Below are 70,492 nucleotides of genomic sequence, written 5' to 3' on the forward strand. Positions count from 1 at the left end.
ATGAAATAATAATTATTCCGTGGGAATAACTCTGTAAACAAACAATGTTGGTCGTATGTATATTTATGGCCTCTATTATTAATGTTAGTATCATCAAAGTTATTTTGTTTTAAATGCTTTTGTTCTGCATTAGCGCCAGTCTCTCTATATTCTATTCTATCTTATTCAAATAAATATATATTTATTTCTTTATTTAAATATATATATATTTGTATTTATATTTATATTTATATTTATATTTATATTTATATTTATATTTATATTTATATATTCCTTTTTTGCTGAAGAGAGGTAAGTTCGTCCCAAAGCTGTGAGTGCGACCTCAAACACTCAAACTGAGGTGGACATTGGTGGACATGCTGTTTCCAATAGTTTTCAGTCTTTGTGCTAAGCTACGCTAACTGGTTGACGACTCTAGCTTCATATTTAAAGGAAAAATAAGAGAGTCGTGTCCATCTTCTTTCCTGACTCTTTCTCAAGAAAGCGAATAAGCTGTTTTCCCAAAAAATGCAGACCAGGGATGATGTTCTCCGGAACGATGCGGATGTATTGATCACGGTCGGATCGTTTCTGCTCGTGGTGGAAGCCGAGCGCGTGGAGAACCTCGTGCTGCACGGTGTGGTGGTAAACGCAGCTGTAGCGCTGCAGAGACAGATCCTGACTATTCCTGCGACGGCCGATGTAGGAGTAGCACCTGTGAGGAGTCAGGACAGATCTCTGTTAGTCTATTTACTGATGATTCAGCAAACAGGATAATAGAATCAATACATATGGAAATAAGGTTACTTTAATGTTAAACTTATTTGCAACAGAAAGAAACATAAATTACAATTGTTGTCAACATAATGATGATATGTTGTTAATAAACTTGCAAAATTATCGAGTAAAGTGTTGACAGACGGTGTATATAATTGGTTTTCCTCCAAAATATCCGACCTTAAAACAGAAATACAACATACGAGACTGCAGCATTATTAAACCTTTTCATGGTTATTTTTCAGGAACTGGCAACACCTAATTTAGGTCATGGAAAGATTATTGTCTGGTTGGAATATAGAAACATTTTAACTTAAAACACAATATTTTTCCAAACTTAAACCAAACTGCTTCTGTTGCCTAAATGTAACCACATACAGGACTCAGGATGCAAAAACCTCTGTACTTACTAGAGAATTTGACTCTAGTATTTTTACATTTCATGCAACTTCTCATCCCCTACATCTCAGAGGTACATATTGTACTTTTTACTACATTTGTCTGACAGCTTTAGTTTCTTCTCAGAGGACAGTTTTTCATCCCCTTCCTGTCCAGGTAAAACCACGTATCTCCAGATGTGTTGATGTTGAATGTTTGTGATGAACTGAAGGATGAAGTGTTTCCTTTATGTGTTGAGAAAATCCTCCTACTTCTTCAGATAAATAAACTCTTTAAAAAGCCTCTTGGATCAGCTGGAAAATGCATCGTCACAAAGCTGAAAACAGGCTGTTTGTTCTTTTATGATGTTATAGAATATGATGCATTGATGTAGATTAAACTAGACAACAGGATATAAATGTGTTACAATGCTACGTGCTCACCCGTTCAGAGACCGGATGTTCAGGTAGTCCTTCTGGTAGCTGCGTCTGACAAAGCGGAGACAAGAGACACTGTGGAAGGACTCCAGAGCACGCTGGATGACGGACACCTCACGAGGGGCTGGAGAAGAAAAATACACTTAAGTTATTAAATGTACAATATCTGTGTTGACAATTTACAGGCAAAAACGTTGTTTGTAATGCACTGATCAATTTTGTCTTCTATCAGACTAGTGGACAAAAAACAATCTAAAATACACATTTAGGTGTTTATTTTACTACTTTGTCTATTTGTGTATGAAGATTTCTCAGAAACAAAAGTTACCATTAGACAATGCATCATTTGCATATTTTAACATAACATTTCAGAAAGCTTGGTGATATCTGTTAGTTTATTTTTTTACCCTATTCACCTGTAGTGTCTTCAAAATGTATGTAATTTAACAAAACATATCTTTAAAGGCTGTTTTCTCTAAATGAGTTTTTTCTCAGACTCTGATTCATAAATCTCCACTTCAGTAGCTCTTACATACACCAAACTTTACAGTTTATTTCCTATCTATATTCTATTTTTACAGAAGGGTTTGTTCATATATCATTCATAGCCTGATTTATACAACATTTTATCACTAAAAACCTTGAGAATTTTTATTTATTTCTAATGGCTGTTGACAGTATTTTGTGATTTATGGAGTAAAACAAATATATATCCCAAATTCCCTGTTTAAAAAAACCTCTGACCCTTATATGTCAAAATAAAACAAGAATTTTGAACCTGGCTTTATCCAATATTCAGATTAATGTTCGGGAAGTGTATGCAAATGAGCACATATTTAATAAGACAATGCCTCATTTGCATATTTAAACATACCATTTCAGAAATAATATTCCCTACTAATAATAACCTTAATGTAAGTAATCACCTGTGGAAGTTTCATGGTGATATGTAGTATTTAAGATACTTCTTATTCTCCCCTTAAGAGCCACATCACAGTAGAAGTACACTCACAGTAGAAGTACACTCACAGTAGAAGTACACTCACAGTAGAAGTACACTCACAGTAGAAGTACACTCACAGTACACCCTGGAGATGACGTAGGCTATGTAAACCTTCCCGTCGGCGGAATTCGGCCACATGCAGCCGCTGGACGTGCAGGGGTCAGCGTTTCTCTCGGCCTCAGAATCGTACGCAACGTCGTCCTCAACGAACGGCTCACCAGGAGAACGCACTGCAGCAAAACAAGGAGATCAATACAAGAAAACATTATTCACAGATTCATGAGTTTATCGATAACGTCTGATTTGTGGTTTGTGCTGGAGTTAAATAAACAAATATCATGTATATTAATAGCATTATTTGAGACTCAACACACTCCAATTAGACAATTATTAGACAATAAATGGATAGATAAATGCAAATTTCCCCGCTGCGGGACTAATAAAGGATTATCTTATCTTATCTTATCTCTTATAAATAGATAAATAAATAGATAAATTAAAGATTTTTATCCATGAAAGCAGAATTTTAACCTTCATGATGGCATAAAGAAAAAAAAACTGAATATTGAATATGAAAACTCCACATATAAAAAGACTTAAAACTCTTTTTTTAGAGCTAAAACTACAAACTAAACTAAAAGTTAGAGAACATCCTCACCAACATCCCTGTTAGCTCTCTCGATCCGTTCTGAAGTGGTCAAAGCCTCGGTGACCTGTGAGAAATCAATTCAGGATTTAGTTTATCAAATTAATTATTAACATACGGTGCAATTCTTTATAAACTAATAATACTTAGGATGTTTTATTCAGATAGAAAAAGAAAGCAACTCACAGAATCAGGAGTTTCCCAGAAATGTAAAAAGGGAGACGGAAGAACACATTTAGATTTAAGTTCTGTACTTCAGTGCAAAATTGAAGTACTTGTATTATACTCAAGTCTTTCAATTGTGTGTTACATTATACTTTAACTCCACTACATTTCAAAGAGGAATGCAGTACTTTGTACTACAATTATTTAACAGATTAAGTTATTTTTTAAATTAAGATGTTACATTAAAAAAAAAACCATTTAAGTTTATAAATGCATTATTAAAGATTAAACCAAAGGAAGTGAAATTATCCAACATTTCACGGAATAAGAAACAAAGATAAGTGAAACATTTAGTTTCTACTAAATGTTTCTCTTACTTCTGACCCATTAATCATGGCAGGACCGCTCAGATTTATCGTGTGACCCTCTGAAGTGGCCCGACCCTTAGATTGGGAACTACTGGACTCAACTTGCCAACTACATAAAGTATTTAAAAGTAGCTTCACCTCGAGCAGCTACAACATTAAAATGATGCTTGGACATTGATGCATAAGTATTAGCAATATAATAATGTCATACATAATAAATTATCAGTAATTAAAACAGTACTTTTACTTTTGATACTTTAAGTACAGTTTATTGATTATACGTCTGGATTTTTTATGCATTACTTTAACTTGTAAATACGTATTTTTAACATCAATGTATGAGTACTTTTACTAAATAAAAAAGATCTCAATACTTCCTCATTTGGAGAAAAAACTCACCTCCTCCTCCTCAGCCCAGGCTGAGACAGCCAGCAGGACCACAAGGCCCAGAATGCACTTCCCTTCCATACCAACAAACAACCTGCAGCAAAAGCACAAACAAACAACAAGACATCTAACCAATGCCTTCATTTTCCTGTAATTACAAATCCGACTTATGTCAAGAAAACATAATAACAAACATCTTTAATGTAGAAGTTAAAACGATACTTACTTATGTCTCTGAGTGGAGAGAAACACAGTGCACGATGTGGAGCAACGTCACATTATAAAGCTCCGACTGCAGCGGAAAAACAAACCTTTTAAGGGCATTTATGACACTGAGGGAAGAAATGAAGTGGAAACAGAATTTAGTGCCTGATAAGAATATTTCACCTTGATGCCACATTGCATATTCCCATACTGAGAGCTATTATAATCTTGTTTGATTTGGACAGTGAGCATGTTTTTCACATTTTACCGGATTTAATAAAAACTTCGTTATCAGTCTAATTTTACACCTGCACACATCACTGTTAAATTTTTACAAGCTGTACATAAACCTAAATGCCTCTTTTTCACCCTTTTTGCTAGCTTTTATTGTTTAATTGAGGTGTACACTGAATGGCTTCACTTGTCACATACAGTCATGCTTTATGTTCTTTATCCTGAATCTGTTTTATACACATATTATTATAGCTGTTATAATCTAATCTTAAAAACCTCATAGAAGACAGGGACGGTCGCTGTTTAGCAATCTGACAAATATGTTTACTGAGGGATAAAAGTGCAGGTCAAAAGTATTAATTCATACAAACTTTGTTTTTTGGTTGATTGAAAGTGGTTGCACATATTGAAGAAGTTGAAAAGGAAAAGTTATAAAGCTGCAGCAAACTAGAGGAAGATTATTATCCTGACTGACCGGTCACATGTCTGTCGTTAAATAACTCGAACTGCAGAGGTAAAGGCAAGGAAAGTTTATTTATGTCACACATTTCAGCAACAAAGACCATTCAAAGCGCTTTACATAAAACATTAAAAGGACAGAGTAAAAAAAAGAAACACATTTCTGGAAATACAATTAAAAACTGTCACTTAAGGGCCAAGGGAATAGAATATAAAAGCAAGCTGAAATAGAATAATATAGGTATGAAATAGAATAAAATAAAAATAAAATGTGCAGTAGAGGTAATGATTTAATAAAATGCAGCAGCAAGTGGAAAAGTCTTCAGCCTTGATTTTAAGGAAGTGAATGTTGCAGCTGACTTCTAACGGGTTAATAACTTAACAAAAGATGACAAATGTACTTAGTCTCAAAACCATTCACTGCTTTATAAACCAATAGAAGTATTTTTAAATCATATCATCATACTCAGATTTATTCAGATTATCTTTCCAAGATGACTTGTCCTATTTTTGCACAGACCAATCTAAAAATCTGGGTTGTTATTGCCTTTCATATTTTGAATAATGTGTTCCTTGTTTGAGAAGACGACAGGTGTTTCCCCTCGACCAACAGAAAACAATGCAAAGCAAACAACAAATCCCTGTTTTTGTTGGGGAGTGGTCATCCAGGTAGAGAGAGACACAACGGATATTGGTCGTGGCCATCTGGTTTTTTAAAAACTATTGAAAACGAAAGTTACCATATTTTGTCTGCGAAGGAGTGACGTAGAGAGTGACGTCTCTGGTAGAGAGCTGTCAATCACAGTAGCCCCGCCCTAAAGCATCCCCTGCTTTATGGTCTGTTTGACTCTAAATGGAGCATCATTGACTAAATGAACATCATGCTGTATTGAAGAAGACTTGAAACTAGAGATTGAGACCATAAACTCATGTTTACAATGTTTACTGAGGGAATAAATCAAGAGAGAAGTAGAGTCATTTTCTCATAGACTTCTATACAACCAGAGGAGTCGCCCCCTGATGGACATTAGAGAGAATGCAAGTTTTAAGTTTAAGTTTTTTTAAGTTTAGGTTGCCATCTGGTATAGACTATAGTCTAGTACTATACCGATGTACAATTTTGAAGAGCTAAAAATGTTTGCTTTTCAGTCAACTACATACAAAACTTTTACTTTTGGTATTTTTGATCTGTTTTGTTTTAATGCAAAAACGTTTAACTAAACTTTTAAAAACTAAAAAAACTTTTACTGAAATAATTCTTTGAATGCAGGCCTTTTACTTTCTTGTATTTGTACCCAAGCACTACTGCTCTTACTAAAGTACTTATCCACATCTTCAAGGAGCAATTAATCTTTTTTTAATCACACAAACTTTAGTAGTAGACTGCAGATTCAGGAACATTTTGCAAAACACAAAAAGGGCACACAATACAAACAAGGCTTCAATGTTTGCAGGTTTATTGTTGACACAATGTTTTTGATCATGTTTGATGTCTGAATTGGAACCGTGTTGTCAGAGTTGTTCTCATCACCTGTTTAAAAAAAAGAAACAGGTTAAACTATTACAGCAGTAGAAGTACATCGTATACACAAACCCCAGTGTGTGTTTTCTTACAGTTCAACATTTGTACAGCTTGTTCACTCTGATGATGTCGTTCTTGCTCATCTTGGTGGCCGTCCCGAATTCAACGTTGGGGTTGGGGATGGGAACCATAGTGGGCTTATTGTTCCGAGAGAAGGCATCCCTGGAAGTATTAAGAGTTGAATTATATTTGGTAGAAGAAAAAGTAGAAATTATTGGTATTTAAATATTGTGTAAAGGGGTTGATTCACTCACATTACATATATTTAATAAATCAGACAATTTCAGATTAATTTGTTATATGTGGATGGTTTAACTGCATCTGTTTTTTATTATTCTTTTGCTGAACTGTTTTTTATTGAGCTGGAGGATTTTTTCTCATTTTATCAAAACAGTTATTCTTATTTTTCCAATATTTATTGTCAAGAGTTTTCAAAGAGTCACCTCATAAAGACAACTTTATCATCACATCCAGCCACGCGACACAAACTTCATGTAAGTGATCGGAGAGACGGTCAGATATCTAATCTTTAATATTATTGTGCCACAGAATCGTCTGATCTAATACATATTTATCTTTATTTATTGTTATTTCGGTTGTTTATTATATTGTGGTGCTCTAATCCATCAGCAGCCACAGAGCTGATGCATGTTTATTCATTCTGTCTCAGTCATGATTGTTTCATTTGCAGCTTTATTAATCAAAAAAACAAAAACAGTGGAGGAATATTGATCATTTTGTTTGGTTTGCGTAAATATTAGTAGATATTTGCCTCTTTAATGAAATAAAATACAAGACTCCCTTTCTAACCTTTTAACTTTTGTGCAGTCCCTTATTAAAATGTATCACAAAAATGAGGACACAAAGTTCAAAGTACAAATAATTCTAAAATCAATCAATGTTCATCTGAATGAACGATGCTGAATAGTAATAATATTTGCTTTGACAACCTGCGGTACTGCATGACAGAGTTGTAGTCGTAGGGGGTGTTCAGGTTCAGCGTGTCTCTCTTTTTGAAGTTGCTCTTTTTACCTGAGAGGACAAAAATAACAACAAGGGTCAGAAAAAGACAGAAAAACATTTAGATGTTAGTTAGTTTTGCACTAGTATTTAGGTAAAAGATCAAAGGGCTGATCGTAAGGGGATTTAGAAAGGACAAATTTGCGTCGTTGACAGATAGCAAGCCGTTTTGATAATGATGACCTTTAAAAGGACGGATAATGGTGGAGCTCTGTGTCACCATCCATTTTTATTAAGCCTCATACTTAACAGAGACATGGTTTACAGACAGTTAAGAGACAAGAGTTGTTGGTACAAATAAGCCTTTTGAATAAACTGCATGGACTAATCGTCCCGTTAGCGACCACGCTAAGCTAACATGCTGTATTTTTACTCTTCTGTAACTGTCGAATTGAACAAAATGGTGTACAATAGGGAACAAAATACCAGAACAGTACACAAAAAATAAAGAGAATTTCTAGGAGCTAGAGGAAGAAAATATGCTTCAGGTTATTTTATGATTTTTGATAATTTTTTTAATAAATTTATCTTTAAGATTTGAAAAAGAAAACTTTGATTAACGTTGAGCAGCAAATATTAGTCGCAATAAATCAATTGGCAGAAAATTGACAATTGATTCTCTATTCTTTGGAATTTCGGGGCATCAGTGTAACATATTGGTAATCTTAATTTAAGGGTGCTTGGAGGCCAAAGTACAGACCGGACTCGATGTTCTCCCACAGGATCCGGATGTGCTGGTCCCTGTCGGAGCGGCTCTGTTCATGACGGAAGCCGAGGGCGTGGAGCATCTCGTGCTGGATGGTGCCTTGGTGGAGGCAGCCCTTTCTGTTCAGAGACACCGTCTGTTTTTTACCCTGGCGGCCGACGTAGGAGTAACAGCTGCACTCAAAAAAACCAAACAAAAGATAAGCAGCATGGCTCAGTTATAAGATTTAAGGTACTGTAAAGTTGACTAAGAACAAGTTAAGTTTCCTTCTTGTCTTCATTTTGGGATTTTATTCATTTCAATGTAAAGAAATTCTCCACAAATTTTGTCTCATGTTAGAAATATTTGAAGCAAGAGTTGTTTTTTACCCTTCTGAAGATGAAAACAACTGTGATTGAGATGTACGGCATCCTGTGACCAATAATTTGGTCTGGTTTTGAAATCAACCGCCCAACCAATAGTTCCAATTTAAGGTCCAAAAATTGCAACTTATAATTATTTAAATTCACTTCAATTCTTATTGAGATACAAAAGTTTAAAAATTCCAAATATGTCTAAATGTGGAGAAAACATTTTGACATAAAAGCATGTTGTGATATGATATTACACTGTGTTTAAGAGACTAAAATACTTTAAATCAGACATTTTATCTGTTATAGATGATGTTATCTGACATCCATCATTTTGCATTGAATAATTCATGCATTCAAGTGAAAAAGCCGTTGGTTACCCGTTGTCGGACTTGATGCTCAGGTAGGCCTGCTGGTTGGTCCGTTGGACGAAGCGAATGCAGGTGCAGCCGTGGAAGGACCGCAGCCCACGCTTGATGATGGAACGCTCACCAGAAGCTGACAGTACATGAGAAAAATACTTTCATACACTCACAAATATCTGCAGTAAACAAGCCAGATCACGGATAAAATTATTTAAAATGTTGTTTGTTCATGTCTTCAAGACCGACACACAGGAGATCGTTTGTTTAATCCTTCTGAAACCGCCTCACTTTTAAAATATAAATCAGTTTTATGATGTTAAACATGGTTAAAGTTTAAGGAATCGTCCAGGTGTCAGTCAAAATTAATACATTATTAAAGTACGGGATCAAACCTCTGCATTTAACCCGTCTTAAGTATTCTAAGAGCAATAGGTAAAAACGTGGGGTTCAGTGTTTTGCTCAAGGAAAACTTAAATATGTGAACAGTAAGACCAAGAAATCAAACTGCAAACTGACTCCACCGGCAACAAACATCAGTCCTGAAGGGGGCGATGTAGAGCTAACATGACCACTGTGTTTGTGTATTCCCGTCTAAAGGGCGGAGAGGGGTCCATGATACGGAGGTTATTTAGCTGGACCTCCCTCAAACTGGTCCGCTATGTTGATTATGAGGGGAAGTCAACACTAACAGAAGGGGTCTCCTCTTGTCCTTTCATGATATAGCGCCCCCTAGCTGCTGCAACGCTCACACTGCAGCTCACGTCACGATTTTTCAGGTATTACAAACCAGAATGCAACAATGCTTGAAATCACTCAAAGTGCCTGTGTTTGCTAACTTGTGCTTGCGTTGCTTTTCCTCTGGCTTTGTTTTTGTTAACATGTACAGCTTTAATTTTGACCATTAAAGGTTGTTCTACTGAGAAAAAAACCTTTTTAAATAAAAGCAAAATGAAAATAAGAAAGGGAAAAATTAGGAACAACAACCAACAACCAATTGAAATAAAGAACCAACATATATATATATATATATATATATATATATATATATATATATATATATATAATTATATGGCTCTGGTCACTTCTTCCATCAATCCATTATCATTCATTTTATCTAATGAAACGGAAGTGTTCAACTGTTATAATAACCTTTTTTTTGTCTTTGTCAAGGATATATGAGTATTTTCATGGGACAACATACAAAGAAAATATGTGTTGTTTAATTTGACCATATGTGTATGTTCATTTCCTAATTTCTTTTGTTTTGTTGTTAAATAATAAAATAGAACTGTTAAACGAATGTTTAACACTGTGGGGGAAGTTTGAATAATTTAATTCTTCTTCTTTTATGTAAAATATGTAAAAAAACAAAACATTTGGTGTCTGAATGAATGTCTGAATTAGTTTCTGAAATAATAGTTCTTATCTCTGTTAAAATAGTTATTATTGTAGTAAAGCAGACAAATATAGCGGCTGATTTTTCCAAACTTTTGAACTGTAATGTACATAGAGTGGCATTAAGAAGTCTTCTGGGAATCTTAATGGTTTAATTTGACCATATGTGTATGTACATTTCCAGTTTGTTCTGTTTTGTTGTTTAAAAATAAAAAAATGAATTGGGGAAAAATCAATAAATAATGTTTCTAAGGAACTACGAATGATTAAGTTACTTACAGAAATGTGTGGCGATGACATAAGGCACGTATACTTTTCGATTGCTGGATTTTCTCCACTTGCAGTCTTTGGCGGTGCAGGGATCAGCGTTTCTCTCATTTTCATTGGCATAAGCAATGTCATCAACGACGAAGGGCCCCCCTTCTGTACGCACTGTAGGAGGAGGACATCAAAGGGTCAATCAGTGGTTTGACTATTGGTTGAATTAGTGTTTCGATCAGTATTATTACAAAAATATACTTAAAGTAAAAGTACTGATGTTTCTCGAGGAATATTACTGCTGCATTAATGTGCATGTTGCATTTTAACTACTTAATATACTGTTGGCTACATTAATCTACATCAATGCATCATACTCATAATCATCATGTTTGCAGCGTCGCTGTCCTGTGACACATAAAGAAACACTTCATCCTTCAGTTTATCATAAACATTCAATATCAACACATCTGGAGATACATGGTTTTATTTTCATTTGAAGAGAAACTAAAGCTGTCAGACAAATATAGTGGAGTAAAAAGTACAATATAACCTCTGAGTTGTAGTGAAGGAGAAAGAGAAAGTAGCATAAAATCAAAATGTTCAAGTGAAAGCACCTTGAATTTGTACTTACGGCAATAGTTGAGTTAATGTACTCACATACCATTAAAAGTATATTAATTTATCTCTGGAAAGTTTAAGAACAATTTAGTATTAAATCTGTTTCTCATCTGTTCATACATTAAAAACAAAGTCCAACAGCAGCAATGCTTGTTTACTCCGAGGTTGTTGCAGAGAAAATGATATCTATGTTCAATAAATACTGAGATTGCAACTTAATTGATGATTTATTTCTTAGCAGAGATCCAAATCCTATTGGTTTGAGGGTGTTGCTGTAGAATTAATCCACCTGGGAGCATGAATGTACTCCTCAAGTTTCCTGGAAATCCTCACATTAAATGATGACGTACAATGTGTGTAAAGTTGACATTTTGTCCTGTAGGTGGAGCTAAAGGGAAGAGCATGAAGCGTCCACAGTGGAGTGACTGCAGACTTTTTTTCCGGGGGCCTGAATATCCACAGGAAACTCCAAACTGTTCTGCTTATCGGATATGGTAACTTATTGTAGACTTGTTAATGCATTCTGGGAAAATTATTGCTACAAATCAACCAGCGACCTCACAACAACTTTCACTTTAGACTCATGAAAGAAAAAATAGATAAATGTGCATGTTGTCTTACCAACATCCTTGTTGGCCCTCCACAGGAGCTCAGAGACAGACAGATCCTGGATCAGGGACAAGACATCTATCATTAGTAAGAGAATGTTTACAATTCTCTTAATGTGAACAAAATGCTGTTCAACGGTTCAACCTGACTTTCATCTGAAAGACAAAGATCCCTCTAAGCAGCAGTTGAATAAGAAGAGAAGAAACAAGATGCTTCACCCATAAATAACACATTAAACCCCCATTTCATATTTTAGCTATAGGAAAATTGTTGCAGACAGATATTGAAAATGAATTCACCTTCTCTTCAGCCCAGGAGCAGTCAGAGAGCAGGAGGAGGACCAGGAGCCCGAGGGTGCACTTGAAGAAAGTCATGATATCAGCCTGCAGATGTACAGTAAAGAAACATGGATCCTTCTGCAGCCGCTGATTATATATATATCAGCTGACTTTTGAGGGGGAAAAAAAACAGCTTTACTTCGTGGTAAGATGCACATTGACTTGAAAACATGCGGCCGATTCCCACCGCAACAGATACGTAAAAAAAGACGTAGTTATGGTGACATCATCCATTGGTTTGTGAACTGCAGTTTTGAAGCCTAGAGTTCCTCTTTTTTGCTGTCGCCAAGTTGAATTATGACCGTTAACCTGTTGGCTTTTTTGCAACCAATATAAAATATAACTTCCGGTAACAATATATATTAATACATATAACAATATGAAACTGCATCAGCGGACCTGGACATCTTCCTTCATCCTTTGTAATCAAGTTATTTATTACATTATACAGTGAACTGATTACAATAAAGCTTAGTTTATACTCCCATAGTGAAGCCAGGTCTTCAGACCGTCAAAATTGGTTCATTTATAAAAGCTCTATAGAGATGTCCGAGGATTTTACAAAGACATTCAATACGTTTCTAAATGCTTTAGAAACATTTGAGTGAATATTTTGAAGCCTATAGTTCCTCTTTTTGGCTGTCGCCAAGTCGGATTATGGCCGTTACCCTGTTGGCTTTTTTGAAACCAATATAAAATACAACTTCCAGTAACTATATATATTTATACATATGCCACTCTATGAACGCTACTGTTCAAGTGTTTGCAATCAGCTGCTATATTCATGTTTTTCTTCTTGACTTCAATAATGACTACTTAAACAGAGATAAAAAATATATATCCAGGCATGTGGGGAAGTTTTGAAACATGGGGAAGTTTTGAAATATAGAGAAGTTTTAAAACTTGAAAGTTTTGAAACTTGAAAGTTTTGAAACTTGAAAGTTTTGAAACTTGAACATTTTCCCACACTGAAGTTTGAAACAATGTTTCTGGATGATTGGGGGTTTCTTCTCTTCTTATTCAACTGCTGCTCAGAGGGATCTTTGTCCCTTTTAGTTGTCAGTCTGGTTGAACCTATTGAGCAGCGTTTGGCTCTTTATGTACAAAACTACATAACATCTAAATCATCATTTTTTCTTTCTTGAGTCTAAAGTGAAAGTTGATGGGAGGTCGCTGGTTGATTTACAGCAATTATTTCCCCAGAATGCATTAAAAAGTCTACAATAAGATACCATATCCGATAAGCAGACCAGTGTTTACTTATCAGTTTGGAGTTTGCAGTAAATATTCAGTCTCTCCTTACACACAATATACGTTGTGCTTTAAAGTGTAGATTTCCAGGAAACTTGAGGAGTACATTCATGCATGCAGGTGGATTCATTCTACAGCAACACCCTCAAACCAATAGGATTTGTAGAGTCACACTGTGAGAATAAAATCATCAATAACGTCACAATCTCAGTTTTTATTGAACATATGGATCACTTTCTCTGAGACACAACCCCGGTGTTTACAAACATCGTCTCAAGGAGGTAAAGTAGGTAATACAGCAACTGACTTATCCTATTTCCTACATACATATGTACATGTGAGAGGATGTGTTCTTTTGTGAATACTCATTGTTCAGAAGGCCTTGGGGGTAGTGCAGGAATATGGAATACCTGGGTCATTGCTACGAGACCTGGACATCTTCCTTCATCCTTTGTAATCAAGTTATTTATTACATTATACAGTGAACTGATTACAATAAAGCTTAGTTTATACTCCCATAGTGAAGCCTGGTCTTCAGACCGTCACAATTGGTTCATTTATAAAAGCTCTATAGAGATGTCCGAGGATTTTACAAAGACATTCAATACGTTTCTAAATGCTTTAGAAACATTTGAGTGAATATTTTGAAGCCTAGAGTTCCTCTTTTTGGCTGTCGCCAAGTCGGATTATGACCGTTACCCTGTTGGCTTTTTTGAAACCAATATAAAATACAACTTCCAGTAACTATATATATTTATACATATGCCACTCTATGAACGCTACTGTTCAAGTGTTTGCAATCAGCTGCTATATTCATGTTTTTCTTCTTGACTTCAATAATGACTACTTAAACAGAGATAAAAATTATATATCCAGGCATGTGGGGAAGTTTTGAAACATGGGGAAGTTTTGAAATAAAGAGAAGTTTTGAAACTTGAAAGTTTTGAAACTTGAAAGTTTTGAAACTTGAAAGTTTTGAAACTTGAACATTTTCCCACAGTGGTAGAGGCAGCCCTGACGGTCCAGAGACACCGTCTGGGAGTAACCGTGGCGGCCGACGTAGGAGTAACAGCTGCACTCAAACAAAGCAAACAAAAGATAAGCAGCATGGCTCAGTTATTTATAAGATTTAAGGGGCTGTAAAGTTGACTAAAAACAAGTTAAGTTTCCTTCTTGGCTTCATTTTTGGACTTTATTCATCTCAATGTAACAAAATTCTCCACTGAGTTTGTCTTACGTTGGTAATATTTAAAGCAAGACCTGTTTGTTTCCCTTCTGGTTTTAAAAACAACTGTGATTGAGATGTACTGCGACATGTAACCAATAATTTGGTCTGGTTTTTAATTCACATCGCTCAACCAATAGTTCCAGTTTAAAGTCCAAAATTGCAACTTATAATTATTTAAATTCACTTAAATTCTTGTTGAGATACAAAAGTTTAAAAAAAATCCAAATATGTCTAAATGTGGAGAAAACATTTTGACATAAAAGCATGTTGTAATATGAGATAATGCTGTGTTTAAGACTTTAAATCAAATATTTTATCTGTGATAGCTGATGTTATTTGACATCCATCATCTTGCAATGAATAATTCATACATTCGAGTGAAAAAAGGCGCATTCAGTTTACACATAAACACACAGTTTGTTACCCATTGTCGGACTGGATGCTCAGGTAGTCCCTCTGGTTGGTTCGTTGGACGAAGCGAATGCAGGTGACGTCGTGGAAAGACAGCAGCCCACGCTCGATGATGGAGCGCTCACGAGAAGCTGACAGGAAACGAGAAAAGACCTTCATACACTCACACATGCTCAAACATTTCTGCCGTAAACAAGCCAGATTCCAAATAAGATTATTTAAAATGTTGTTTGTTCATGTCTTCAAGACCGACACACAGAAGATCGTTTGTTTAATCCTTCTGAAACCGCCTCACTTTTAAAAAATAAATCTGATTTTATGATGTTAAACATGGTTAAAGTTTAAGGAATCGTCCAGGTTTCAGTCAAAATGAATACATTATTAAAGTACGGGATCAAACCTCTGCATTTAACCCGTCTTTAGTATTTTAAGAGCAATAGGTAAAAACTTGGGGTTCAGTGTTTTGCTCAAGGAAAACTTAAATATGCAAACAGTAAGAGCCAGGAATCAAACTGCAAACTGACTCCACTGCTGTAAAGCACTGGTGGAGGCAACAAACATCAGTCCTGAAGGGGGCGATGTAGAGCTAACATGACCACTGTGTTTGTGTATTCCCGTCTAAAGGGCGGAGAGGGGTCCATGATACGGAGGTTATTTAGCTGGACCTCCCTCAAACTGGTCAGCTGTGTTGATTTTGAGGGGAAGTAAACACTAACAGAAGGGGTCTCCTCTTGTCCTTTCATGCTATAGCGCCCCCTAGCTGCTGCAATGCTCACACTGCAGCTCACGTCATGATTTTTCAGGTATTACAAACCAGAATGCAACAATGCTTGAAATCACTCAAAGTGCCTGTGTTTGCTAACTTGTGCTTGCGTTGCTTTTCCTCTGGGTTTGATTTTGTTAACATGTGCAGCTTTAATTTTGTCCATTAAAGGTTATTCTTTATTTTACTGAGGAAAACCCCTTGTTAAATAAAAGCAAAATTAAAATAAGAAAGGGAAAAATTAGGAATGATAAAGGCTTTCAAAAATGGGAAAAATTGAGAGGATGCTATTGGACATCAAGGAAGGGTAGGAAGTTATTTCTGTTCCACAACTTAGACTTTAGATTTCTTATTTTGTATGCAAGTACTTCACAAAAACAACAACTAATTTAAATACAGAACCAACATACATATACATATATACATCCATCCATTGTCATCAACCACTTTATTTAGTTGATTTTATCTAATAAAACAGAATTGATTTTGTCTTCGTCAAGGATATATATGTTTATGCTGGGACAACATCCAAGAAAATATTTGTTTGATTTGACCATACGTGTATGTTGATTTCTTGTTGTTATAAAATAAAATGGTGTTTCTAAGGAACTACAAATGTTTAAGTTTCTTACAGAAATGTGTGGCAATGACATAAGGCACGTACACTTTTCCATCGCTGGATTTTCCCCACATGCAGCCGTTGGAGGTGCAGGGATCAGCGTTTCTCTCATTTTCATCAGGCTTTTGGTGCTGACGTGCTGACGTACTGCGGTAAGCGTGTTGCCTCACTTCCGGTTCTCAGCGTAGTTGATAGCGTACTTTTCGCAGCTCCAGCGAAAACTAGTGAATTGTGTGACATTCTTTATTATAGCGGCTAATTACCTGTTTTACATTTAAAACACTTGAACACTCATATCACATCTTAATTCAGCGACTTTTCGCTTAAACCAACAGTTTACACGTTGTTCAGTTCTGCTAACGCTAGCTAGCCTCATTTAGCTTAGCAGCTAGCGATGGCGCTCCTCTCTCCTTCCCTCTCTCCTTCCCTCTCTCCTTCTCCCTCCTGCTCAGTGTGTCTCATGTTTAGCCATGCCTCTGCCTCCTTTACTGATAAGGGTTCATGTAACAAATGTAGTTTGTTCGTTAGGTTGGAGGCGAGGCTCAGTGAGTTAGAGGCTCAGTGAGTTAGAGGCTCAGTGAGTTAGAGGTTCAGTGAGTTAGAGGCTCAGTGAGTTAGAGGTTCAGTGAGTTAGAGGCTCAGTGAGTTAGAGGCTCAGTGAGTTAGAGGTTCAGTGAGTTAGAGGCTCAGTGGGTTAGAGGCTCAGTGAGTTAGAGGCTCAGTGAGTTAGAGGCTCAGTGAGTTAGAGGCTCAGTGAGTTAGAGGCTCAGTGAGTTAGAGGCTCAGTGAGTTAGAGGCCCGGTTCCGCACCATTGAAGCTCAGTCGTTAGCTACTGCAGTTAGCCAGCCCACCCCCGTAGTCGGTGCGGGCCAACCAGACGTAGCTCCTGCTAGCCATCCCCCGGCAACCCCCGAGCAGCCGGGAGGCTGGGTGACTGTCCGAAGGAAGCATAGTTCTATGTCGAAGCACACGGGTCACCACCAACCGCTTCACGTTTCTAACCGGTTTTCCCCGCTCAGCGACACACCCGCTGAGAAACCAACTCTGGTTATCGGCAGCTCCATTCTGAGAAACGTGAAGTTAGCGAAGACAGGGGCCATAGTTAACTGCATCCCCGGGGCCAGAGCGGGCGACATAGAATCCCATTTGAAACTGCTGGCTAAGGCTAAACGTAAATACAGTACGATTGTTATTCACGTTGGCGGTAATGACACCCGATTACGTCGCTCGGAGGTCACTAAATTGAACGTGGAATCGGTGTGTTCATACGCAAAGACAATGTCGGACTCCGTAGTATTCTCTGGCCCTCTCCCTAATCTGGTCAATGATGAGATGTATAGCCGCATGTCATCATTCCGCCGCTGGCTGTCGAGGTGGTGTCCTGCAAACAATGTGGGCTTCGTAGACAATTGGCATACTTTCTGGGGAAAACCTGGTCTGATTAGGAGAGACGGCATTCATCCTACTTTGGATGGAGCGGATCTCATCTCTAGAAATCTGACCCAGTTCATTAGTGGACCTAATCCATGACCCAGAGTTCAGACCAGGAAGCAGAAGCAGAGTCGCAGTCTTTCACACTTCTCTGCGCTTCCTTTGGAGCAGTTACCCACCCAGTTACCCACCCAAAACCCTATAGAGACTGTGTCTGCCCCACGGCCACTTCAATTATTTAAAGTCAACAGAAGACTTAATAAAAGTTAAGGCAACCAATGCAACAGTGCATCAAAACAGGATAATTAAATGTGGACTCTTAAATATTAGATCTCTGTCATCTAAGGGTGTACTTGTAAATGATTTAATATCAGATAATCATATTGATTTATTTTGTCTTACTGAAACCTGGCTGATACCCAGTTATATCTATCAATTAAGCCAGACGAAACTAACCAGTTCTCTAAACTTCAAGCATGTCTTACAGACATAAAAACCTGGATGACCTGTAACTTCTTAATGTTAAACTCTGAAAAAACAGAAGTTATCCTACTAGGCCCATATCACCTTCGAAATCAATTATCTAACGATATAGTTTCTCTAGATGGCATTGCTCTAGCATCCAGCACTACCGTTAAGAACCTTGGAGTTATCTTTGATCAGGATCTGTCTTTTAACTCTTATATAAAACAGATCTCAAGGACAGCCTTTTTTCATTTACGTAACATTGCGAAAATCAGGCAAATCCTGTCTCAAAGCAATGCAGAAAAACTAGTTCATGCATTTGTTACCTCTAGACTAGATTACTGTAACTCCTTATTATCAGGCTGCTCTAATAGGTCTCTTAGATCTTTACAGTTGATCCAGAATGCTGCAGCACGTGTTCTAACAAAAACTAAGAAAAGAGATCATATTACTCCAGTATTAGCTTCTCTGCACTGGCTCCCTGTTAAATCAAGAATAGAATTTAAAATTATTTTACTTACCTACAAAGCTCTAACTGGCCAGGCACCGTCTTATCTTAAGGAACTTATAGTTCCATATTACCCAACTAGAAAGCTGCGCTCAATCAATGCAGGGTTACTTGTAGTTCCTAGAATATATAAAAGTAGGATGGGAGCCAGAGCCTTCAGTTACCAGGCTCCTCTTCAGTGGAACCAGGTTCCAGTTTCAGTCCGGGGGCAGACACACTCACCACTTTCAAGAGCAGGGTTAAGACCTTCCTTTTTGATAGCACTTATAGTTAGGGCTGGTTCAGGTTCGCCTTGGTCCAGCCCCTAGATATGCTGCTATATGCCTAGACAGCCGTGGGACTACCTAGGATACACTGAGCTCCTCTCTCCTCTTCTCTCCCTCCATCTTTATATGTTTATGTATTAATCTCCTATTTATGCACATTACTGATTTTGCTTCTTCCCCGGAGTTCTTGTGCTTTCTCGCCTCGCAGGTTCCCAGGAATCGGGGTTATATTTGGACTGTCATCGTGCCACCTACTGAGGCCCTGCTGACACCCACTACTACTACCACTATCATTATTCGTCACATTACTATTATTATTGCCTGTACTATTACGCTTATTGACTTGCTTGTACCCTGGAGTCTTTGTGCTTTCTCGCTTCGCAGGCTTCTATAAATCGTGGCTGTACCTGGACCGTGGTCGTGCATCCTGCTACGGCCCTGCTGACACCGACTGCTACCACCATTATTATTACTAGTCACATTACTATTATAATAATAATATCAATCCTTTATTAGTCCCACAATGGGGAAATTATTTCTCTGCATTTAACCCATCCCGGAGGAGCAGTGGGCTGCAATGAAGCGCCCACTGAGCGAGAGATGGAAGACTGTGATTCAACCAACTACCATTTTATGTTTAGTAGTTTAGTAATGTAGTTTGTCTAATAAATATTTCATTTTTAAAAGAACTTGATCATTTGATTTGTGTGTATATTAAATAATAAATAATAAATAAATAATAAATAATAGAGAAGAACTCTGTAACAACCCTGAGATTAAGATATAAATGATTAATATCACATTTTGAAGTTTTTCCTGTTTTTCCAAAATAGGGTGGCGTCCAACTTAAATCCTATGTCAAATTCCATTAGGTAAACTAATGGTGGTAAGTTCGAGTACCATCGTTCTTTTATACTAATTTAAGGGTTTCTCAATCATAATTGAGTTATTTAAACTAGTTATATATATTCTGATATTAATTACTCACGCTACAAGTGAGATAATGTATATTATTCAAAGATGGGCCATTCTGCATGATAAGTACTTTTTCTGTTGTTACTTCAAGTCTGTTTTGTTTTAATGCTAAAACTTGTTTACTTGAGTAATTCTTTAAATGCAGGACTTCTTCTTTCGAGTATTTCTACACAAGTATTAATAGTCTTACTTAAGTAAAATATCTGAGTACTTCTTCCACCACTTCAAGGAGCAATTACTAGCATTTTCTGATAATGAATCAAAATTATGCAGCTTTTACACACTGAAATTTCATCAAACAAACTTCAGAACATTTAGCAAAGTACAAAAAATACACAAAATACAAACAAGGCTTCAAAGCTTGCAGGTTTATTGTTGACACAATGTTTTTGATCGTGTTTGATGTCTGAATTTGAACCGTGTTGTCAGAGTTGTTCTCATCACCTGTTTAAAAAAAAGAAACAGGTTAAACTATTACAGCAGTAGAAGTACATCGTATACACAAACCCCAGTGTGTGTTTTCTTACAGTTCAACATTTGTACAGCTTGTTCACTCTGATGATGTCGTTCTTGCTCATCTTGGTGGCCGTCCCGAATTCAACGTTGGGGTTGGGGATGGGAACCATAGTGGGCTTATTGTTCCGAGAGAAGGCATCCCTGGAAGTATTAAGAGTTTAATTATATTTGGTAGAAGAAAAAGTAGAAATTATTGGTATTTAAATATTGTGTAAAGGGGTTGATTCACTCACATTACATATATTTAATAAATCAGACAATTTAGCTACATCTCATTTGTTATATGTGGTTGGTTTAACTGCATCTGTTTTTTATTATTCTTTTGCTGAACCATTTTTGTAGCTGATTTTTTTCTCATTTTATCAAGACTAAGTTATTCTTACTTTTCCAATATTTATTGTCAAGAGTTTTCAAAGAGTCACCTCATGAAGACAACTTTATCATCACATCCAGCCACGCGACACAAACTTCATGTATGCGATCGGAGAGACGGTCAGATATCTAATCTTTAATATTATTGTGCCACAGAATCGTCTGATCTAATACATCCATCCATCCATCCATCCATTTTCTTTCCGCTTATCCAGGACCGGGTCGCGGGGGCAGCAAGCTAAGGAGGGTCCTCCAGATGTCCTTCTCCCCAGCAACACTTTCCAGCTCCTCCTGGGGAACCCCGAGGCGTTCCCAGGCCAGACGAGATATATAATCCCTCCAGCGTGTTCTGGGTCTACCCCGGGGCCTCTTACCAGTTGGACGTGCCTGGAAAACCTCTAAAGGGAGGCGTCCAGGGGGCATCCTGATCAGATGCCCGAACCACCTCAGCTGGCCCCTTTCGACACGAAGGAGCAGCAGCTCTACTCCGAGCTCCCTCCGGATGTCTGAGCTCCTCACCCTATCTCTAAGGCTGAGCCCAGCCACCCTACGAAGGAAGCTCATTTCGACCGCTTGTATCCGCGATAAGCTCATGACCATAGGTGAGGGTTGGAACGTAGATGGACTGGTAAATCGAGAGCTTTGCCTTACGGCTCAGCTCCTTCTTCACCACAACGGTCCGGTACAACGCCCGCATCACTGCTGACGCTGCACCGAACCGCCTGTCCATCTCCCGTTCCATTTTACCCTCACTCGTGAATAAGATCCCGAGATACTTGAACTCCCTCGCTTGGGGCAGTGACTCACTCCCAACCCAGAGGGTGCAATCCACCATTTTCCGGAAGAGAACCATGGCCTCAGACTTGGAGGTACTGACTCTCATCCCGACCGCTTCACACTCGGCTGCAAACCGCCCCAGTGCGTGCTGAAGGTCACGTTCTGAAGGAGCCAACAGAACCACATCATCTGCAAAAACAGGGATGCGATTCTGAGGTCCCCAAACCGGAAACTCTCCTCCCCCCGGCTGCGCCTTGAAATCCTGTCCATGAAAATCACAAACAGGATTGGTGCCAAGGGGCAGCCCTGGTGGAGGCCAACACGCACTGGGAACAAGCTCGACTTGGTGCCGAGTATTCGGACACAGCTCTCACTTTGGTCATACAAGGACCGAATGGCTCATAGTAACGAACCAGGTACCCCATATTCCTGCAGTACCCCCCACAGGACTCCCCGAGGGACACGGTCGAAGGCCTTCTCCAAGTCCACAAAACACATGTAGACTGGATGAGCAAACTCCCATGCCCCCTCCAACAGACCTGCAAGGGTGAAGAGCTGGTCCACTGTTCCACTGCCAGGACGGAATCCGCATTGCTACTCCTGAACCTGAGGTTCGACAATCGGCCAGAGCCTCCTTTCCAGCACCCTGGAGTAAACTTTCCCGGGGAGGCTGAGCAGTGTGATACCCCTATAATTGGAGCACACTCTCTGGTCCCCCTTTTTGAAAATGGGAACCACCACCCCCCGGTCTGCCACTCTACAGGCACTGTACCCGATTTCCACGTGACACTGAAGAGACGTGTCAGCCAAGACAGCCCAACAATGTCCAGAGCCTTTAGCATCTCTGGTCGAATCTCATCCACTCCTGGCACCTTGCCGCTGAAGAGCTTTTTAACTACCTCAACGACCTCCGCCAGGCATATGGACGAGTCTTCCCCTGAGTCTTCAGACTCTGCCTCTACCACAGAGGACCTGTTGGTCGGGTTCAGGAGTACCTCAAAGTGTTCTTTCCACCGCTCGACAATATCCCCAGTCCGGGTCTGCAGTTCTCCCCCCCTGCTGAGCACAGCCTGAGACAAGCCATGCTTCCCCTTTCTGAGTCATCTCACGGTTTGCCAGAACTTCCTTGAGGCCATTCGAAAGTCCTTCTCCATGGCCTCCCCGAACTCCTCCCACACCCGGGTTTTTGCCTCAGCAACCGCCGTAACTGCAGCCCTTCTGGCCAACCGGTACCTGCCTGCTGATTCAGGAGACCCCTCGGCCAACCAAGCCCGAAAGGCCTCCTTCTTCAGCTTGACGACCTCCTTCTCGGATTGCTGCCACGACAGGCACCGATTGCCTTCCGACCACAGCTTCTAGCAGCAGCTTCCACAATGGAGGATTTGAACATGGCCCACTCGGATTCCATGTCCCCAGCCTCCCCCAGGATGCACGATAAATTATTCCGGAGGTGGGAGTTGAAGACCTCTCGGACAGGGTCCTCAGCCAGACGTTCCCAGTTCACCCTCACTACACGTTTGGGTTTACCGGGTCTGTCCGGCAGCCTCCCCCGCCACCTGATCCAACTCACCACCAGGTGGTGATCAGTTGACAGCTCTGCTCCTCTCTTCCCAGACATATGGCCGCAGGTCCGATGACACAACTACAAAGTCGATCATAGACCTTTGGCCTAGGGTGTTCTGGTACCAAGTACACTTATGAACCTCCCTATGCTCAAACATGGTGTTTGTTATGGACAGTCCATGACTAGCACAGAAGTCCAACAACAAAGCACGGGTTCAGATCGGGCAGGCCGTTCCTCCCAATCACACCCCTCCAGGTTTCTCCATCGTTACCCACATGAGCGTTGAAGTCTCCCAGAAGAACTATGGAGTCCCCAGTTGCATAGGCACAAACGACAGTCAGAGACCTCCCCTTTGTGATTTGCATTCGCAGGGAGGCGACCCTCTCGTTCACCGGGGAAAACTCCAAAACAGCGGCGCTCAGCCGGGGGCTCGTGAGTATCCCCACACCCGCCTGGCGCCTCTCACCCTGGGCAACTCTGGAAAAGAATAGAGTCCAGCCCCTCTCCAGGAGTTTGGTTCCAGAACCAGTGCTATGCGTGGAGGTGAGCCCAACTATATCTAGTTGGTACCACTCCACCTCCCGCACCAACTCCGGTTCCTTCCCTGCCAGAGAAGTGACATTCCATGTCCCTATAGCTAGTCTGTGATGCCGGGGGCCAGCACGCCTAGGTTCCCGCCCAAGCCTGCCGCCCGGCTCACACTGCACCCGACCCCAATGCCTATCCCTGCGAGTGGTGGGCCCACAGGGTGGCGGCACAAAGTAGATTTTTCGGGCCAAGGCCCGGCCACCAGACGCTCGCCAGCGAGCTCCCCTCCTAGGTCTGGCTCAAGGAGGGTGCCCCAGTTTCCCCTTTCCGGGCGAGGTGCCACAACTTTTCATCGTCCGATTCATTGAGGGTTTGTATAATACATATTTATCTTTGTTTATTGTTATTTCGGTTGTTTATTATATTGTGGTGCTCTAATCCATCAGCAGCCACAGAGCTGATGCATGTTTATTCATTCTGTCTCAGTAATGATTGTCTGATTTGCAGCTTTATTAATCAAACAAACTAAAACAGTGGAGGAATATTGATCATTTTGTTTGGTAGTAGATATTTGCCTCTTTAATGAAATAAAATATAAGACTCCCTTTCTAACCTTTTAACTTTTGTGCAGTCCCTTATTAAAATGTATCGCAAAAATGAGGACACAAAGTTCAAAGTACAAATAATTCTAAAATCAATCAATGTTCATCTGAATGAACGGATGCTGAATAGTAATAATATTTGCTTTGACAACCTGCGGTACTGCATGACAGAGTTGTAGTCATAAGGGGTGTTCAGGTTCAGCGTGTTGATCTTGTAGAAGGCGAACTCCCAACCTGAGAGGACAAAAATAACAACAAGGGTCAGAAAAAGACAGAAAAACATTTAGATGTTAGTTAGTTTTGCACTAGTATTTAGGTAAAAGATCAAAGGGCTGATCGTAAAAGGATTTAAAAAGGACAAATTTGCGTCGTTGACAGATAGCAAGCCGTCTTGATAGTGATGACCTTTAGCTAGAGGAAGAAAATATGCTTCAGGTTATTTTATGATTTTTGATAATTGAGATTAAATTTGGGATACTTTAGGATAAATCTTTATCTTTAAGATTTGAAAAAGAAAACTTTGATTAACGTTGAGCAGCAAATATTAGTCGCAATTAATCAATTGGCAGAAAATTGACAATTGATTCTCTACTCTTTGGAATTTCGGGGCATCAGTGTAACATATTGGTAATCTTAATGTTAGAGTGCTTGGAGGCCAAAGTACAGACCGGACTCGATGTTCTCCCACAGGATCCGGATGTGCTGGTCCCTGTCGGAGCGGCACTGTTCGTGGTTGAAGCCGAGGGCGTGGAGCAGCTCGTGCTGGACGACGCTGTGGTAGATGCAGCCCGGACGTTCCAGAGACACCGTCTGGTTGTTACCCTGGCGGCCGACATAGGAGTAACAGCTACACTCAAAAAAACAAAACAAAAGATAAGCAGCGTGGCTCAGTTATTAGATTTAAGGGACTGTAAAGTTGACTAAGAACAAGTTAAGTTTCCTTCTTGGCTTCATTTTGGGATTTTATTAATTTCAATGTTAAGAAATTCTCCACAAATTTTGTCTAATTTTGGAAATATTTGAAGCTTGAAGGAGTTGTTTTTTACCCTTCTGAAGATGAAAACAACTGTGATTGAGATGTACGGTGAAATGTGACCAATAATGTGGTCTGGTTTTGAATTCAACCGCTCAACAAATAGCTCCAATTTAAGGTACAAAAATTGTAACTCATAATTATATAAATTCACTTCAATTCCTGTTGGGATACAAAAGTTTAAAAAAAGTAAAAAAATATGTCTAAATGTTGAAAAAACATTTTTAAATAAACCCATGTTGTGATATGAGATAACGCTATGTTTAAGAGACTAAAAGACTTTAAATCAGACATTTTATCTGTTATAGCTGATGTTATCTGACATCCATCATTTTGCATTGAATAATTCATGCATTCGAGTGAAAAAGCCGTTGGTTACCCTTTGTCGGACTGGATGCTCAGGTAGTCCCTCTGGTTGGTCCGTTGGAAGAAGCGAATGCAGGTGACGTCGTGGAAAGACAGCAGCCCACGCTCGATGATGGAACGCTCACGAGAAGCTGACAGGAAACGAGAAAAGACCTTCATACACTCACACATGCTTAAACATTTCTGCCGTAAACAAGCCAGATTCCAAATAAGATCATTTAAAATGTTGTTTGTTCATGTCTTCAAGACCGACACACAGAAGATCGTTTGTTTAATCCTTCTGAAACCGCCTCACTTTTAAAAAATAAATCTGATTTTATGATGTTAAACATGGTTAAAGTTTAAGGAATCGTCCAGGTTTCAGTCAAAATGAATACATTATTAAAGTACGGGATCAAACCTCTGCATTTAACCCGTCTTAAGTATTCTAAGAGCAATAGGTAAAAACGTGGGGTTCAGTGTTTTGCTCAAGGAAAACTTAAATATGTGAACAGTAAGACCAAGAAATCAAACTGCAAACTGACTCCACCGGCAACAAACATCAGTCCTGAAGGGGGCGATGTAGAGCTAACATGACCACTGTGTTTGTGTATTCCCGTCTAAAGGGCGGAGAGGGGTCCATGATACGGAGGTTATTTAGCTGGACCTCCCTCAAACTGGTCAGCTGTGTTGATTTTGAGGGGAAGTAAACACTAACAGAAGGGGTCTCCTCTTGTCCTTTCATGCTATAGCGCCCCCTAGCTGCTGCAACGCTCACACTGCAGCTCACGTCACGATTTTTCAGGTATTACAAACCAGAATGCAACAATGCTTGAAATCACTCAAAGTGCCTGTGTTTGCTAACTTGTGCTTGCGTTGCTTTTCCTCTGGCTTTGTTTTTGTTAACATGTACAGCTTTAATTTAGTCCTGATGCTAATCTGTTAAAGGTTATTCTTTATTTTACTGGGGGAAAGGGAAAAATTATAACGGCTTTTGAAAAATGGGAAAAATTGAGAGGTGCTATTGGACATCAAAGAAGTGTAGTAAGTCATTTGTATTGCACAACTTTTACAATTCTTATCATTTGTATGCAGTTTTAAGTATTTCACAAAAACAACAACCAACAACCAATTGAAATAAAGAACCAACATATATATATATATAATGATATGGCTCTGGTCACTTCTTCCATCAATCCATTATCATTCATTTTATCATATTTATTAACTGTTATAATAACCTGTTTTTTTTGTCTTTGTCAAGGATGTATGAGTATTTTCATGGGACAACATACAAATAAAATATGTGTTGTTTAATTTTACCATATGTGTATGTTGATTTCCTAATTTGTTTTGCTTTGTTGTTAAAAAAGAATTGTAAATTGTATTGTTAAGTAACTACGAATGTTTAAGTTACTTACAGAAATGTGTGGCGATGACATAAGGCACGTATACTTTTCCATCGCTGTATTTTCTCCACTTGCAGTCTTTGGCGGTGCAGGGATCAGCGTTTCTCTCATTTTCATTGGCATAAGCAATGTCATCAACGACGAAGGGCCCCCCTTCTGTACGCACTGTAGGAGGAGGACATCAAAGGTTCAATCAGTGGTTTGACTATTGGTTGAATTAGTGTTTCGATCAGTATTATTACAAAAATATACTTAAAGTAAAAGTACTGATGTTTCTCGAGGAATATTACTGCTGCATTAATGTGCATGTTGCATTTTAACTACTTAATATCCTATTGGCTACTTTAATCTACATCAATGCATCATACTCATAATCATCATGTTTGCAGCGTCACTGTCCTGTGACACATAAAGAAACACTTCATCCTTCAGTTTATCATAAACATTCAATATCAACACATCTGGAGATACATGGTTTTATTTTCATCTGAAGAGAAACTAAAGCTGTCAGACAAATATAGTGGAGTAAAAAGTACAATATAACCTCTGAGTTGTAGTGAAGGAGAAAGAGAAAGTAGCATAAAATCAAAATTTTCAAGTGAAAGCACCTTGAATTTGTACTTACGGCAATAGTTGAGTTAATGTACTCACATACCATTAAAAGTATATTAATTTATCTCTGGAAAGTTTAAGAACAATTTAGTATTAAATCTGTTTCTCATCTGTTCATACATTAAAAACAAAGTCCAACAGCAGCAATGCTTGTTTACTCCGAGGTTGTTGCAGAGAAAATGATATCTATGTTCAATAAATACTGAGATTGCAACTTAATTGATGATTTATTTCTCACAGTCTGACTCTTAGCAGAGATCCAAATCCTATTGGTTTGAGGGTGTTGCTGTAGAATTAATCCACCTGGGAGCATGAATGTACTCCTCAAGTTTCCTGGAAATCCACACATTAAATGATGATGTACAATGTGTGTAAAGTTGACATTTTGTCCTGTAGGTGGAGCTAAAGGGAAGAGCATGAAGCGTCCACAGTGGAGTGACTGCAGACTTTTTTTCCGGGGGCCTGAATATCCACAGGAAACTCCAAACTGTTCTGCTTATTGGATATGGTAACTTATTGTAGACTTGTTAATGCATTCTGGGAAAATTATTGCTACAAATCAACCAGCGACCTCACAACAACTTTCACTTTAGACTCATGTAAGAAAAAAAATAGATAAATGTGCATGTTGTCTTACCAACATCCTTGTTGGCCCTCCACAGGAGCTCAGAGACAGACAGATCCTGGATCAGGGACAAGACATCTATCATTAGTAAGAGAATGTTTACATGCAACACTGTTATTTTAGATGTTATGTAGTTTTGTACATAGAGAACAAAATGCTGTTCAACGGTTCAACCTGACTTTCATCTGAAAGACAAAGATCCCTCTAAGCAGCAGTTGAATAAGAAGAGAAGAAACCCCCAGTCATCCAGAAACTGAAAGCTAAGCATCAAAATATTTTTCTGAAAAACTTTTTTTTTTAAATTATTTTTCATTTTGGGGCCAGAAATATTTCACATGTAAATAAGACATTTGGTGTCTGAATTATGTAGCTTTTAACTCTGTTAAAAATAGTCATTATTGTAGTACCGTATTTTCCGCACTATAAGGCGCACTTAAAAGCCTTTAATTTTCTCAAAAAACGACAGTGCGCCTTATAATCCGGAGTGCCTTATATATGGATTAATTCTGGTTGTGCTTACTGACCTCGGAGCGGTTTTGTGTGGTACACGGCGCTCTGTCAACATGTTTTAGTAGACTTAGTAAACTACAAAGCCGCACCGCAGCAGCATCACGGCCACCATAGTCAGGAGCGTCGCGGAGTAGTAACCATCACATCACAGTGTGCTTCACCATCACATCACCATAATATCACAGTGTGTGTGTATAAGGTTCACCATAATATCACAGTGTGTGTGTATAAGGTTCACCATCACATTACAGTGTGTGTGTATAAGGTTCACCATACCATAATATCACAGTGTGTGTGTATAAGGTTCACCATAATATCACAGTGTGTGTGTATAAGGTTCACCATCACATTACAGTGTGTGTGTATAAGGTTCACCATAATATCACAGTGTGTGTGTATAAGGTTCACCATGTGTGTGTATAAGGTTCACATTTACAGTGTGTGTGTATAAGGACCCAATAATATCATGGCTCCTGTCAAGTGTGTGTGTAGACACGTGTGTGTGTATAAGGTTCTCATATTACAGTATGTGTGCACAGGACTTCAAACTCAAGGCTGTCAAACTCAAGTATTTTTATATATTGTAGGAGTGTGGGAAACAAAAGGGCTGAGAAAGGCTTTTTGTGGACGGAGTAAATAAACGTCGGCTTTATTTCACACTCTGCATTCGCTCTGAAAACACAACACGCGTTCCCCCGTCCCACATCATTAACTCATCAACCCGCTAACGGTCATGGGTAATGTAGTTTGACTGACTGACAGTTTTGTTTCGCTTAATGCGCCTTATAGTCCGGTGCGCCTTATATATGAAAAAAGATTGAAAATAGACCATTCATTGACAGTGCGCCTTATAATCCAGTGCGCCCTATAGTGCGGAAAATACGGTAATCAAACATCAATATAGTGGCTGATTTTTAAAAACTTTTGAACTGTAATGTACATAGAGTGGCATTACGAAGTCTTCTGGTAATCTGATATTGTAATAAACAAACACTTTGTTTTTGTTTTTCTTGATTCTGCTTTTAATGTAATTAAATGTTATTTTATACAGACTTCGTTTTGATAGTTTAGTATCGTTGTGATAGGGATGAAGATTTTAAATGAAAGGAGGCATTAAACAAAGCAGCAACAGGAGGGAATCCAGAGAAGAAACAAGATGCTTCACCCATAAATAACACATTAAACCCCCATTTCATATTTTAGCTATAGGAAAATTGTTGCAGACAGATATTGAAAATGAATTCACCTTCTCTTCAGCCCAGGAGCAGTCAGAGAGCAGGAGGAGGACCAGGAGCCCGAGGGTGCACTTGAAGAAAGTCATGATATCAGCCTGCAGATGTACAGTAATGAAACATGGACCCTTCTGCAGCCGCTGATTATATATATATCAGCTGACTTTTGAGGGGGAAAAAAACCAGCTTTACTTCGTGGGAAGATGCACATTGACTTGAAAACATGCAGCCGATTCCCACCGCAACTGAGATACGTAAAAAAAGACGTAGTTATGGTGACATCATCCATTGGTTTGTGAACTGCAGTTTTGAAGCCTATAGTTCCTCTTTTTTGCTGTCGCCAAGTCGAATTATGACCGTTAACCTGTTGGCTTTCTTGCAACCAATATAATGGTTTAGAAACATTTGAGTGAATATTTTGAAGCCTAGAGTTCCTCTTTTTGGCTGTCGCCAAGTCGGATTATGGCCGTTACCCTGTTGGCTTTTTTTAAACCAATATAAAATACAACTTCCAGTAACTATATATATTTATACATATGCCACTCTATGAACGCTACTGTTCAAGTGTTTGCAATCAGCTGCTATATTCATGTTTTTCTTCTTGACTTCAATAATGACTACTTAAACAGAGATAAAAAATATATATCCAGGCATGTGGGGAAGTTTTGAAACATGGGGAAGTTTTGAAATATAGAGAAGTTTTAAAACTTGAAAGTTTTGAAACTTGAAAGTTTTGAAACTTGAAAGTTTTGAAACTTGAACATTTTCCCACACTGAAGTTTGAAACAATGTTTCTGGATGACTGGGGGTTTCTTCTCTTCTTATTCAACTGCTGCTCAGAGGGATCTTTGTCCCTTTTAGTTGTCAGTCTGGTTGAACCTATTGAGCAGCGTTTGGCTCTTTATGTACAAAACTACATAACATCTAAATCATCATTTTTTCTTTCTTGAGTCTAAAGTGAAAGTTGATGGGAGGTCGCTGGTTGATTTACAGCAATTATTTCCCCAGAATGCATTAAAAAGTCTACAATAAGATACCATATCCGATAAGCAGACCAGTGTTTACTTATCGGTTTGGAGTTTGCAGTAAATATTCAGTCTCTCCTTACACACAATATACGTTGTGATTTAAAGTGTAGATTTCCAGGAAACTTGAGGAGTACATTTATGCATGCAGGTGGATTCATTCTACAGCAACACCCTCAAACCAATAGGATTTGTAGAGTCACACTGTGAGAATAAAATCATCAATAACGTCACAATCTCAGTTTTTATTGAACATATGGATCACTTTCTCTGAGACACAACCCCGGTGTTTACAAACATCGTCTCAAGGAGGTAAAGTAGGTAATACAGCAACTGACTTATCCTATTTCCTACATACATATGTACATGTGAGAGGATGTGTTCTTTTGTGAATACTCATTGTTCAGAAGGCCTTGGGGGTAGTGCAGGAATATGGAGTACCTGGGTCATTGCTACGAGCCATAGGGTCCTTGTTTGACCAAAGTGAGAGCTGTGTCCGGATAATCGGCACAAAGTCAAGCATGTTTTGAGTGTGTGTTGGCCCCGCCAAGGTTGTCCCTTGTCACCAATACTTTTTGGAATTTTCATAGGCAGGATTTCAAGGCTCAGCTGGGGGGAGGAGAGTGTCCGGTTTGGGGCATCAGAATTGCATTCCTGCTTTTTGCAGATGATGTGGTTCTATTTGCTTCTTTAGACTGTGACCTTAACCACGCACTTGGGCGGTTTGCAGCTGAGTGTGAAGCAATGAGTGCTATGAGTTTTAATGTTAAAACTTTTAACTAAACTTTTTACTTTTACTTAAATAATTCTTTGAATGCAGGCCTTTTACTTTCTTGTATTTGTACCCAAGTACTACTACTCTTACTGAAGTAAAAGTACTTAGTACTTATCCACAAACTTTAGTAGTAGACTGCAGATTCAGAAACATTTTGCAAAACACAAAAAGGGCACAAAATACAAACAAGGCTTCAATGCTTGCAGGTTTATTGTCGACACAATGTTTTTGATCGTGTTTGATGTCTGATTTGGAACCGTGTTGTCAGAGTTGTTCTCATCACCTGTTTAAAAAAAAGAAACAGGTTAAACTATTACAGCAGTAGAAGTACATCGTATACACAAACCCAGCATGTGTTTTCTTACAGTTCAACATTTGTACAGCTTGTTCACTCTGATGATGTCGTTCTTGCTCATCTGGGTGGCCGTCCCGAATTCAACGTTGGCGTTGGGGATAGGAACCATAGTGGGCTCATTGTTCCCGGAGAAGGCATACCTGGAATTATTAAGAGTTGAATTATATTTGGTAGAAGAAAAATAAATTATTGGTATTTAAATATTGTGTAAATGGGTTGATTAACTCACATTACATATATCTAATGAATCTGCCAATTTAGCTACATCTCATTTGTTATATGTGGATGGTTTAACGGCATCTGTTTTTTTTTCTTTTGCTGAACTGTTTTTTGTTGAGCTGGAGGATTTTTTGTTGTCTTATCAAGACTGATATTTACTGTCAAGAGTTTTCAAAGAGTCACCTCATAAAGAAAACTTTATTAATGTCCACTCTTTGGAAGCTGTCTGGAGGAAACGTAGCCATTAACACAAACTTCATGTAAGTGATCAGACAGACGAACAAATATCTGATCTTTAATATTATTGTGCCACAGAATTGTCTGATCTAATACATATTTATCTTTATTTATTGTTGTTTCGGTTGTTTAATATATTGTGGCGCTCAAATCCATCAGCAGTGATATCTGTTTATCAATCCTGTTGCAGTAATGATTGTTTATTTTGCAGCTTTATTAATTAAAAAAGAAAAACAGTGGAGCAATATTGACCATTTTGTTTGGTTTCCGTTAATATATTTTTAGATATTTGCCTATTTAATGAAATAAAATATAAGAATCCCTCTCTAACCTTTTAACTTTTGTACAGTCCCTTAGTAAAATGTACTCGCAAAAATGAGGACACAAAGTTCAAAGTACAAATAATTCGAAAATCAATCACTGGTCATCTGAATGAACGGATGTTAGATGAATGGTAGTCTTGACAACCTGTGGTACTGCATGACAGAGTTGTAGTCGTAGGGGGTGTTCAGGTTCAGCGTGCTGATCTTGTCGAAGGCGTACTCCCAACCTGAGAGGACAAAAATCACGTGTCCAAAAAGACAGAAAACATTTAGATGTCAAAAGTGCTGATCGTAAAACATTTGAATTGTACCTCCTCCTTAACAGCAACATGGTTTATAGACAGTTTATGAAACAAGAGATGTCGGTAAAAATACCTCCTTTAAATAAACTGCATGGACTTTCCCATTAGCGACCACGCTAAGCTAACTAGCCTAATTTTCCCTCTTCCGTGACTATTTTGTTGAACAAAATGGTGTACAATAGGGAACAAAATACCAGAACAATACAGAAAAACTAAAGAGAATTTGCAGGACCTATTGTGAGTTAGTGGTTGGCTACAGCACCAATGAGCCCTGCGAGTCCAGTCACTACGTCACCAACCTTCTACACCAGTTATTTCACAAACACAAACAGGCACGTTCTCACTTCCAACTAGTCAAAAAACTAATCCAGTTTGTTGGCCCTACACTTCAAACTATGTACGCTCTACGTACAATCGCGGTTGATGAACTGACGAACAATCAGAACTTCTTTTCTGACCCTTGTTTGTTTCTTTGTTAAAAATAATTAAAATCAGTCAAACCAATGTGCATATCAAGAGGCTCAAAACTGAGGATTTTAGTTCAAATTAGGAAGAAAACATGCTTCAGGTTATTTTGTGATTTTTGATAATTGAGATTAAATTTGGAATAATTTAGGATAAATATTTGTCTTTAAGATTTGAAAAAGAAAACTTTGATTAATGTAGAGCAGCAAATATTAGTCGCGATTAATCAATTGGCAGAAAATTAACAATTGATCTATCTTACCTTGGATTTTCTGGGTATTGGTTTAACATATTGGTAATCTTAATGTTAGAGTGCTTGGAGGCCAAAGTACTGACCGGACTCGATGTTCTCCCACAGGATCCGGATGTGCTGGTCCCTGTCGGAGCGGCACTGTTCGTGGTTGAAGCCGAGGGCGTGGAGCAGCTCGTGCTGGACGGTGCTGTGGTAGAGGCAGCCCTGACGGTCCAGAGACACCGTCTGGGAGTAACCGCGGCGGCCGACGTAGGAGTAACAGCTGCACTCAAACAAAGCAAACAAAAGATAAGCAGCATGGCTCAGTTATTTATAAGATTTAAGGGGCTGTAAAGTTGACTAAAAACAAGTTAAGTTTCCTTCTTGGCTTCATTTTTGGACTTTATTCATCTCAATGTAACAAAATTCTCCACTGATTTTGTCTTACGTTGGTAATATTTAAAGCAAGACCTGTTTGTTTCCCTTCTGGTTTTAAAAACAACTGTGATTGAGATGTACTGCGACATGTAACCAATAATTTGGTCTGGTTTTTAATTCACATTGCTCAACCAATAGTTCCAGTTTAAAGTCCAAAATTGCAACTTATAATTATTTAAATTCACTTAAATTCTTGTTGAGATACAAAAGTTTAAAAAAATCCAAATATGTCTAAATGTGGAGAAAACATTTTGACATAAAAGCATGTTGTAATATGAGATAATGCTGTGTTTAAGACTTTAAATCAAATATTTTATCTGTGATAGCTGATGTCATTTGACATCCATCATATTGCAATGAATAATTCATACATTCGAGTGAAAAAAGGCGCATTCAGTTTACACATAAACACACAGTTTGTTACCCGTTGTCGGACTGGATGCTCAGGTAGTCCCTCTGGTTGGTTCGTTGGACGAAGCGAATGCAGGTGACGTCGTGGAAAGACAGCAGCCCACGCTCGATGATGGAGCGCTCACGAGAAGCTGACAGGAAACGAGAAAAGACCTTCATACACTCACACATGCTCAAACATTTCTGCCGTAAACAAGCCAGATTCCAAATAAGATCATTTAAAATGTTGTTTGTTCATGTCTTCAAGACCGACACACAGAAGATCGTTTGTTTAATCCTTCTGAAACCGCCTCACTTTTAAAAAATAAATCTGATTTTATGATGTTAAACATGGTTAAAGTTTAAGGAATCGTCCAGGTTTCAGTCAAAATGAATATATTATTAAAGTACGGGATCAAACCTCTGCATTTAACCCGTCTTCAGTATTTTAAGAGCAATAGGTAAAAACTTGGGGTTCAGTGTTTTGCTCAAGGAAAACTTAAATATGCAAACAGTAAGAGCCAGGAATCAAACTGCAAACTGACTCCACTGCTGTAAAGCACTGGTGGAGGCAACAAACATCAGTCCTGAAGGGGGACAGTGATGACTGATGGCTTTAAAAGCAGTTAAAGAGATGCTTGCTGTTAAGTTCCAGATGAAAGATTTGAGACTGAGGTTCACTTTTAACCAGAATGGATGTGTGACCATGTCACAGCAGAGTTATGTTGACAAGCTACTTGACAGGTTCGATATGATGTAGAGCTAACATGACCACTGTGTTTGTGTATTCCCGTCTAAAGGGCGGAGAGGGGTCCATGATACGGAGGTTATTTAGCTGGACCTCCCTCAAACTGGTCAGCTGTGTTGATTTTGAGGGGAAGTAAACACTAACAGAAGGGGTCTCCTCTTGTCCTTTCATGCTATAGCGCCCCCTAGCTGCTGCAACGCTCGCACTGCAGCTCACGTCACGATTTTTCAGGTATTACAAACCAGAATGCAACAATGCTTGAAATCACTCAAAGTGCCTGTGTTTGCTAACTTGTGCTTGCGTTGCTTTTCCTCTGGGTTTGATTTTGTTAACGTGCAGCTTTAATTTTGTCCGTTAAAGGTTATTCTTTATTTTACTGAGGAAAACCCCTTGTTAAATAAAAGCAAAATTAAAATAAGAAAGGGAAAAATTAGGAATGATAAAGGCTTTCAAAAATGGGAAAAATTGAGAGGTGCTATTGGACATTAAGGAAGGGTAGGAAGTTATTTCTGTTCCACAACTTAGACTTTAGATTTCTTATTTTGTATGAAAGTACTTCACAAAATCAACAACTAATTTAAATACAGAACCAACATACATATATATATATATATATATATATATATATATATATATATATATATATATATATATATATATATATATATATATATATATATATATATACATATAGCTCTGTTCACTTCTTCCATCCATCCATTATCATTAACCACTTTATTTAGTTGATTTTATCGAATAAAACAGAATTTATTTTGTCTTCGTCAAGGATATATGTGTTTATGCTGGGACAACGTCCAAGAAAATATTTGTTTAATTTGACCATACGTGTATGTTGATTTCTTGTTGTTAAAAAATAAAATGGTGTTTCTAAGGAACTACGAATGATTAAGTTACTTACAGAAATGTCTGGCGATGTCATAAGGCACGTATACTTTTCCATCGCTGGATTTTCCCCACATGCAGCCGTTGGAGGTGCAGGGATCAGCGTTTCTCTCATTTTCATTGGCATAAGCAATGTCATCAACGACGAAGGGCCCCCCTTCTGTACGCACTGTAGGAGGAGGACATCAAAGGGTCAATCAGTGGTTTGACTATTGGTTGAATTAGTGTTTCGATCAGTATTATTACAAAAATATACTTAAAGTAAAAGTACTGATGTTTCTCGAGGAATATTACTGCTGCATTAATGTGCATGTTGCATTTTAACTACTTAATATCCTATTGGCTACTTTAATCTACATCAATGCATCATACTCATAATCATCATGTTTGCAGCGTCGCTGTCCTGTGACACATAAAGAAACACTTCATCCTTCATTTTATCATAAACATTCAATATCAACACATCTGGAGATACATGGTTTTATTTTCATCTGAAGAGAAACTAAAGCTGTCAGACAAATATAGTGGAGTAAAAAGTACAATATAACCTCTGAGTTGTAGTGAAGGAGAAAGAGAAAGTAGCATAAAATCAAGATTTTCAAGTGAAAGCACCTTGAATTTGTACTTACGGCAATAGTTGAGTTAATGTACTCACATACCATTAAAAGTATATTAATTAATCTCTGGAAAGTTTAAGAATGATTTAGTCCTAAATCTGTTTCTCATCTGTTCATGCACTAAAAACAAAGTCCAACAGCAGCAATGCTTGTTTACTCCGAGGTTGTTGCAGAGAAAATGATATCTATGTTCAATAAATACTGAGATTGCAACTTAATTGATGATTTATTTCTCACAGTCTGACTCTTAGCAGAGTTTCAAATCCTATTGGTTTGACGGTGTTGCTGTAGAATTAATTCACCTGGGAGCATGAACGTACTCCTCAAGTTTCCTGGAAATCCTCACATTAAATGATGACGTACAATGTGTGTAAAGTTGACATTTTGTCCTGTAGGTGGAGCTAAAGGGAAGAGCATGAAGCGTCCACAGTGGAGTGACTGCAGACTTTTTTTCCGGGGGCCTGAATATCCACAGGAAACTCCAAACTGTTCTGCTTATTGGATATGGTAACTTATTGTAGACTTTTTAATGCATTCTGGGAAAATTATTGCTGCAAATCAACCAGCGACCTCCCAACAACTTTCACTTTAGACTCATGTAAGAAAAAATAGATAAATGTGCACGTTGTCTTACCAACATCCTTGTTGGCCCTCCACAGGAGCTCAGAGACAGACAGATCCTGGATCAGGGACAAGACATCTATCATTAGTAAGAGAATGTTTACATGCAACACTGTTATTTTAGATGTTATGTAGTTTTGTTCATAGAGAACAAAATGCTGTTCAACGGTTCAACCAGACTTTCATCTGAAAGACAAAGATCCCTCTGAGCAGCAGTTGAATAAGAAGAGAAGAAACCCCCAGTCATCCAGAAACTGAAAGCTAAGCATCAAAATATTTTTTCTGAAAAACACATGTTTTTTTTATTATTTTTCAATTTGGGATTAAAAATATTTCACATGTAAATAAGACATTTGGTGTCTGAATTATATCGTTTTTATCTCTGTTAAAATAGTCATTATTGTAGTAATCAAACATCAATATAGTGGCTGATTTTTAAAAACTTTTGAACTATAATGTACATAGAGTGGCATTACGAAGTCTTCTGGTAATCTGATATTGTAATAAACAAACACTTTGTTTTTGTTTTTCTTGATTCTGCTTTTAATGTAATTAAATGTTATTTTATACAGACTTCGTTTTGATAGTTTAGTATCGTTGTGATAGGGATGAAGATTTTAAATGAAAGGAGGCATTAAACAAAGAATCCAGAGAAGAAACAAGATGCTTCACCCATAAATAACACATTAAATCCCCATTTCATCTCGATGTTGAATCTTTTCATTTATAAAAAATCATTGCAGACAGATATTGAAAATGAATTCACCTTCTCTTCAGCCCAGGAGCAGTCAGAGAGCAGGAGGAGGACCAGGAGCCCGAGGGTGCACTTGAAGAAAGTCATGATATCAGCCTGCAGATGTACAGTAAAGAAACATGGACCCTTCTGCAGCCGCTGATTATATATATATCAGCTGACTTTTGAGGGGGAAAAAAACAGCTTTAGTGATAAGATGCACATTGCCTTGAACACATGCGGCCGATTCCCACCATAACTGAGATACGTAAAATATGCATGTGGTAGAAAAAAAGTGTGTTTTGGAGAATAAACTTAACGTGACCTTGTGAGGCTATCGGACCGTGGACACCTGCTTCATGTTAATGGATCCGGTCGATCAATAAAACACATTAGTCTGAGAGGTTTTCTTTCATTTTTAATTCCCATTAGGTTCTATAATATGGGAGCTTACTTCCTTTGAAAAAGAAAACATATCCCTGCGTAATTGTTGTATTAATGTTCAAATTTCATCACCAACTGTACCAACTATGAAGCGCTTTTCTGTAAGATCTTCTTTTTTTTTTAAACAAATATGCTACATACAAAGCAGACATAGAAATTCACAAAGCTTTCCAAAGAAAATGGAATTTAATTGAACAATGAGTAGTCCCAAAAGAACGCATCCCTTGATAGAATGGAATAGAATAGGAAATAGCTTCCATATAAAGTCCCTTGGTGTACATTACATTACATTACATTACAGTCATTTAGCAGACACTTTTATCCAAAGCGACTTACAATCAGTAGTATATTACATATCATTCACCCATTCACACACTGATGACAGGCTACCATGCAAGGTGCCACCATCAGACTCTAACTAACATTCAACATCCAGTCCACACCGATGGCAAGCCTTCGGGAGCAACTTGGGGTTAAGTGTCTTGCCCAAGGACACATTGACTGCCGAAGCCGGGTATCGAACCACCGACCCTCTGATTGGAGAACTACCTTGCTCTCCACTACGCCACAGCTGTGTATTACCTACTTTGAATACTTTAGAGGACACTTTGGGGCCCTCCACACAGTTTTTTATAATATGAGACACATCTGACTTCTCTGTTGGAATCTGGTGAGAAGTTGACTACTTTCTAAAAAGCAAAAAAAAAAGCCTAACTGCTTGTGTTTTTGTTTTGACCTCTGCCCCAACAGTGGACTGCTGCGACGTAGGGGAGCGTGCGACGTAGGGGTTCGGGCGACTGCGACGCGGAAGGAGCCTCAGTTTGGCCGATGAAGAACACATCCTAAACATATCCTGAAGACCTTGAAATGCTTCATGAAAAGATTGTAAGAATTTGTTGAATTGCCTCAAGGTTGCTTCAAGGTTATAAATATTCCTTAAAATGAAACGTGAAGAAATATATATATACGAAGTATATAGAGTGAGAGTAAGATCTGGAATGTTTTCTGATGAACTCACAACACAAAAACAGTTTTTAACTAACTGTTTTTTAACAACCCAAGTAATCCATACATTCAAAGAAAACCAAACAAATAAGTTCAGAAATTAAGTTATGTGTAATAAAATGGAATGACATAGGGAAAAAGTATTGAACACATGAAGAAAAGGAGGTGAAAAAGGCATGGAAAGCCAAGACACCAGCTGAAATCTATCAGTAATTAGAAAGCAATCCTGCCCCTTGTCAGTGCAAATTAATATCAGCTGGTTCAGTCCCAACTGATGGCCTATAAAAAGGTGTCTCATTACCAAGGTGTCACACAAGAAACATCTCATGATGGGTAAGATGAGACCAAAATTTAACTCTTTGGATGCCATAATACACACCATGTTTGGAGGTCAAATGGCACTGCACATCACCTGGAAAACACCATACCAACAGTGAAGTTTGGAGGTGGGAACACTGGCAAACTTAATATAATTGAAGGAAGGATGAATGGAAAAATGTACCGAGACATTCTTGATAAAGATCTGCCCATCTCCCAGGATGATGAAGATGAAACGAGGGTGGACATTTCAGCAAGACAATGATCCCAAACACACAGCCAAGGAAACTCTCCATTGGTTTCAGAGAAAGAAAATAAAGCTGCTAGAATGGCCCAGCCAATCACCTGACTTGAATCCAATAGAACATCTATGGAAAGAACTAAAGATCAGAGTTCATAGAAGAGGCCAAAGGAACCTTCAAGATCTGAAGACTGTTTGTGTGGAAGAATGGGTCAAAATCACACCTGAGCAATGCATGAGACTAGTTTCTCCAAACAGGAGGCGTCTTGAAGCTGTCATTACCAACAAAGGCTTCTGTACCAAGTATTAAATACATTTCAGTAAGTGTGTTCAATACTTTTTCCCTGTGTCATTCCATTTTATTACACAAAACTTAATTTCTGAACTTATTTGTTTTGTTTCATGAAGGTTCACCAGAAACTCCTTCAGCTCAGACTCCAGCAGAGACCAGTCCACCGTGGACAGACCTAGACTCTGGTGCTTGGAGACACTACCACTTCTGTCCACAGGGACCGCCAAAATCAACACAAAATAAAAGTTTAATATTTATTACTCTATTGTTGATATACTTTTATATTTTTTCTTTATTGTTTTTTCTCTGGCACTTTATTAATCCACGACATTATCAAATTACTATTTTATATAATCTTATATATATATATATATATATACATATATAAAAATATATGCATATATATATATCTTTGAGATGTATTACAGTAAAAAGTACAACATTTACCTCCGAGTTGTAGTGAAGGAGTTTGTTGTTAACATCTAAAATAACAATGTTTACATGCAACACTGTTATGTTAGATGTTATGTAGTTTTGTTCATAGAGAACAAAACGCTGATCAACGGGTTCAACCAGACTGACAACTGAAAGACAAAGATCCCTCTGAGCAGCAGTTGAATAAGAAGAGAAGAAAACACCCAGTTATCCAGAAACTGAAAGCTAAGCATAAAAATGTGTCTTCAGATTTCAATAGAAACAGATTCCTGTTACAGTTTGTTCCACATTAAAGCATCAGCCTATGTGACGATGCATTTTCCAGCTGATCCAAGAGGCTTTTTAAAGAGTTTATTTATCTGAAGAAGTAGGAGGATTTTCTCAACACATAAAGGAAACACTTCATCCTTCAGTTCATCACAAACATTCAACATCAACACATCTGGAGATACGTGGTTTTACCTGGACAGGAAGGGGATGAAAAACTGTCATCTGAGAAGAAACTAAAGCTGTCAGATAAATGTAGTAAAAAGTACAATATGTACCTCTGAGATGTAGGGGATGAGAAAGAGAAAGTAGCATTTAATCAAGTGCAAATGCCTTGAATTTGGACTTACAGCAATAGGTGAGTTAATGTACTCACATTCCTACACTGATTGGAGCATAAATTAGTATAATTTGATCCTTAAAAGTTTATTAATATATCCCTGGAAAATAAATACTGAGATTTTGACTTTATTGATGATTTTATTCTCACAGTCTGACTCTTCAGCTTTTTTTCCCTGGAGCCTGAATACCCGCAGGAAACTCCAAACTGGTCTGCTTATCGGATATGGTATCTTATTGTAGACTTTTTAATGCATTCTGGGAAAATGTTGCTGAAAAATCAACCAGCAACCTCCTGGCAACTTTCACTTTAGACTCATGAAAGAAAAAATAAGTAAATGTGCATGTTGACTTACTAACATCCTTGTTGGCCCTCCACAGGAGCTCAGAGACAGACAGATCCTGGATCAGGGACAAGACACCTATCATTAGTAAGAGAATATTTACATGCAACATTGTTATGTTAGATGTGATGTAGTTTTGTTCATAGAGAACAAAACGCTGATCAACGGGTTCAACCGGTGTCTGAATGAATGTCTGAATTAGTTTCTGAAATAATAGACAGAAGGGAGGATCTAAAACCGAGGCTCTATAAATGTGAGCCTGTTTCCACACTTACTTTTGTCTGAAGAAGCAAGCCAAGAAGCCGCCACTGTTAGAACTACAGCATCAAGATGTTCGCTCCAGAAGTTGTGCTTGAAGCTCTGAGGGTGACTCAACTGGTCTTGTATGGAGATGAAACCTGGTAACTATAGCAAATGTCATTTTTGTTAACATGTGTGCTGGGTTTTATTTCTGAAAGTGATACAGGGTTTTGTACAGTTTGCAGTTTAATTTATTGAAGAAGCCCAAGGGTGGTGGAATTATTATTATTATTATTATTATTATTATTATTATTATTATTATTATTATTATTATTATTATTATTATTATTATTATTATTATTATATCACCTTTTAGATTGTATTGTTATCATAAGGCTAATCTCAACTAAGAAAATCATTATATTTTATTATTTTAATTATTATCATCACCTTTCTAATATTGTATTTATTATGAGGTCTACCTCCAGCAAGAACATTATTATTATTAATATTACCGGCTCTATTTGTCTGTTTGTAAACAGGATTATGAAAAATAAATCTTACCTGGTTTTAATGGAACTTGATGGAAGGGTGTGGCATTGTACAAGGGAGAAACCCATTACATTTTGGAGCTGATCCAAATCATGTGGCTGAATCACTTATTAAGTTTCACTTTTTCTTCAGGGGGGGATTTGTGTTGCATTCACTTGGGGTCTGAATAATCGGAAAAGGAGTTGCAGACAGGGACAATTCTCATAATTCTCGTCTGAAACAGCCATCACCATATTGTTGAGTAGCCCCACAGTTGTGTTTCACCTAGCTGTATGCAATTTGGTAGGCTAATGTAACATGATGAGACGTACAAAAAATCCTCTTGGAGGTTTTCCCTAAACCAAACAGGAAGTTTGCCATTTTGTATTTTATGACGTATTTTGACCGTTTTTAGGAGCCGTACTTCAACGAACTCCTCCTAGATATTAAACTAGATAGACTTCAAATTAGTTCAGTATGATCTTGAGAACTTTGCAGTGGAAATTTATCAAAAGATCAAAAAGTTTTCAAACTCTGTATCGGTGGCGTGGCGGCAAAAAAACACCATTCGCCAGCAAACAGGAAGTTGTTCTAATCTTCTCCAAATTTCTCGTATGTCATGACTACCTGACCCTGAAGACATCTATATGACAATTTAGAATCATATTAATAGCGCCGTCTAGTGGCAACAGGAAGTGACAGTTTGTGTGCTCTTACATCGTCCGCCTCACATTCTAAACATATCCTGAGGACCTTGAAATGCTTCCTTGCAAAGATTGTAAGAATTTGTTGAATTGCGGCGTCATGGCGACGCGATCTGCGAATTTCGATCCTCCGACGTGAACGAATAAACTGATGAGACTCCAGGCCCGAAGACATCCACAGTCCAATTTTGGATCAAAGTCATAGCGCCTCCTTTTGGTAACAGGAAGTTACTGTCGCTGTTCTTTGGCTTGCCACAAATAGTAGGTAAATCAGATCCACATAAAATTTTGTCCACACAATTCATAATGCCGGCCAACGAAATGCCATTGCGACACATTCTTCGCCATGAAAAAGAAAGTGTTTTTGAGGGATTCAAAATGCTCAAAACATAAAAAAACTTGGCACTCGCATTAAAAGTCCAAAATGCAGTAAACAGATGTGGTTGCGGTGCCCCTACAAAATATAGATGAAGCAGCCCTGGCACTACTTTTCACCTCGATGTACAAAATTCGGTCAGCACATGTATCATATGTAGATCTTGTGTCTCTTGGGGCGATGCTCTTAACCGAACCAGAAGTCTGCCATTTTGAATTTTGTATACATTTTTGTCTATTTTTTGTACTTTAACGAACTGCTCCTCGGGAATAGATCTTGAATTATTGGCGTTTTATTCACAAAATTCTGGATTATTATTCCGTCATATTAAAGCCAATTTAACAAAGATTGTGGTTCAAACATCGTCAGTCCAGTTATAGAGTCTTGGTATTGTTTCCCCCTAAACCCCTGTTGAGTTTGTATTGGCCACATTTCTTGATTTAAAAATCTATATGCACTCCATAAAGCTTTTATCCTATAATCTCAATCACAATCTTTTACAGTCAGTTGGATTGTGCAGGAGGGAAGATCAATTTGAAAAAAGACATGAATGAAGATAAAAAAACTGGAAAGATTACCGTCCACCCAGAGGATACTGTCTGGTCCGAGGAATACTTGGACCCACAATTCAACTCCGATTTCTCCCACGTGAAAGACACCAAAACATACTACAGAGGTGGAGAGAAGTATAAACGCCCGTGTGGTTGGCAGCGTTTTGCCCTCAAGGTGAATATAATTTTATTTTTGTTTAACCAGCATCAACCTGCTACTTTTACACAGCACAGATTATAGATTATAACACAATCTGGCTGTAAGCCCCAGATCTGATTTTACATTAAAAAATATGCATAATGATAAAGGAAATTGCCTGAAAAGAGTAATTAATTGAATCATTCTGTGGTGAAAAATGCTTTGAGAACAGAAGTTATTTAGCGTTGTGTGTTGCTCATATAATTAATCAATACAATTGTATTTAACAATACCCCATTTTCTTAATCTGTTATAAAGTTATAATTCTTAAGACTTTCACTCTTTTACATTCATTTTGATACTATTAATGGTTGGTATTTCTTCATTCTAACATTACAACTTCATATAGAAGTTGACTGGTGAAGTTGTTCTCAAATTACCTCAAATTAACCCAAATTAACAGGAAACTAAATCACTTTTTGCAATGTTTGTTCTTATTGATAGAAGCTCCCTTAAAGGTGTGTAGGATTTGGCGGCATCTAGTGTTAATGCAATTAAATGTAAATAGATTTTGATGTGTGAACAAGGAGGAGTTAATTCATTTAAATGTTATTAGTCCCTTTGTGGACTTCCATTGACTTAACCTCTGACTTCGCTGCAGTGATGTCACAGTGTACTCCGGTACACTGTGACATCACTGTTAGGTGCGGTAATGTTTGTGAATGTTTTGTCTCAGGTCCTGGATAAGTTCGAGGACAATACCTGGCTGGGAAACACAAACCGTACCACAGAGTCGGTGGAGGGGGAGTGGCCTGTGTCCTACCACGGGACACAAGAGCAGTTTGTTAACGCCATCATCGAAGAAAACTTGAAGGTTTTTAAATATTCCTTATTATCAAACGTGAAGAAATATATATAAACGGAGAATATAGAGTGAGAGTAAGATCTGGAATGTTTGCTGATGAACTCACAACACAACACAAACTTACTGTATTCAATATATGCACGTATACATATAAACATATTTATACAGATATATACACACATACATACATGTATATATATATGCATACACATAAATATACATGTATATTTATATACACACATATATGTATAGATATACATATAGCATACATATTATGACATTAAAGCTTTTTGCTGAAGTTGGAGCAGACAGAAATCATAATGTGTTTAAATGAACTCTGCTACCACAAAGTAGTAAAACTGACATGTGCGTGGTCACACTGATGAGTTGATTCATAGTTAATAAATTCTAATTCATAGTCTTCTCCTGTTTTTTACAGGCAGGCACTAATAACGTTTATGGCCGGGGGGTTTATTCCACTCCAGACTTCGAAATAGCGAAGTGTTACGCCACAAAGTTCTCCTGCAAAGATAAAAACTACAAAGTGATTATGCAGAATCGTATCAACCCTGAGTACAGGGAGAAATACAACAACGATAAGTACTGGCTGGTTCCCATCGAGGAAGGAGAAAATGAGGAGGAGATCGTCCAAAAGGCCCTCCGTCCTTATGGACTTCTGTTGATTGAGGTCTGACGGATGATCGCTCTTTGGTTCCCTTTGTCTTATTTTGAAAAGCCAGAATGCATCGTCTTTGAGGCATAAACTATGTTTGTAGGTGCAAAATAATCTCTGATGTAGTCAAATGTAATGATGTCTCATTCGGACTCTCACCATTAAACTGTTGTTCAGTTTGATTTCTATATTTTTTTCTTTGCCTGATTTATGATTAAATGAATGATGAATGAACGTCTGCAGTCGTGACATTAACAACATTTATTCAGACATCAATAAGAGCAGCACGACGGAGACAAATAAAAAAAGTACAATCAGATGCAGAAAACCTTCAGCAACATTGGAATATTTTCATTGTTTAAAACATAAACTCTGCTTCAGTGAAGACTCCACTGATAAAAACTCTGTCGTTAACTTAACTGGATTATGATTATTAACAGTTTCTGAAGACAGAAGCCTGCTGAGTCCAGTTTACTGCAGAGACCGTCAGATCCAGGTCTTCATGAGGAACCTGGATCAGAAGGACAGGTTGATGAGCGGAGCGTTGTTCTCCCTCTTCTCCTCTGGACTCCACTTGATGAGCGGAGAGCTCAAGTCGATCAGCTGCTGAAGTAAATAAAAACAGGACGGGATTAACAGGTTTTATTTATATTTATATATATATATATATATATATATAAATGCGAGTTGTGGACAAAAATAAAAAATAAACTGATTGTCAAAAACACACAACTCTATATATTTACAGTTTAAATGTCACAGAGGAGAAAATAAACCATAAAATATCCACATAAAACAAGCTTGAATCTAAATATTTTGACTTTTTCTTTTCTTAAAAACAATTCTCAAACCTATGTAATCAGTTATAAAAATGGTTGCCAATTAATTTAATAGAGGGGAACTAATCGTTAGTAGATATAAACAGCTCATTCTAAGATAAGGGAAACACCTTTTCAGGTGTTACACACCAAAGAAAACAAACCTATAAATATTTTATTACATTTCTGCTCAAAGTTTTCCCTAATTGCTGCACACTGGCCCTTTAAATACTAGACTGTAGTACTCTGCATAAGACACATTTCCCCTCAAGAACAATACATTTGATCTATTTATCTAAGAGATTACACATTTAAAATCATTTGTTAGAATACTTTAATTTATGCATTATTTATCCCCTGAAACAAACAAACTCAATCATTGTTTATCTGTAAATGAACATGATTTTGAAAAGGATAAAGGATTCAGTTTGATGCGGGTTGGAAGAACAAAACTGTTTAAACATCATTAAAGTATTAAAAAAAGATCCAAATAAAAAGTTCAACATGTGAACTGTGTTTGTGGATTTTAATATGTGAACTCAGGCGTCTGTTACCTGAGATGTGGTGCAGGTCTTGCCGCTGGTCCGGATCAGGTCGGGGGTGTTGGTCAAGTCGATGAGAAGTTTCTCTTGAGGCTGCAGAGTCGGAGCTGGAAGATCCAACAGGAGAACCTGAAGAGGGAACAGAGAGAGAACGTCAGAGGGATGGAGATCTGCGAGGTTCTAGGATAACAATAAATGAAACTTTATTTAACTCAGTTGTTGCAGCAGTGAAACATAAAAATAGAGAAAGTTAAAGAAATATAAAGTTAAAGGAAACAAAAAAACAATCAAACTGTACAAGAGCAGAAACCAAAAAATGACAAAGTGAAGTGACAGTAGCTGATCACAACTCTGAACTTTTCAGTGAGAGTTTTTGAGAGGAGAATCCCGCTGGTTTTCACTGGTGGAAAGCTTTTAACTTTTTTAAACGCCTCTTCAGATAGGGCGCATTCTTCGGGCATGCACAAAGGCGTTTATGCTCAACGTGCTGTTTGTTTCATTTTCTTTGAAACGCCAGAGAACGACCAAACTAAATGTTCTGAGAAGAAGCAACTATTTGATTTGGCTGCAAAAATATTCACTCAAATGTTTCTAAAGCATTTAGAAACGTATTGACTGACTTTGTAAAATCCTCCGACATCTCTATATGGCTTTTATAAATGAACCATTTGTGACAGTCTGAGGACCTGGCTTCACTATGGGAGTTTAAACTAAGCTTTATTGTAATCAGTTCACTGAATAACAAGGTTAGTATCTAAAAACGTAGAAACAGGAGTGAAACTATATTCCAAACTAAAGACATTCAGGTAGAAGCTACAAAAAGACAGATCTGAACACAGAGAGACTTGTTCTTACACATTTAACACATCAGACTGAAGGTTCATCAGTCGCTCAAACAAACCAAAAGCCCAGAAGAGACAAAGCTCACTCTGTATGTCACTCATGCTTTATTTATTTTCTGTAAAAAACCTGTTGTTGTATAAATTCAAGTAATCAATTGAATGAAATACTTAAAGATTGAAGGATGTAAAAAGTTTCAGGCAGACTGTGTGTGTGTGTGTGTGTGTGTGTGTGTGTGTGTGTGTGTGTGTGTGTGTGTGTGTGTGTGTGTGTGTGTGTGTGTGTGTGTGTGTGTGTGTGTGACCTCTGACCTCCTGCGTCTTGCTTTTCTCCTCTGTAGTTTCCAGTTCGATCAGGTTCTTGCTGGGCTCTGATTCGCTCTGACTCGGCGCTCCGGGATCTGCTGCACTCTCTGATTGGTCAGGCTTTGGAGGGCTGGTGGGTGGGGCAGCAGGTGGCTCCTCCTCCTCCTCCGCCTCCTCTTCGAGACAGAAGGGCTGGATGGCGGGGGCATCAACAGGCTCCGCCTCCTGGGTGTCTGCGGGGGCGGGGCTACACAGAAACAACAACGCGGCGTTGAGTGAGAGCTCATGGTGATCTGCTGTTGTCGGACCAGCCTTCCTATTGGTCGACAGCGGTTTAGAGCATCTCACCTGCAGCTTCTCTCTTTCATGGCTGAGGTGGGGGCGGGGTCAAAGTCAAAGGTGGGCGGCGGTCTGGTTGGCGTGGCGACGGGGATGGAGGACATCCTGCGTCTCACTGGGGTGGGGAGGGCGGAGGGGCGCCTCGGCTTCACCTGCAGCGACCTGCAGCTTCCAGCAGAGGGCGTCAGGGGGCCAGCAGCCGGCTTCTGAGGAAGACTAGAGGAGATGAAGAGGTTTATTGATGACATCACTGATCCGTCAGAGAGGAGGCTAGAATTGAACCCAAACAAACCTCTTATCTCTGAAAACCACAGGCGGGAGGGAAAGCCTGCTTTCTTAAAATAATCGCCATGTAAGCATTTAAAATATATATCCTTATCGACAGATTGTCATATTTCTGACGGTCTTTGAACACATCATGTGTAACCAAAACAAAGCTTAAATTGGGATATTTCATCAGAAACATTTTATTCTAGCTAATATATATATATATATATATATATATATCATGGGGAGCCTTTTTTTCCCAACATTGGTAACACATGTGGACACTTTAAGAAATTTGTGTTTTTAAAATTTTAGGACTTATGCATGTGACTGTGTTATATTGCACAAAATACATTTCTGAGTTCTCTTTACTTCTGGTCATGATTGTGATGTTTCCATAGAGGAGCAGGTTTTATATATTGCAGTGAATTTCAAGGCCACAGACAGTAAAATGAGCCAAAAATGCCCCAAATCTGCTTGGAAGATAGAAAACTTATCACCTGGCTTTCATTGATTATGACGATCTGAGTGATCATGTGTTCAGCTCGCATAAATATATATTTTTTTACTATAATTGAAGCTCTTTTTTTACACTTATTGTTTCTCACCAAAACACCTTGGGCCAACTCTCTCGCATCCTAATCCTTATCTTTCATACATAACGCCGATGTAAGTTTTACAAAAAGAAGAGTCACCAAACCTTCTTAACCTCATAAACTTGCAGCAAATAGTTTGTTTTACGTGGATAAAAGACACCAGGTCATGAGGTTAGAGTCCTTCCATACTATGATTATTTCAACTCTCGTAAAGTGTCTTTTAGTACCCTCTTATTAAAACACTCAATTGGCTCATATTGATATCTGTTATGCTCCGTTTGTGGGAACTTCTCATTCAAATGTGTCAATATGAGAATTTCACACTGCTGAAAAAAATTCATCATCAGTAAATTCTCACATACTTTCATGCACACGAATGATGTAAATGTACAACTGTCTGTGTGATGTCATCTACCTGTCCACGCTGCGCACGGACGTCAGCCTCCTCGGCTTTGAGACTTCTGGAGCTGAAACACAAAGACAGACAGAGTGAGACAGAAAGACAGACAGACAGACAGAGAGAGACAGACAGACAGACAGACAGACAGACAGACAGACAGACAGACAGACAGACAGAGAGAGAGACAGACAGACAGACAGACAGACAGACAGAGTGAGACAGACAGACAGACAGACAGACAGACAGAGAGAGACAGACAGACAGACAGAACAGACTGAGGGTCTGAGCAGGTAAAATGGAATAAAAGTGTTTCAGCTAAAAGCATTTGTTCTTCTGCAGTGTGTACTTTAATGTTTTCATGTTTAAGAAGCACAACATACAAGAAGAAGAGGTCGCTTTAGATCTTCTCCTTGTCCGTCAAGAATTCCGATAATAGGAATACGCTAATAAATATAAATATAATAAAGTGTTTCACTGAAAATGTATTTTGAGATTTTGGAACTTTTTGTTCTTAAGAAAGACTATTTGTTTAGACACAAGATTAAGAAAGCAATGTTGCTTTTTTCCCCACAAAATAATAACAGTATCGATAAGGAACCAAACCGATAGAAAAGTATTAGTATTGATGAAATCCTAACAATAACTATCCCCAATTGCAACAAAGCAATGGGTATTGAAATGTATATAGGCCTAAGTATCTGCTGCAAAATGTGTCCAAACAACCCACCATCAACTCTTACTTAGCAGCTCTTGTGTTTAGGAATTAGCATAATTAATTTAAATATTGCAAAGACGCTGACTTGGACAATTATATCCAGCGATATCCACCAGAGTAGAGTTTGTTTGTGCTGATTTCAGAAGCAGAATTCATATTTTTGTGACTGAAGTTTGGTCTGATTTTCATTGGTTGAAACAATTACTGAATAACAGTTTTTCTACATAAACTTCAGGATGAAACAAACTGATCTAACTGATGTTTCTCACCGTCTCCTTGTCGGACTCCTCTGACTCCTCCGACTCCTCCGCTGGGTGTCGGTAGGACCAGGGCCTCTGGTTTGGATCTGGTCATCACCCCGCTCTGCAGCAGGGACGGGGCCGCGGTGGGGATGGAGACGGTCCTCTCCGAAACCCTCTTGGCCGGCGTCACCTGGAGGGGCGTGGCCTCTGCTCTCTTCAGCGGCGTGGACCTGGTGGCTTTGGCGCGCTCCACCTCAGACAGCTTCCTGGCCTGTGTGGACAGCGAGCGGCGGCCGGCGGTGGAGGACACTGGCTCTGCGGCGGCATAGACGGTGGAGCGGCGCGGCCCGCTGTGATTGGCCGGTCTGCTGATGATGTTGCTCGGGGCGGGGCCAGTGGAGATGCTCTGACTCCGGGTGATAGAGGAGTTCAGTTTACCTGAGAGGAGAAAACAATTAAAAAAAACACTCCAGAGTTAGTTTGTGATCAGATCCAGACCGCGTCCTTCAAAAGGGTCCTAAGTGAGTGAAAGTCTAATATTATCAGGTCTGGAAATTATTTAGGGATAATTGCAGATAAAGGATCAATGTGTGCACACGGGACGCTGACTATTAACATTTGATTAGCAGTTAGCGTACCTTTAGCAGGAGACACAGACAAAAGACTGGTGTTGGGTATAATTTAGCATTTAGCACCTAGCATAAGGAACACAAACACATTTTAGGTTTTTGGGTAAAAGCTAGCTTTTAGATGTTAGCGTAGCTTTAGCTGGGGATACAGAGAAATTGTAGGAGTTTGGGTACGAGTTAGCGTACCTGTAGCGGGGGAAAGAGAGAGGCTGGAGTTGAAGCTGGACACCGAGGACGAGGATGAGGAAGTGTTCCTCCCCTCCGTCATCCTCCTCCTCTGAAGGGGCGGAGCTTTCACACCTGACAGGTTCCTCAGAGGCCTCTGACAGAGAAGAAGATAATCAGTTTTTTTCCTGCACTGTAACAGGATGTTTAGAATAGGAAGCATCAATCCTGACTGTGGGAAACGCTGATATACATATTCAATACCATCAATTTAATGTAATGTGTTTGGCTGCAGGGTGTGGCTCTGTCCAACAGGTGGAGCTGTTTCACCAGATTTCAGAATCAGCTTTAATGGTAAAATTTAGTTTGTTTGTGCAGGAGCGGCTTTGAACAGGTGTGCTACCTTGGTGGGCGGAGCCAGCGTGCGCTTTCCCGGAAGGCTGGAGTTGAGGGAGGAGTCGCTGATGTCGGACGCCACGCTCGCCGAATCAGAGAGCAGATCCTCACACGACTCCGCTCTGCTGGACAGGCGAGAAGACGGGCTCCGCCTCCAGCCGCCCAACGGCTGAAACAGAAAAAGGACAGGTGATGTTAGAACAAAATCATGGATTCTCCACTGGTTGTCTGAAGACGCACATAATCCCCTGTCCACAAGGAGCCATTTACTAACATGATAAACTATTGCTTTTATAAAAAACTATTGATTCCCAGCAGGCCTTTTAGCCTGCTAATATAATTACACCTTTTCACTGCAGGAACAACCTGTAACATGTAGCCAATGTCTTTGGTTCTGCTTTTCTTTACGCTGTTCTCCGCCTGCTTTGAGGGGGAGTTTTTGGAACTAGATTTGGGCAACTAAATGAAAGTGTAATTACATTTCTTCATAATGTTCAGGGGAAAAGGAACCAGACACTACATCATCACATCTGTCCTCTAGGAGATTGTTAAGCACAGTGGAAACACAAGAAGAACCGTGTACCAAGGACTCAAAAGGTTCTGAGAAGAACCAAATGACAGGTTGTTGAGTTCCTGCAGTGAAGAAGATCTACAAGAGATCTGTCACCATCAAGACACAACTGAAGAGTAAAAAAACAAACATTTCTCATACTTTGCTCGGCGGTTGCAGTCTGGTTTTCTCCACTCTGCTCTTGCTGACAGAACAGGAAACGGTTACGGCAGCCGGTCTGCTCGGCAGCACTACGGCGACGCCGAGGGCAGCTTTCCCTCGCAGCCCCGTCCTGGGCAGAGGCTTGACCCCGGCGACGGGGCTGGAGGTGCTCTGTCTGGACGCGGGGCGGGCGGATGAGGCTGCGCTGAGGGCCGGCGGCCGGGTGGATGTAGCTGTAGTGGCAGGGCGGGTGGATGCTGTAGTGTTTGAAGGGCGGGTGGATGTTGGGGTGTTGGCGTGGCGGGTGGATGTTGCTATAGCAGCAGAACGGGTGGATGTTGGTGTGTTGGTGCTGCTTCCTCTCAGCAGGCGGCGCTGGACAGCAGGTGGCAGCTGCTTCATGGGACTGTCCTGCACGCAGAAGGTCTGCCGTTTGATGGGGCTGAGCGCACCGGCGGTCCGACCGAGCACGCCCAGTTTGGCCTCGGCGTCCTGGACGAACTCGTCCTTGTCCATCGTGGTCACATCGGCGGTCGTGGCGTCCTCCCCGCTCGGCTTGCTCAGTTCGGAGCACTGCAGCTGGTCGGCCAGTCTGTGGGCTTCCTGACACACAGCCTCCAGCTGATCTCCGCTCAGGGGACTCCAGCTCGCCCGAACGCCGCCGCCTCCTCCTCCTCCTACACCGGCGAGGGACGCCATGCTGACAGAGACGCAGCGCTCCTTGTGGCTGACGGGACCCACGAACACCTCGTCTTCATCTTCATCACCTTTGGAGCTGCAGAGCAAAGAAATCACAGCTGAGAGGAACGCAAGCAGTGATGATTCAAAAACAGAGAGCTAAAACAAAACAAGTTTTACTTTACATTTCAGTTCTAAAAAAAATCAAACAAAATATGACACTAAACATAACTGTAAATATTACTTGTTTATATATTTAGTTTTTTTTGTATTTTCCCTTCAGCGCTACTTGTATATACTATTTGAATTTCATTATTCTATTTCTAATTTAAAATAGTTGAATACGTGTTTATACATATTCTGTGTGTGTGATAGTCATGGAGGGGGCTACAACTGCATTTCATTGTGTATTCCTTTATTTTATCATGATAATAAAGCTGAACCTTAAATATCAAACTGAAACTGAAAGTCAGGGGACAATATAGGACTTTGAACTGAGCACCTTTGTTCTTGAAAAATGTTTACAGGAGCTGCCTGTTAATGTTGCTTAAACCTGATGAATTATAAACCCGAGCGTTTAATAATAAAAAGTACTGCTATGAGTATTGGCTGTGATGGAAAGTACTGTGCTTAAGTACACATTTGCGGTACTTGTACTTAGTATTAGTTGAGTATTGTCTTTTCATGCTCCTTCATACTTCACTACATTTCAGAGGTAAGAGTCCTTTTCATTGCACTACATGTATTTAACATTCAAAACATATGAAGAACTTATATTATATTATATTTTTATTCATATTTTACAATATATACACACACAGGTAGAGCTGAACAAACTTTATTTTGATGATCGTTTAAGTTTGATGCAAAAATATTGAATGATTCTAGCTTCTCAAATATGAACATTTAAAATAATGTTCATAGTTGTAATTTATTTATTGGTCGGCTTTTTGGACAAAAAAAATATTGTGAAAGTGTCTAAGGACAGAGGACAGAGGATGTGAGTGTCTAAGGACAGAGGGTCTAAGGACAGAGGATGTGAGGGTGTAAGGACAGAGGATGTGAGGGTCTAAGGACAGAGGATATGGGGTGGGTCTAAGGACAGAGGATGTGAGGGTGTAAGGACAGAGGATGTGAGGGTCTAAGGACAGAGGATGTGAGGGTGTAAGGACAGAGGATGTGAGGGTCTAAGGACAGGGGACAGAGGAGGTGAGGGTCTAAGGACAGAGGACAGAGGATGTGAGGGTCTAAGGACAGAGGATGTGAGGGTCTAAGGACAGAGGGTCTAAGGACAGAGGGTGTGAGTGTCTAAGGACAGAGGGTCTAAGGACAGAGGATGTGAGGGTGTAAGGACAGAGGATGTGAGGGTCTAAGGACAGAGGATGTGAGGGTCTAAGGACAGAGGATGTGAGGGTGTAAGGACAGAGGACAGAGGATGTGAGGGTCTAAGGACAGAGGATGTGAGGGTGTAAGGACAGAGGATGAGGGGTGAGGGTAAGGACAGAGGACAGAGGATGTGAGGGTGTAAGGACAGAGGACAGAGGATGTGAGGGTCTAAGGACAGAGGATGTGTCCTACCTGGCAGGTGACAGAGAAACATCAAAGTCGAACTTCTCGTCAGTCAACAGGAACAAATCTGAGACAAAAACAAGGATCATTAAAGATATGGACACACACACACACACACACACACACACACACACACACACACACACACACACACACACACACACACACACACACACACAATTAAAGATCAGAGACACACACACACACACACACACACAGATCAGAGACACACACACACACACACACACACATATATACACACACACATACACAATTAAAGATCACACACAGACACACACACACACACACACACACACAGACACACACACACACACACACAGATCAGACACACACACACACACACACACACACACACACACACACACACATCAGAGACACACACACACACACACACACACACACACACACACACACACACACACACACACACACACACACACACACACACACACACACACACACACACACACACACACACTCACCGCTCTCAGCTCGGTCGTCCATCCCGCTGTGGTCTCGTCTCTGTGGGGCAGACACAGCACATGCTAACACAAGCTAACAGATGCTAACACAAGCTAACAGATGCTAACACAAGCTAACACCTGCTAACACAAGCTAACACCTGCTAACTGTTACAGTAAACACGTGTATCTCTTCCTTTAATGAAGTATAAAACTACAAACCTCTAAAACTCACAGATCTTCTTCTTCTGTTGTTTTCTTTCCTGCTTCGCTTCAGACGGTGACGCGCAAACTATTCAAACCTGCTGCGCTGCTGGTCACATGACTGGGGCCCGCTCAGCCATTGGTCGGAAGCATGTGACGTAAGCGTACGCATAGTTGTGGGGATTGTAGTCTTTAGTGGTAAGAGCGGTTTCCGGGTTTTTCCTTTGGAAGGAATAAATATTCAATATATATATATTTTTTTTATTGCTTTTAAATACAAATTAAACGTTTGATTCCAATAAAATAATATTTCACATTAACAAGGAACAGATAGTACAGAAAATAATAAGAATAAAGTAATAAATATATTAATATATAATTATTTTTACATCAATTCTCATGGAATTTGAGCCATAAAATTTTTTATTTTATATTTTTTTCTAATAAAAATAAAATAAAAATAAAATTTAAACTGAAGAAAGACAAGAGAACATATGCTGTGTTTATGTGTTTTCAAGTATTGAATTTATTTATTTAAATATTTTTCATAGTTCAAAATTAATGTATGTGTTTATTCTTAACTGTAGACATTTTTTTAAATATTTTGTCATGAATTTTCCCGTGCTCTCTGTTCTGTTGTTTTTGTGCGATTGTTCTTTTAATAAAATAAAATAAAATAAAATAAAATAAAATAAAATAAAATAAAATAAAATAAAATAAAATAAAATAAAATAAAACAGGCAAACTTAAGCAGACAGTTTTTTATCCTACAAATGTAGAATAGAAAACATACTTGAGACCTAAGAGGACATTTTCTATCACAGTTACACAGAAACCCGTTAAAAAGCTCTTTAATCAAATCACACAAGCTTCCACTGCCTTGTTGTCATGGAAATGTAGATGTTGACGTTTCCTGGTGTGTCTGGAGAGGACTGGGTTTTGATTTCTGCTACTTTTACTCAAATTAAAGATCAAAATACTTCTTCCAGCGCTGAATAACAATGAGACATTCAGTTTCTGCGTCTCCAAATGGTAGAAGTACAAACACAGGTGGAACCAACCGACCAAAACAATGACGGTTCAGTTATAAAAAAGCAATGAATGTAACAATATCCACTTTTGAATAATTATTATATTCTGTAATGAATGTAATGTAATATAATCCATAACTGTAGATTAAACTAACCAACCGGATATAAAGGAGTTAAAATGCAAAATACACATTAATCATCAGAAACATCAAATATAATAGTAAAACACTAATAAGGAACATTTTACTGCACTATCATTACCTGATATTTGATACTACTACGATTTCTTTTTTGTAAAATGATTATTCTCATAACATTATGTTTAATAACTAATTATTCTTGAAAATGTTAATGTTACTATATTTATAAAATATTTAATTTAATATTTTTTTCTTGTAAAATGATTATCTTTAAAGTGTGTTTTTTATTCTTATAATATTATGACTGTTTTTTCTTGTAAAATTATTTTTAAAAAATGACATCTACATTTTTAAAATATAAAAAAAAAATCAAAAAGTTGTCGGAAAATATTAAAATTGTAAATAAAACAATTTTATTAAAAGAAAATCCTGAAACTTATTTTCTTTACTCTTATGGTGTACCAACTTTTAATATTGTGTCTTTCAAACTTTATACCGGATTTCTTTTTTCTTGTAACAATACGAGATGAGTCACTTTCAGAAAGTTATAAAAACTCCTTTGTGAGTTAAATTAAGGACGTTCATCCTTATAATATCTAATTTGGTTAATATTTCATGGATTTGTTTGTATTGAGTTCCTGTCAGATCCTAAGTTTAGTAAAGAATGATATCGATGCAGTAGCATAATAATTATGACCTGATTTACTATTCATTTTTTAAAGTCAGTGCTCTGATTCATTTATTCCGAATTGTCACAAATAAATAATTTGAGTCCCCCTAAACCTTCTTTTTCTGACTTCAGGTCGTCTGTGTCCTGCAGTGGGAAGGCTTCCTGCGGGACGGGTATGATGTAATAAAAAAGGTGGAGCCTGTAAAGAAAAGGATTATGATGTCATGAAAGCATCAGGAAGGAGGCGGAGCTTCAGCAGGTTGATATGAAGGACAAAAGAGGATCAATGTTCTTCTGTCTGCTCCGTCAGAAACATCCTGCTCTGGAAGTTGTTTTTAACTTTTAATAACTTTTGGTTTTACATATTTATAAACGACAACAATCTAAACTCTTTTTTTTACAAAAATGCTAGAATAAAATCCAAAGTTAGACATTTACTAAAAACTCTTCTGCCTAGCAACACAGGTCTTTGTAAGAATACCCCCCCCCCCCCCCCCATTAAAGCTGGATGACCTTAAACATTTCATCCACAGATCCTTCAAGTTAAAACTCAACACATAACTAACCGGAACTCTTCCCCGTCAGAAAACATCAGCCTGTTCGCTGAAGAATAGAAACACAGAATAAAACTCTGACTACGTCTGAACACCAACATTAATATTTACAGATCAGAAACGGATTATTGATCGACCACCTCACAAACACTCTTCTTCTAAACAACAACTGTAGAGTTCATGTCTATTAAAATAAATAAAGAAACATCAGTCCGTGTGAACCTGCACCGCCACTCAGTACACAACCACAGACACACCTGGAGACATTTCTGCTTCCTGGATTCTAAAAACCATCAGGTGAACTCCTGACGAGAACCAATCAGACAAGTCTGTTCTTAAAATGTTTTCCCATTCTTTCTGAAGAACCAGAACTCCAGTACAGAACACAGTACCAGCAGTCCTCATTTAACAGGATGTGGTCTGGGGCTTCAGAGTGAGGTCTCCAGGCTGTGCAGGGGGCTCCCTGGACACGGCGGCAGCCCCGCTGAGTTGGAAGGGATCTGGCCAGGCAGCGCGATGTCGTAGACCATGGCGTTGTTGTTCTGGTTTCTGGGCGAGGCCGGGATAGGCGGCAGGGCGGAGAGCCCGATCAGCGGCGGTGGGAGGACGATGGGGATCCGTTTGGTGGGGGCGTCGTCCTCGCACTCGGCCTCGTCGATCAGCGGGATATGAGCCACCGAGTCCTCGATGCGGAACTCAGGGTGGCTCATGAAGCTGTGGATGGAGCTGCGGGACTCGGGCGTCTCCAGGCCCTCGTAGGGAGACACGCTGTCTCTGAAGGCGTTCACCACTCGGATCTGAAAGATGAAGGGGAACAAAAAAAAGAAAGATTCAGGTGTTTGTCTATCTTGTTCTCAATATTTTTCTCATCAAGAGAGCAGTCACTGTGGTGCGTGAGTGAGCTGCTGGGTGTGTCTGTCCGAAGCTAATCTCACATTCTGATGCAGCAAACTGCAGAACATTTTGGTTGCTCATTATGGCGGCATGCTCAAGGACCTCTTGTTGTCGTAGTGATAAGTGTGGTTTCTTCTTATCTTATTGGCAAATAGCAAAATGCTCAACAATAAAGGCTTCAAATGCTAGTTTATAATTATTTGTTAGTTTACTGAGGAATGTCGTCCTAAATGTTGCGCTCTGGTTTTGATCTGTGAACTCTGGTTCAAAGTGAAATCCTCTACCGGGTAACCAGAGGTAGTTCTCTTGAATTTCCACAGAAGATTATAAAATAAACAAATCCTCATAGATGGAAACAAACCGCAGTGTGCAGGCAAACAGGCAGCTGTTTGGTTTTTAGTAGATCCCTCTGCCTTTAGACACAGCAGTTAATCCAGTGGATTACTTTTTTAAACTTCCTGTTCTCTTTTGTTTGGACTCAGATATTTGAACCGATTCCTGTAAAACTGAAGCATAAGTGGAAAGCTTTAGGAGGCTCATGCTGCTCGTCACGATCTCAGTTGTTTTGTCAGAGTAACATTTCCTGTATCAACTGTAGTGAAATGTCCTTTGAAATGTGAACCCATACCTGCGTGGAGATGCGGTTGAGGCCGCGGCACCAGAGCACCTGACTCTTCTTCAGCTCCATCTCACCGTGGTCGATCTCGTTCACGTCCTTCATCTCCTCCAGCTCCTCCTGGGGGATCTCCTCCTGCTGCCTGCCGTGACCCGCCGTCTTCAGGAACTTCAGCCAGCGAGTGGGGATGCTGGACACCAGCTGGGAGGCGGACCGACACAAACATTACAACCCAGTCTGAGACAACAGCTAAATAAAGTTATTATTATTATTCAGCAATTCCACTGAATCCTGTGTTTCTTTGCGGTTTGTGTTTTCAAGATGCTGACCGTGTAATCACAATGTTTCCAGTTCAGTTCTAGCCAGAAACGTTTGCTACATGTCATCCCCATCTCCCTTCATTACCTGTCCCCACAGGAGGCTGCCAAAACCCAGAAAGACGCACCACAGCCACTGCACGATGGTCAGACTCACACAGCTGAATGGTTTGCCACCAAACTGCACGATGACGATCTGCAGGAGGAAAGAGAGACGCACCGTCATACAGTGAACTCCTCTCACTGAGGACATGGCCGGGTGTGACGGTGTGCCTCGCCCTTCACAGCTCACCTGTATGAGGAAGGTTCCCAGGATGATGGTGCAGAAAATGGGGTTGTTTAAAACGCCCTCGAACACGTTCCTCTCGCCGTGAATTTTACGGGCATTGAGCTCGTTAAAGATCTGCATCAGCACAAAGGTGTTGAACACGATGGTGTAGTGCTCAGAGGGCGGAGCGTGGAGGGGGGCGTTCCTGCCACTGTCGATGTCAAATATATGTTCACCTGTGAACGGGAGCGTAACAGACTACTGAGCAGGTGTAGAAATCTACCCAATCAAAAGGGGTTATTTAAGAGGATGTGTTTCAGACCATGAAGCTGTGGTGCGTTCACTGACCAAAGAAGAGCAGGGTGAAGATTACGGTCAGCTGGTAGACGGCGTGTCCCAGGATGTTCTTCATCATTGTGCGGGAGATGAGCGGCTTTTTGCGGCCGTACGGGCTCCTGAGCAGCAGAGCCTCGGTTGGCGGCTCGGTGGCGAGAGCCAGTGAGGCGAAGGTGTCCATGATGAGGTTGACCCACAACATCTGCACGGCTTTGAGAGGAGAGTCCTGGAAACACGCACATAGATCTACTGTCAACGCCATCTACTTGAGTTTCAAGATAGCTAGAATCAGGTCCTCCTTATCCATGGCTGATGCAGAGATCCTAATACACGCCTTTGTATCTTCCAGACGGGATTATTGTAATGTTTTGTTGTCAGGCTTGCCATGTTCTAGTCACGTTCTGGTGTTTCAGAATGCTGCAGCAAGTATCCCAACTAAAACTAGAAAATTGGACATAATACACCAGTTTTAGCCTCACTGCATTGTCACATCAGACTTTAAGGTCCTTCGGATGACTTACATATGTGCAGATATGGGCTGTGTTTGTCACATGGATTGCCTTTATTGTAATGTCATCATGTTGTTACTACCCTGATGTAGGCAGCAGCTGTGTCGGGTGAAGGCTCTGACCTGGGTGATGCAAGCGCCGGTGAAGGCCACAATGACAGCGACCACGTTGACGGTGAGCTGGAACTGCAGGAACTTGGAGATGCTGTCGTAGACGTTCCTGCCCCACATCACCGCCTTCACGATGCTGCTGAAGTTGTCGTCTGTCAGGATGATGTCAGAGGCCTCCTTCGCCACATCTGTCCCTGCGATACCCTGCAGAACACAGCGTGTGGGTCAGCTTACACAAACCTCTTCTGATTCTGAGTGTTACATGTGAAGGTGCTGATGACTGAAGGATGTGCTGTGATCATCTTAAATGCTCCTCACACGTCTCTGATTGCTCCCACAGATATCTGTCAGGATCAGCTGACTCTCAGTACATCCTAGGATGTTCTGACACTCGACACACACTGAGGTGTATTCCAATGATTGCGGAGAGTTAATTAAAAATCAGTAAGCAGACTCAATCATAAAATCTGAAATGATAGAATAATCAATTGTTTGTCCTTTCAGCCCCTGGCTGCTCTAAATCGATAGTAAGATAAAAAATACAATAACCAGAATAACCTGAAGGTCTGAGGGGGCGTGGCCACAACAGAGGATAGGAAGTTCAATGTCCATCTGGACATTCGTTTTGTTTACTTTCTTTAAACTTGAAAATAAATCAATCTGTCTTTTTAGATCAGCTCATATGAATAAGCAATAGATTATATATTTTTTTATAATTTATTCTTATATTAATTAATAAATCATGTTAATGTTACAATGACAGATGGAAGCAGCAGTTTCATGACATCAGCAACAATTGTTACCATGGCGAAGCCAACATCTGCTTTCTTGAGGGCTGGGCCGTCGTTTGTTCCGTCACCAGTTACCGCGACAACCTGCCTCTTCTCCAGCACAGTGCTGTCGATGATACCTGAGACGATGACAGACAAACACACCGCTGAGACACACTAATGGGCCAAGTGAAGATGAACAACACATTGTTTTCCGCTGTTTTCGTGTCCTATAATTCTTTATCAGGGTTGCCTCTGAATTTGTATATATGTTCACATTTTCTGTGATACTCTAAGCACTAAAGCACTTTGATGACATCATGCATACATTTTGCAATTCAAATACTAGAGCATCTGTACATTTATAAAGTACATATTTAATTACTTTTAAGACTTTTTTCTTAAGCCACAGAGGAGGCAGGGCTGAGGTCCAAGCAGCCAGAGGCCGACAGGTGCCTCTCTATGCAGACCTCTCAGACACCAACCCAGATTTAATGCCCCCCCCTACAATTCCAGACATTTGTTTCTGAATATCAGAGACCTACGTCTTTCTAACCACTGCCTCAACAAGCCCTCTTGACTTAAAGTGTGTCTAACCTTTGACCAGAGTGTGTTTGTCCGTTGGAGATGATCTGGCAAGGACTCTCAGCTTTGGCCAAATCTTATCAATAAGCTCCTGCTGAATCTGCACACAGAGAGAGAGAGACGACATAATATGAAGTGTTAGTTGCAAAACATTAATTTAAATTAGTTAAGCAGACAAAACTGCAGATTGTGCTAGTGGTGGTTGCTCCTATGAGGGGTCATAAGAGATTCAAAAAGGCTGAGAAGAAAATTTCCATGGCAAAAAAAAGAAAAGGCCAAAAGTCCGTCTGATTTTGTACCCACTTGCCCGACAGAGTAATTAAAAAAATACATTAATGTTGAACATGTTTTTTCGGACCTCTCCAAACTCGTCTCGTATCCGTCGGTTGAACTCTTTGCCTTCCATACAGAGGAAGTCCTCTCCGGGTTGCAGGATGCCACATTTGATGGCGATGGCCCGGGCAGTATTAATGTTGTCTCCAGTCACCATGCGGACAGTGATCCCGGCCCGCTGACACTTTCTGATGGCTTCTGGTACCTGATGAGAACAACAATCATTTCTTTTGTCAGAATCGGTTCTTTTAAGGGTCCAGTGTGTGATGTGTTTGTACTGCGTTTGGCTGGTTGCTGACGTACCTCAGGTCGCACAGGGTCTTCAATGCCAACCACAGCGATGCAGGTGAGGCTGGTCAGTATGTGGGCCTCGTCTTCCCAGTCAGGCTCTCCGTCAGCGACGGGGAAGTCTCTGTAGGCGAGGCAGATGGTCCTCAGGCCCTCCGACGCCATCGGCTCGATCACCTTCCTCACCAGGTCGTCTCGGTCCCGGGGCTTAAAGACTTTGGATTGACCATTGGCCAAAATGATCTTACTGCACCTGGAACCGCAGGAAAGAGTCATGTGATCGCCATCCAACTGAGCACAGAGCTGTGTGAGGAGGAGCGGTAAACCTACTTCCTGAGCAGGATCTCAGAGGCGCCCTTGCTGTACATTCGGTAGCTGCCATCGTGGTTCTTCAGCACGGTGCTCATGGACTTCCTGGAGGAGTTGAAGGTGTAGACCTTGAACAGTTTCTCTTCTGGGAATTCGTTGCGGATGGTCTGGTAGTCTCGGTGCAGTTTGAGGGATAATCCCAGTAAGGCACATTCAGTCTTGTTTCCCACCTGGCGAGCCAGCCCGCCCTCCTTCTCTGGAGGCTGCAGGGAGCAGAGAGGATGTTAAGTTTTCAATGACCAATCAGCTTCTCTACATGGTGTATCTTAAACTTATCGACTTCACAACAGACCACTAACTGTTAGTAAGAAGCTGAAAAAACTGAAATATTGTTACATTTTCAACTTCCTCTTACACATATTTTTGTCAGATAATAACCTAAACATTTTCAGTGTCCAATAACCGATAATGACATGAAAGAAGTACGGTTGGTCAGTAACACATTCTCAGCCTAGATGACTAAACGAACAGCATTTATTTATATTTAGCGTTATGCTTACTTCTAATTGGAATTTCTACAGCCAGGAGAATTATCCTCCTTATCCAAAATCCATTCCTGTATCTACAAACTGTCTAAGAAAAGTTTGGCTAAAATGAAACTAAACACTAACACCAAAACTGACTAAATCTCCACTAAACAAAACGAGAAACATAAAATGTGACTTTAAATTTAAACCTGCAATTTTCAGTGAGCAAACTAAAACTTAAACTAAAGATTTAGTAGGCTCCTCCTCCTTCCAGAAAATAATGGTCAGACTAATTAAACACAGAAAAGAATGGCTTGTGACAGTCTTAGTGGTGGCGTGACAGAAAGGAAACTCAGAAAGCTGAACCTGTTGGTATCATGAACGCATGTGCTCTGATCTGTGCAGTGATCAGATGAGTCCTGATCTGCTCTCCAAACCAACCTGCTCCCTCAGCCAAATGCTTAACTCACAGAGCCTCCTGAGTGGTCGGCTATTTTTAGCTCACCATAATCTGGGTGGTGTAGGCGCAGTTGACCCCGATGCAGTATAGGAGCAGTTCCAGGGCCATGGCAGAGATCTGGCTCGGCTCCGGCAGGTTTTTGTAGTAGCGTCCTGCGATGTAGGCCTGCACCACCTTCATGCGGTTCATAGTGAGCGTGCCCGTTTTGTCGGAGCAGATGGCCGTGGCATTGCCCATTGTTTCACAGGCGTCCAGGTGGCGGACCAGGTTGTTGTCCTTCATCATTTTCTGACAAAAGAGGAAAGCAGCGTTACCTGAGCCCAAAGCACAAACTACAACTGATGTCAGTTTTGATTGGATTAACCTATTGTTTTTACTGCATCATATAGAAATGATGAAAAACAAAGGAACATAATCTGACTGAATGTCGTACAGACTCTATATGTTTAAAGTGACAGGCTGTATACAAGCAGACCTTGACTGAATAGGCCAGGGAGATGGTGACAGCCAGAGGGAGACCTTCAGGCACGGCCACCACCAGCACCGTCACACCGATGATGAAGAACTTCACCAAGAACTGCACGTAGATGGGAACACACTCGCTGCGCCAGGGGACCCCCTGAACCCAGAAGGTATCAATCGCGAAGCGGGTGATGAGGATGATGACAGTCATTAACGACATGAACAGACCTGAAGACACAGACGGAGAGGGACAGACACATTGTAGGTGAAACGTGTAGGACATGAGAGTAACTGAGGGAGCCTTATTCCCCGACTTTAAGACAAGACAACTCCTCACCTGGGAGAGATTGGAATGTGTGTTTTACCACAATCTCACAAAGTAGTTTTTTAACAGTTGTTACATGTGTTAGACAAAAATAAAGCTAAAAATGTGTAGGCTTTATGTGTTAAAGCAAATTAAGTCACAAACCCTCCGTGGGCTGTGGTCAGTCTTCTCTTCACTGTCCAATTCACCTTCCATCTACAACTTATTCTAACTGATGTGTCCTTTTGGGATGGGTCATGATGATAATCCATGCGACTATCATCTTGTATTAAAAAATATGTTTTTACTGCTGCAGGTTTACTGAATAAGTAAATGTAAATGTGTGTGGAACGTTGGGCTCTTCTCTGTCGGGCAGTGTGTGCGGTGCAGCACATTTAATAGGGAGGATAGAATAATCCCAGTGATTATAGAATAATATCTTTGCTTCAGTCACCCAGTCTTAAGAGTTACATTGTTACAACAGCAATGTCGCTCTCAAGTATGAAAGTGATATAAGTAAGTTGTTGCAAAGCTGCATTTAGTCCAATTGTACATTTTAATACGGTAGTTTTCATCATGTTTATCTCTCCCTCCACCTCTGGAACTAAACTCCACCACAGCACTTATTAACACGGTTTATAAAATGCTTTGAACCATAGTCCTGAAAGTAGGACACCAGGATGAGAGCGAACACGAGACAGTACTAAATGAGTTGAATAACAGCACAGCATGTTTCCACCAGATGTTCTCCTGTGCAATAAAAGTCCAGTGGATTGTTTCATCAACATGTTGGGGTTCAGAACTCAGGCGATGTCTACTCTGACATTCACACTCTGTTCATCATTCATCGGATTCTCTATTTGTACCTGCTTTGCCGATCTGCACGGCCATTTTGGTCAGCTTTCCCTGGAGGACCGACTTCTCCTTCTTTGGTGGGGTTTTCTTCTTCTCTGGTTCTCCGTCCTCATTGATCGGCTGCACCTCTGTGACATCGTCATTGTTCTCTCCTGCAGAGGACACAGAAAGTCAGTAAAAAGTTTGCGTCAACAAAAGAGTCGGGGATCCTTTTCCAATATATCATCCAATATTCCTTAAAACAGGATGAATTAGAGGTAAATGTCTGTATTTGTTTAAAATAAATCCCTGACAACTATCTCAGCAACTACAGCAGCCCAAAGAACACAAACATCAGGTTGTCCTATCCCATCATACACTACAGCATCCTGTGGATCTGGTGGAGTCGCCCAGCAGGACCTGAGGATGATCATGATGATGTCAGTGTGTCAATCACACATGGCCAGACATGTCAACAACGTGGTTGAAATATTGTCACCAGGACAAACCAGTAGGACCAGTGGAGGTTGGGGCTATGATTTGTGTCAATAGAAAGGTGAAGTTATTGTGCTGTGTTGGTTACCTTCATGTATGAGCCAAGGCAGACCTCCAAACTCATCTACTAACAAACTAATCCTCTAACTAACCATCCGGACTACATCATCTATGTTCCATCTTGATCGCCATGGTAACAATAAACAGCCAAACAAACAGAACGAACTGACACTGTAGCTCTGTGACTGTGTTACATTTTATATGCAGGTGTGTGTGTGTTTGTTTCTGGCTGTGTGTGTGTGTGTGTGTGTGTGTGTGTGTGTGTGTGTGTGTGTGTGTGTGTGTGTGTGTGTGTGTGTGTGTGTGTGTGTGTGTGTGAGCACGCTGATCCCAGCTCAGTAATGAGGTTATTAGTGGACAGGCAGGCATCAGCAGCAGGCAGGAGAAGAAAGCAGCTAGCGAGTTTAAGGCTGATAATCTGCTTGGTCCTAATCACCATCAACAGAGTCGGGAGCACCTGCTGCTGCTTCAACCACAGGACATGCATCGCACCTTGTGGGACCACGGGGACCACGAGGAACACATGAGCAGGGAGAACCCAGAGTCTCACTGACTTCAGAACCTGAGATCCACCTCAGAACCCTGATGTTGATGATCATGATGTAAAAAAGACTTTAAACACCAGATATGTCCTGTTATTTAGGAAACAGTGTACAATGTAGAACAATGTTAGAGGCATCGAACAGACAGTGACCTTCAGACAACAACAAACTAATCAGGATCCTTTAACTGAATTGTGTGTGATAATAGTGGGATAATGATGTGAGATGGGTCTGAGTGAGTCTGTATATTCATGATTAGGTTTATGAACCAATTAAGCTATTTTGGGCTCCGTCCTGATTGGCTATATTTCCATTTAGACGACAGAGATGTTGCTGACATCAGAAGCTCAGATGGCCGGTGCACACGTATGCATTGTTAACATCATATCTATGGATGGATGTGGGGGGGCGACTCTGGCCCAGAAGTGGAGCGGGTCGCCCCTCAATCAGAAGATCGGCTGTTTGATCCCCCGGCTTCTCGGCTTGACTCCTCAAGGCTGTGTCATCAGTGTATGAATGGGTGAATGACGTGTAGTGTGAAAGCGCTTTGAGCGGTTGGAAGACTAGAAATAGCGCTAAACAAGTGCAAGTCCGTTTACCGGTTACCATGTGAGGTCGGCAGACAGTGTTTGACTCCCACAAACTTCAGGATCCAAAGGAGGGCTGCAGCGATTAGTCGGTATAATTGAAGTTTTTATTTTTTTATCTTTTGACCATGGAGCTGCTAAATACACTCATAAAGTCTCTACCTGCTCCAACAGAAATACCATTGAATAAGTTACAACAAACCCCCAGAATTGGTGACAGAAACACCTCGACTTCACATATCAGGACACTACATGACACTACATGACCTATGACACTACATGACCTATGACACTACATGACCACTGACACTACATGACCACTGACACTACATGACCACTGACACTACATGACCACTGACACTACATGACACTACATGACCACTGACACTACATGACCACTGACACTACATGACCACTGACACTACATGACCACTGACACTACATGACCTATGACACTACATGACCACTGACACTACATGACCACTGACCACTGACACTACATGACCACTGACACTACATGACACTACATGACCACTGACACTACATGACCACTGACACTACATGACACTACATGACCACTGACACTACATGACCACTGACACTACATGACCACTGACACTACATGACCACTTATGGACCACTGACACTACATGACACTACATGACCACTTATGGACCACTGACACTACATGACCACTGACACCACATGACACTACATGACCACTTATGGACCACTGACACTACATGACCTATGACACTACATGACCACTGACACTACATGACCACTTATGGACCACTGACACTACATGACCTATGACACTACATGACCTATGACACTACATGACCACTGACACTACATGACCTATGACACTACATGACCACTGACACTACATGACCACTGACACTACATGACCACTGACACTACATGACCACTGACACTACATGACCACTGGCAGCCTGTTGGCTTCTACACTGCTCCACTCAGAGAACAGTAACATATATTGCACATTTGACCAACATGTTAGATGAATTAAAACATGGAAAACAAACTAATGTTGTCTTCTCTTCAGCATGAGTAGAGTCCACAGTGACCAGTAGAGTCCACAGTGACCAGTAGAGTCCACAGTGACCAGTGCAGCTAAACCAACCGACCTCAGGTAACTGAGGGACGGATGAACTGAAGCTGCTGCAGTTCAAAACAACTATCACAGTCACTCAGTCATAAACAGTCACTCACAGAGCTCTGCTGCTTACCTTTCTTTGCTTTGCCATCTTTTTTACCTGTGAAAAAAAAAAAACAGTCAGACATGAACAAAAAATTTAAAGCGCCAAATAAACATAAATATATTATAACCAGATAAAGGAAAGCCTTTCCCTCATTATTGATACTTTGGTACCACACTGAGATGAAGGAGAAAATCATACACTCTGATCCTTAAAGTAGCAGTGAGGAGGTCCTTCCTCACTGTTACAATCATTTAAAAGCATCTTAATGGTGTGCAAACGTACTCTGCAACATCTTCTATTGGTCTTTTTTTATGAAGCCATTGACAGCCTGCTGACTCCTCACTCAATACTCTTAACCAGCCCCCGGAGGCAAGTGATAATACAACGATGCATCTCCGACATACAGAGACACAGTTATTCTGGGCCTTTTTAATCGGGTAACTACTTCGCAATTACACACGTATTGCAGAAAAAATAGACCTGAAGCCTAAATAAATGCTACAAGTCACGGTTACGCCTGTGAGATGGAGCTGTGACACCTGCATATATTACAATGTGAGCGGATCTGTTGGGTGAGAGGTGTTCATTCACTCAAACATGACAGCAGTGGTCCTTAGCAACACACCTGGTGGAGATCTGCAATCTACTAAGTGCCCCTTTCCAGCTGTTTAGTTTTACCTTCTCAATGTATCTCTACTTATTTCTGTCCCCTCTGGGTATCAATAACGTTTTATATCGTCTTATTTTGAGACAGAAGTGTATCTGCTGTGTGAGACGATTTAAAAAACACTGTTAATGTGGACTGACCTTTAGGTCAGTCACAGATTTTTGAAAGGTGAAATATGAACTGAGAACCGGTAAGCAGCATCCTGTTCCTCTTTAAGAGTAAAACAAT

General features: G+C 39.8%; 6 protein-coding genes across 8 annotated transcripts in view; all 6 read right to left on the bottom strand.

The window, feature by feature from the left end:
• LOC129108187 (hatching enzyme 1.2-like) overlaps window positions 1-4,427 on the bottom strand; it is a 6,110-nt gene extending 1,683 nt beyond the window's left edge. Inside the window, exons 1-6 of one of the 2 annotated variants that reach the window (XM_054619891.1) lie at window positions 4,367-4,427; window positions 4,153-4,234; window positions 3,233-3,278; window positions 2,652-2,804; window positions 1,578-1,695; window positions 516-694 (exon numbers count right to left, since the gene is read on the bottom strand). In XM_054619891.1, coding sequence (XP_054475866.1) covers window positions 516-694; window positions 1,578-1,695; window positions 2,652-2,804; window positions 3,233-3,278; window positions 4,153-4,221 — 565 coding nt within the window. In that variant the 5' untranslated portion in view covers window positions 4,222-4,234; window positions 4,367-4,427. Of the gene's footprint in view, window positions 1-515; window positions 695-1,577; window positions 1,696-2,651; window positions 2,805-3,232; window positions 3,288-4,152; window positions 4,235-4,366 lie in introns of both variants that reach the window. The other variant, XM_054619890.1, reaches the window with a different exon arrangement.
• Window positions 4,428-6,486: 2,059 nt separating this feature from the next.
• Window positions 6,487-12,468, bottom strand: LOC129108622 (high choriolytic enzyme 1-like). Its single transcript, XM_054620494.1, has 8 exons — window positions 12,243-12,468; window positions 11,956-12,001; window positions 10,735-10,887; window positions 9,076-9,193; window positions 8,340-8,518; window positions 7,570-7,651; window positions 6,652-6,781; window positions 6,487-6,568 (listed from the first exon to the last, which is right to left on the bottom strand). The coding sequence occupies exons 1-7, from the start codon at window positions 12,315-12,317 to the stop codon at window positions 6,655-6,657; spliced, it is 780 nt and encodes a 259-aa protein (XP_054476469.1). The 5' UTR covers window positions 12,318-12,468; the 3' UTR covers window positions 6,487-6,568; window positions 6,652-6,654.
• Window positions 12,469-20,555: 8,087 nt separating this feature from the next.
• Window positions 20,556-30,681, bottom strand: LOC129108621 (high choriolytic enzyme 1-like). The gene is made up of 8 exons (XM_054620492.1): window positions 30,339-30,681; window positions 28,595-28,640; window positions 27,358-27,510; window positions 25,971-26,088; window positions 25,227-25,405; window positions 24,711-24,792; window positions 20,727-20,856; window positions 20,556-20,643 (listed from the first exon to the last, which is right to left on the bottom strand). The coding sequence occupies exons 1-7, from the start codon at window positions 30,411-30,413 to the stop codon at window positions 20,730-20,732; spliced, it is 780 nt and encodes a 259-aa protein (XP_054476467.1). The 5' UTR covers window positions 30,414-30,681; the 3' UTR covers window positions 20,556-20,643; window positions 20,727-20,729.
• A 1,639-nt stretch (window positions 30,682-32,320) lies between these two features.
• On the bottom strand, window positions 32,321-38,879 carry LOC129108623 (high choriolytic enzyme 1-like). The gene is made up of 8 exons (XM_054620495.1): window positions 38,741-38,879; window positions 37,988-38,033; window positions 36,753-36,905; window positions 35,120-35,237; window positions 34,362-34,540; window positions 33,404-33,485; window positions 32,490-32,619; window positions 32,321-32,407 (listed from the first exon to the last, which is right to left on the bottom strand). The coding sequence occupies exons 1-7, from the start codon at window positions 38,813-38,815 to the stop codon at window positions 32,493-32,495; spliced, it is 780 nt and encodes a 259-aa protein (XP_054476470.1). The 5' UTR covers window positions 38,816-38,879; the 3' UTR covers window positions 32,321-32,407; window positions 32,490-32,492.
• A 7,840-nt stretch (window positions 38,880-46,719) lies between these two features.
• Window positions 46,720-56,471, bottom strand: gtse1 (G-2 and S-phase expressed 1). Of its 2 annotated transcripts, none has more exons than XM_054620122.1 (12): window positions 56,389-56,471; window positions 56,188-56,227; window positions 55,694-55,751; window positions 53,438-54,212; window positions 52,733-52,894; window positions 52,351-52,486; window positions 51,563-51,973; window positions 50,594-50,645; window positions 49,325-49,531; window positions 48,983-49,223; window positions 47,844-47,960; window positions 46,720-47,074 (listed from the first exon to the last, which is right to left on the bottom strand). In XM_054620122.1, the coding sequence occupies exons 2-12, from the start codon at window positions 56,207-56,209 to the stop codon at window positions 46,988-46,990; spliced, it is 2,268 nt and encodes a 755-aa protein (XP_054476097.1). In that variant the 5' UTR covers window positions 56,210-56,227; window positions 56,389-56,471; the 3' UTR covers window positions 46,720-46,987. The 2 variants fall into 2 exon arrangements, with proteins under 2 accessions (XP_054476097.1, XP_054476096.1); XM_054620121.1 differs by having other exon boundaries at window positions 46,720-47,077.
• A 2,620-nt stretch (window positions 56,472-59,091) lies between these two features.
• LOC129108878 (plasma membrane calcium-transporting ATPase 1-like) overlaps window positions 59,092-70,492 on the bottom strand; it is an 18,724-nt gene continuing 7,323 nt past the window's right edge. Inside the window, exons 6-20 of the mRNA XM_054620800.1 lie at window positions 69,625-69,651; window positions 66,720-66,860; window positions 65,563-65,777; window positions 65,133-65,375; window positions 64,122-64,363; window positions 63,807-64,044; window positions 63,529-63,708; window positions 63,183-63,270; window positions 62,619-62,725; window positions 61,828-62,019; window positions 61,209-61,422; window positions 60,885-61,096; window positions 60,681-60,788; window positions 60,288-60,476; window positions 59,092-59,562 (exon numbers count right to left, since the gene is read on the bottom strand). Coding sequence (XP_054476775.1) covers window positions 59,194-59,562; window positions 60,288-60,476; window positions 60,681-60,788; window positions 60,885-61,096; window positions 61,209-61,422; window positions 61,828-62,019; window positions 62,619-62,725; window positions 63,183-63,270; window positions 63,529-63,708; window positions 63,807-64,044; window positions 64,122-64,363; window positions 65,133-65,375; window positions 65,563-65,777; window positions 66,720-66,860; window positions 69,625-69,651 — 2,765 coding nt within the window. The 3' untranslated portion in view covers window positions 59,092-59,193. The remainder of the gene's footprint in view (window positions 59,563-60,287; window positions 60,477-60,680; window positions 60,789-60,884; window positions 61,097-61,208; window positions 61,423-61,827; window positions 62,020-62,618; window positions 62,726-63,182; window positions 63,271-63,528; window positions 63,709-63,806; window positions 64,045-64,121; window positions 64,364-65,132; window positions 65,376-65,562; window positions 65,778-66,719; window positions 66,861-69,624; window positions 69,652-70,492) is intronic.

Source organism: Anoplopoma fimbria, chromosome 19 (genome assembly GCF_027596085.1).
Source record: "Anoplopoma fimbria isolate UVic2021 breed Golden Eagle Sablefish chromosome 19, Afim_UVic_2022, whole genome shotgun sequence".
NCBI classification, from domain to species: Eukaryota; Metazoa; Chordata; class Actinopteri; order Perciformes; family Anoplopomatidae; genus Anoplopoma; species Anoplopoma fimbria.

Coding starts and splice junctions, on each gene's coding strand:
- LOC129108622 (XM_054620494.1), bottom strand. CDS start 12,317: ATGACTTTCTTCAAGTGCACCCTCGGGCTCCTGGTCCTCCTCCTGCTC. Junction 8,519..9,075: donor AGCATCAAGTCCGACAACGG/GTAACCAACGGC, acceptor TTTTGAGTGCAG/CTGTTACTCCTACGTCGGCC. Junction 6,782..7,569: donor TCTGTCATGCAGTACCGCAG/GTTGTCAAAGCA, acceptor TAATACTTCCAG/GGATGCCTTCTCTCGGAACA.
- LOC129108621 (XM_054620492.1), bottom strand. CDS start 30,413: ATGACTTTCTTCAAGTGCACCCTCGGGCTCCTGGTCCTCCTCCTGCTC. Junction 27,511..28,594: donor GAGGGCCAACAAGGATGTTG/GTAAGACAACAT, acceptor CTCCTCCTACAG/TGCGTACAGAAGGGGGGCCC. Junction 26,089..27,357: donor TGTCATCGCCACACATTTCT/GTAAGTAACTTA, acceptor GTTTCCTGTCAG/CTTCTCGTGAGCGTTCCATC.
- LOC129108623 (XM_054620495.1), bottom strand. CDS start 38,815: ATGACTTTCTTCAAGTGCACCCTCGGGCTCCTGGTCCTCCTCCTGCTC. Junction 35,238..36,752: donor TGACATCGCCAGACATTTCT/GTAAGTAACTTA, acceptor GTTTCCTGTCAG/CTTCTCGTGAGCGCTCCATC. Junction 34,541..35,119: donor AGCATCCAGTCCGACAACGG/GTAACAAACTGT, acceptor GTTTGAGTGCAG/CTGTTACTCCTACGTCGGCC.
- gtse1 (XM_054620121.1), bottom strand. CDS start 56,209: ATGGACGACCGAGCTGAGAGCG. Junction 55,752..56,187: donor GGACGACCGAGCTGAGAGCG/GTGAGTGTGTGT, acceptor TTTTTGTCTCAG/ATTTGTTCCTGTTGACTGAC. Junction 49,532..50,593: donor TCCGTGCGCAGCGTGGACAG/GTAGATGACATC, acceptor CATCTCCTCTAG/TCTTCCTCAGAAGCCGGCTG.